Source organism: Kogia breviceps, chromosome 14 (genome assembly GCF_026419965.1).
Source record: "Kogia breviceps isolate mKogBre1 chromosome 14, mKogBre1 haplotype 1, whole genome shotgun sequence".
NCBI classification, from domain to species: Eukaryota; Metazoa; Chordata; class Mammalia; order Artiodactyla; family Physeteridae; genus Kogia; species Kogia breviceps.
In genome coordinates this window covers 44,448,948-44,521,036 of record NC_081323.1, presented here as the reverse complement: position 1 = coordinate 44,521,036, position 72,089 = coordinate 44,448,948, and the positions used below count along the sequence as shown (strand labels likewise).

The window sequence follows — 72,089 nt, the reverse complement described above, 5'->3', positions numbered from 1 at the left end:
AGAGATTTTCAGATTAGAGCAAAAGCAACAATTACAGAAACAAAGTCTAGCTCTATGTTTATGAGAAACATATATAAATCAAGGAACAGTGAAAGGTTGAAACTAAAGGGATAAAAAACAGGCAAATACTAGCAATACAAAAAAAGATAGTGCAACAATACTAATGTCAGATAAAATAGCATTTAATGAGACAAGCAGTAAAAAATACAAAGAAGGATATTTCATACTGATCAGAGAAACAGTCCACCAAAAATCATACACAGGTTATTCTGGGTGTTTCTGTGAGGGTGTTTTGGATGAGATTAACATTTATTTATTTTTAAAAATTTGTTTCTAGTAGTTACTCCTTCATTTAAAAAAAAAAAACATTTTATTGGAGTATAGTTGCTTTACAAAGTTGTGTTAGTTTTGTTTATTTGGGTTTTTTTTTAGGCCTCGCCATGCGGCATGTGGGATCCTAGTTCCCTGACAAGGGATCAAATCCATGTCCCCTGCATTGGGAGCACGGGGTCTTAACCACTGCACTGCCAGGGAATTCCTGAGATTAACATTTAAATTGATAGACTGAGTAAATCAGATTGCCCTCCCTAATCTAGGTGGGCCTCATGCAATCAGTTGAAGACCTGAATAGAACAAAAGGTTGACTCTCCTTCCAGTAAGAGGGGACTCTTCTAGCTTGACTGTCTTTGACCTGGGACATCTTTTTTTTTTTTTTTTTTCTGTTTTGGTTTGTATTGGAACTGTAACATCAACTCTCTTGGGTCTCAGACCTTTGGTCTGGGACTAGAACTATACCATCAGCATCTCTCCTGGGCCTCCAGTTTGCTGAATGCTGAAATTGGGACTTGTCATCCTCCATAATAACATACTCTATTTCCTATATCTATATCTATATTTACATTTATATTTATATCTATATCATCTTCTATATCTATCATTCCTATTGGTTGTGTTTCTCTGGTGAAACTTGACTAGTGAAGGGGAAAATAGATTTTCTTGATTCTCTGGTGCTTCCAGGCTGCTGTATGTGGGCTAGGCGGGTTCCAGTAGCCATGCAACAAAGAGAAGCAGGAGTGAAGACAAACCGTGAGCAGGAGTACAGGAAAAAGAAGCATCAAGGGAACATGCGGTGGCACAGAATCTGCTACACATGTCATAACTCATTCATTTATGTTACAATATTTTTTCTATATTTTGGAACATCTACTGTGTTGATGTCTGGGGTTAGGTGGGGATTTCTCACTCAAGGTAAGAGCCATGGATTCTTGAATTCCAGACCACGTTAGAATGTGTTGACCGTGCACTGCTTTTAGTCAGCACAAGGAGGCAGCATTGGAAAAGAAACCAGAGCAAAGCTTTTCTGTAGCTAATGAAATGTTAATATGATTGGAGCCTGAGTTAAAACACTTTTGAAGGAGTTTAGTTCTTGCCATTTCAGTCTTTTTAGAGGATTATTTATAAAATAGTGGGTGTGTTAAAAAGAACATAGTAATCCTTCAGTAAATGATATGAGTTAGCACAGCTAACCCCCTCACTTCTCATGTCTTTATTCAGATACTGTCCCTGATCACCTTATGTGAAACTGCAGCCTCCCACTCCTGACCCACCTTATTGTGTTCTACTTCTTTTCCATGCCATTTATTAAGTCTACTATATTAGATAATTTACTTATATATTATATATTATATATATATATATTATATATTATGCTCATGGTTTATTTGGTTTCCCCCTAGTCCCCTACTAGAATGTAAGCTCTATATAGGGGCATTGTCTGTTTTGTTCATTGATGTATCCCAAGTGCCTAGAACAGTGTCTGGTACAAAGTAGATTCCTAATAAGTGTTTGCTGATTGAATGATTGCATGGTGGTGCTGGTAGTGGTGATGTTGGTGGTGGAGGTGATGACGTCAATATTGGTGCTGATAATGGTGGTGGTGTTATTTATAATGACGGTGGCAAGGGTGGTGGTGGAGAGGTATTGGAAGTAATGAGGCAGTGGTGCTGGAGGGGCAATGGTAGTGGTGGTAGCAATGAGGAAGGGTGCAGTGAAGATGAGGGGAGGCAGGTGACAGTGGTTGAGATGGTGATGATTATCATGATGTTATGGTTGGTCAGGATCCCCTGAGAAGTTGGAATCTAAGCCTGAGGCTGGATGAAGATTTCTAGAGGCCTCAACACCTAAAAGAGCTTATCAGCACATGAGCACAAGCCCTCAGTTTCTAGGCCGAGGTGAGGAAGATTGTTCACACACACACACACACACACACACACACACACACACACACACACACACAAGAACCTGTCTTCCGAGCCCTCCAGTGAAGGATGTTGTGCAAGGGAGTGGCAGAGAAACCAGAAAGACACATGCAGTTGTCACTTACCCGACTCATAACTCAGGCTTTAAGGTTTAAAAAAAAAAAAATGATTTTCTGACAACACATTTCAGGCTCTAAGGAGAAGAAAATATATTGAAAATTATGGCTAGGCCCAAGAAGAAGGTTACAGACAGGCCTGCAGGAGACCTCAAGGCAAGAGGATCAAGGAAGAACTGCTCACCCCACATCTAAATATGTAAAATGATAAATTAAGACTATTAAATGAAATATATCTGTGCTACACTAACATACACACCCTCATAAAGGTCTGCAAGACATGGTTAGACTCCCAGAACTCCATACCAGATCAGGGAGAAGCCCCCAGCGGCCCCTCCCTCCTCACCCAATCTCAGAGGGTCTTCTCACACATATGCCTGGACACTCCAATCCTCACATCTCAGATCTAACCACACCCTGCACAAAAGCTGCCACTTGGTCCCCCTCTTACCTAGGGCTGTGCACAAGGGCAGTGCAGTGCACAACTGGGGAGACAGGCCTGGCAAGCATGCTTAGGGTATCTGAGTTGGGAATTCCAGAATCCAGACACCGGGAGTACATACTCCTGGTGTCAAAGGAAGAGTGCAAGGTTTTCCAGATGCTTGGCCAGGTGGGCTCTTTCCACTCTGAGAGGGCCATGGTGAGGGCTAAAAAGGAGCCTCCAAAGCCCAAGGCCTGGGATCAGTGACCCTCTTCTCCTGGCTGCAGGAACCACTGGGACCATTATTGCTCTGTTTGGCTCACAAAATGCATGAAAGTCTGAAGAATGAAGTCATAGTGGGGTCCAATACAGCTAGGGAAAGGGAGAAGAAAGGACCATGGACATGAACTGACAGTGCTGACACTGACATCTTTGAAAGTCACTGCCATGCATTGGCAAGCCCTCTCCACTCTCCCAACATCTCTCAGGTCAGCATAAAGGGAAGGAATCCCTGTTCTCAAAGAAAACCTCATTTGGCCTTGTGTAGAAGCCTGGCAGCCTCCTGCCCTGGCCCATTTTCTCTCCTATAAATGTGAGAGACTCTCAGCCTTTGATGGGGGTCCTCTTCCTTCTCTCAGTTGTTCTCCGACACCTCCCACCCCCCGCCTCCAGCAATCCCTTCATGTTCAGAGATTAACTGTCAATTATCATACAGCTGCATTGCTCTCCCCAACTTCAGGGCTAAAACTCCTGGCATGTCCATGGGATCATCTGAGACTTGCTTCTTACTCCCAATACATTCAAACAACTTCACTCTCTTCCCCCAAACAGCCGTTCTGCACCTGCTCCCCACACCAAGTGATGGGTGGATCTATCTAACTTTCTCTTCTCACTTAGTCTCAAAATTTCTTTTAGATAGAGGTAGTGGTTGCAAAACATTGTGAATGTACTATGTGCCATTGAATTGTACAAGTGGTTAGTTTTAACTTTTTTTTTTTTAGGTTTTTTATTTTTAGTTTTAACTTTTGAAGCGTCCCTGCAGCCCAGAGTCACAACAGCCAGTGATGCCTCCCAAGTTAGCTAAACCTTCTTTCCATTTACTGCATGGCCTCCTGCTGTGGGTCCCCATTGCTGCCAAAAGGGCATGGAGGTGAATGCCTTGATTTTGTGCCAGAGCTGGGGGACAAGGGACCTGGGTATGAATGAACCCTGTCTTGTGAACCACTCACAAAGCTTCCACAGCAAGCTCTTTTGACAAGAGACACCCATGCCAGAGAAGGTATGTCCTTTGCAAAATGCCTTCTGGGACTTCCCCCAGGACCTCCCAGCCATGATGCCCCTAGCTGAACACTGTGCCTCCTTCAGTGACTACAAATCTCTCTTTAAACCTTCATGGGTGGGCTATACATCCCTTGCTTTAAATGGGCAGGATTCATGGAGTCTGGAGTCTTGTGTCTTGGCCTGCATAACGTCAACATCTGCAGCCCGTGGAAGATGGAGCAGCTGTAACAGATTCATTCTTGAGACATGGAGTCAGGAACCCGATGTCTTTTCTATCTGGTCTTCTTGTTCTTCCAGGTATACACCCCTGATCGGAGGAGGTCTTGAGGACAAGGTACTCCTTGGACACTCTTTCGAAAGGCAACATGCATTTCAATATATCGCCCTCCTGAACTGACTTTCCCAGAGCTGCACCAGTGTTCATTGTTGTCAGATTGTTTTTCTGTCCTTCTTGGCCATGAAAAGAGACTGAATCTCAGCTCTAACTCCCTGAGATAAAGGTGGAATGGACACCTTATCTCTGTCCCACTCCTCCCTTGCTACCCCCCATTGTCCCAATTAGGGACAATGGATTCACTTGACTGCCTGGCAAGAACCCTCTCTGCCTGTGCTTTAATGCACACTGCTCTGCCAGACAGTCCTCTCCCTCACTGTGCTCAGAAGTTGCCCATCACAGGGCCAGCTGCCAGAAGATTTATAAAACCACATTTGTGTCCAAGGACCAAGTTTACTGTGAGAACCATGGCCTTCCCTCTGCCAAATTCTGTTCTCTGAAGATAAGTCTACTTTAACCAACTGTTGCTAAGCCTAGACTCTAAGTTTTTCTTTAGTTCTGAGTAATGGTTTCCATAACATCAGTACTACCAGCCCAGGGCTTCTCAAACTTCAACTAAGGCAAAAGAATGACCCACAAGGCTGGTTAAAACAGATTCTTGAGCTCCACCCCTGGAGATTCTGATGCAGTAGGTCTGGGGCAGGACTTATGAAAGTTCATTTCTAACAAGCTCACAGGTGATAATGATGCAGCTGGTCCTCTGCCCACACTTGTGAGCAGCATGGCACTATGTATGTTGAGGTGCTGAGATCTAGTAATCTCTAAGCCTTTGCTGTGTGCCTGGCACTGAACTAAGCATTTATTATTGGGATGACCCATTTCATAGATGAGGTACAGAGAGGTTAAGTGACTTGTCCAATGTTCCAAGGCTAGGAAGTAGTGGAATTGCATTCAGATCCTTGTCTCCCTGCTCTACCATCTATACCCACCATCGCTGATCATAGGTATGGCCTGCCCCTCCATGCTACCTTGAGATATCTGCAGCACCCTGTAGGTAGTCTCACTTCTCCCAGCCTCCCCACTCCAATACAACTTGCTGTTAAGATAACATTCTCTCTTCTTTTTAATTGCAGAAAGATATGCATAATGTAAATTTTACCATTTTAACCATTTCTAAGTGTATAGTTCAATGACATTAAAAACATTCACATTGCTGTGCTACCATCACCACCTTCCATCTCCAGAGCTCTTTTCATCTTGAAAAACTGAAATTGCACCCATTAAAACAATAACTCCACATTTCCCCCTGTCCCTAGCCCCTGCAATCACCATTCTACTTTCTGTCTCTATGAATTTGACTACACTAGATACCTCATATAAGTGGAATCATACAGTATTTTCCTTTTGGGAATGGCTTATTTTACTCAGTGTAATGTCCTCAAAGTTCACCTGTGTAACATGTGTCAGAATTTCCTTCCTCTTTAAGGTTAAATAATATTCCATTTTATGTGTGTACCATATTTGTTTATCCATTCATCCATCAATAGACATTTGGGAGACTTCCCTGGTGGTGCAGTGGTTAAGAATCCACCTGCCAATGCAGGAGACACGGGTTCAATACCTGGGCTGGGAATATCCCATATGCCACGGAGCAATTGAGCTCAAGTGCCACAACTACTGAAGTCTGCGTGCCTAGAGTCCGTGCTCTGCAATAAGAGAAGCCACCAAAATGAGAAGCACGTGCACTGGAACGAGGAGTAAACCCTGCTCACCACAACTAGAGAAAGCCTGCATGCAGCAATGAAGACCCAATGCAGTCAAAAGTAAATAAATAAAATAAATAAATTTATTTTTAAAAATAGACATTTGGGTTGATTTCACATTTAGGTTATTATGAAAAAAGGTTTTATGAACATGGGCGTACAAATACCTCTTTCAATTCTTTTGGATATATACCCAGAAATGGAATTATTACTGGATCATATTGTAATCCTATTTTTAATTTTTTGAGAAATCATCATACCACTCTCCCAAGTGGCTGCACCATTTTACATTTCTACAAGTAATGCACAAGTGTTCCAATTTGTCCACCTCCTCAACAACTCGTTATTTTCTGGGCTTTTTTTTTTTTTTTAAAAAAACAGCCATCTTAATAAGTGTGAAGTAGCGCAAGATAACATTCTTAAAGCAAACTCTGATTGGTCGTTTGCTTCTTGGGCTCCAGGTGTGTAAACAACAGAGGGTAGGTGCAGAAGGGAAGACACAGATGACCCACACTAACTTATGCATTCAGGAATCCATTAGCTGGGGGAGCTTCAAGATGACGGAAGACTAAGACGTGGAGATCACCTTCCTCCCCACAAATACATCAGAAATACAACTACATGTGGAACAACTCTAACAGAGCACCTACTGAACCCTGGCAGAAGACCTCAGACTTCCCAAAAGGCAAGAAACTCTTCACGTACCTGGGTAGGGCAAAAGAAAAAAAAAAGACAAAGGAATAGGGATGGGACCTGCACCAGTGGGAGGAGGCTGTGAAGGAGGAGAGGTTTCCACACTCTAGGAAGCCCCTTCGTGGGCGGAGACTGCGGATGGTGGAGGGGGGAAGCTTCGCAGCCACGGAGGAGAAGCACAGCAACAGGGGTGCAGAGGGCAAAGTGGAGAGATTCCCACACAGAGGATCGGTGCCGACCAGCATTCACCAGCCCTAGATGCTCGACTGTTCACCCACCGGGACGGGCGGGGGCTGTGAGCTGAGCCTCGGGCTTCGGAGGTCGGAGATAGGATCCCAGGGAGAGGACTGGGGTTGGCTGCGTGAGCACAGCCCTAAGGGACCTAGTGCACCACAGCTAGCCGGGAGGGAGTCCGGGAAAAACTCAGGAACTGCCGAAGAGGCAAGAGACTTTTTCTTGCCTCTTTGTTTCCTGGTGTGTGAGGAGAGGGGATTAAGAGCACAGATTAAAGGAGATCCAGAGACGTTCATGAGCCTCAGCTATCAGCGTGGACCCCAGAGGCAGGCATGGGACGCTAAGGCTGCTGCTGCCTCCACCAAGAAGCCTGTGTGCGAGCACAGGTCACTGTCCACACCTCCCCTCCCGGAGTCTGAGCTGCCTGCCACTGCCAGGGTCCCGTGATACAGGGACAACTTCCCCGGGCGAAGGCACGGCACGCCTCAGGCTGTTGCAATGTCACACCAGGCTCTGCTGCCACAGGCTCACCCTGCATTCTGAATCCCTCCCTCCCCACTGCCTGAGTGAGCCAGAGCCCCCGAAGCAGCTGCTCCTTTAACCCCGTCCTGTCTGAGCGAAGAACAGAGACCCTCAGGCAACCTACACGCAGAGGCGGGTCCAAATCCAAAGCTGAACCCCAGGAGCTGTGCGAACAAAGAAGAGAAAGGGAAATTTCTCCTGGCAGCCTCAGGAGGAGAGGATTAAACCTCCATGATCAACTTGATGTACCCTGCATCTGTGGAACACCTGAATAGACAACGAATCATCCCAAATTGAGGAGGTGGACTGTGGGAGCAAAGATATATATATTTTTTCCCCTTTTTCTCTTTTTGTGAGTGTGTATGTGTGTGCTTCTGTGTGTGATTTTTTTCTGTATAACTTTGCTTTTACCATTTATCATAGGGTTCTGTCCATTTTCTTTTTTTGTTTTTTTTAATTACTTAAAAATTTTCTTAATAATTATTTTTTATTTTAATAACTTTATTTTATTTTACTTTATTTTATTATACCTTCTTTCTTTCTTTTCTCCCTTTTATTCTGAGCCGTGTGGATGAAAGGCATTTGGTGCTCAGCTAGGTGTCAGGGCTGTGCTCTGAGGTGGGAGAGCGAAGTTCAGGACACTGGTCCACAAGAGACCTCCCAGCTCCACATAATATTAAACAGCAAAAATCGCCCAGAGATCTCCATCTCAATGACAAGACCCAGCTTCACTCAACGACCAACAAGCTCTGGTGCTGGACACCCCATGCCAAAAAACTAGAAAGACAGGAACACAGCCCCATCCATTAGCCTAGAGGCTGCCTAAAATCATAATAAGGCCACAGATGCCCCAAAACACATCATCAGATGTGGACCTGCCCATCAGAAAGACAAGATACAGGCTCATCCATCAGAACACAGGCACTACTCCCCTCCGCCAGGAAGCCTGCACAACCCTCTGAGCCAACCTTAGACACTGGGGACAGACACCCAAAACAACGGGAACTATGAATGTACAGCCTGTGAAAAGGAGACCCCAAACACAGTAAGTTAAGCAAAATGAGAAGATAGAAAAACACCCAGCAGATGAAGGAGCAAGGCAAAAACCCACCAGACCTTAACAAATGAAGAGGAAATAGGCAGTCTACCTGAAAAAGAATTCAGAATAATGATAGTAAAGGTGATCCAAAATTTGGAAATAGAATAAATACAAGAAACGTTTAACAAGGACCTAGAAAAAATAAATAGCAAACAAACAGTGATGAACAACACAATAAATGAAATAAAAATTTCTCTAGAAGGGATCAATAGCAGAATAACAGAAGCAGAAGAATGGATAAGTGATCTGGAAGATAAAATAGTGGAAATAACTACTGCAGAGCAGAATAAAGAAAAAAGAATGAAAAGGATTGAGGACAGTGTCAGAGACCTCTGGGACAATATTAAATGCATCAACATATAGGGTCCCAGAAGAAGAAGAGAAAAAGAAAGGGACTGAGAAAATATTTGAAGAGACGATAGTTGAAAACTTCCCTAATATGAGAAAGGAAATAGTTAAGTCCAGGAAGCACAGAGAGTCCCATACAGGATAAATCCAAGGAGGAACATGCCAAGACACATATTAATCAAACTGTCAAAAATTAAATACAAAGAAAACATATTAAAAGCAGCAAGGGGAAAACAACAAATAACACACAAGGGAACCCCCATAAGGTTAACAGCTGACCTTTCAGCAGAAACTCTGCAAGCCAGAAGGGAGTGGCAGGACATACTTAAAGTGATGAAGGAGAAAAACCTACAACCAAGATTACTCTACCCAGCAAGGATCTCATTCAGATTTGAAGGAGAAATTAATATGTTTACAGACAAGCAAAAGCTAAGAGATTTCAGCACCACAAAACCAGCTTTGCAACAAATGTTAAAGGAACTTCTCTAGGCAGGAAACACAAGAGATGGAGAAGACCTACAATAACAAACACAAAACAATTAAGAAAATGGGAATAGGAACATATATATTGATAATTACCTTAAATGTAAATGGATTAAATGCTCCAACCAAAAGACATAGACTGGCATAATGTATACAAAAACAACACCCATATATATGCTGTCTACAAGAGAACCACTTCAGACCTAGGGACACATACAGACTGAAAGTGAGGGGATGGAAAAAGATATTCCATGAAAATGGAAATCAAAAGAAAGCTGGAGTAGCAATTCTCATATCAGACAAAATAGACTTTAAAATAAAGGCTATTACAAGAGACAAAGAAGGACACTATGTAATGATCAAGGGATCAATCTAAGAAGAAGATATAAATATTGTAAATATTTATGCACCTAACATAGGAGCACCTCAATACATAAGGCAAATACTAACAACTATAAAAGGGGAAATCGACAATAACACAAGCATAGTAGGGGACTTTAACATCCCACTTTCACCAATGGAGAGATCATCCAGAATGAAAATAAATAAGGAAACACAAGCTTTAAATGATACATTAAACAAGATGGACTTAACTGATATTTAGAGGACATTCCATCCAAAAACAATAGAATACACATTCTTCTAAAGTGCTCATGGATAGATCATATCTTGGGTCACAAATCAAACCTTGGTAAATTTAAGAAAATTGAAATCATATCAAGTGTCTTTTCTGACCACAATGCTGTGAGACTACACATCAATGACAGGAAAATATCTGTAACAAATAAAAACACATGGAAGCTAAACAATACATTACTTAATAATCAAGAGATCACTGAAGAAATCAAAAAGGAAATTTAAAAATACCTAGAAACAAATGACAATGAAAGCACAACGACTCAAAACATATGGTATGCAGCAAAAGCAGTTCTAAGAGGGATGTTTATAGCAATACAATCCTATCTTAAGAAACAAGAAACATTTCAAATAAAAAACCTAACCTTACACCTAAAGCAATTAGAGAAAGAAGAACAAAAAACCCCCAAAGTTAGCAGAAAGAAAGAAATCATAAAGATGAGATCAGAAATTAATGAAAAAGAAATGAAGGAAATGATAGCAAAGATCAATAAAACTAAAAGCTGGTTCTTTGAGAAGATAAATAAAATTGATAAACCATTAGCCAGACTCATCAAGGAAAAAAGGGAGAAGACTCAAATCAATAGAATTAGAAATGAAAAAGAAGTAACAACTGACAGTGCAGAAATACAAAGGATCATGAGAGATTACTACAAGCAACTCTATGCCAATAAAATGGACAACCTGAAAGAAATGGACAAATTCTTAGAAATACACAACGTTCTGAGACTGAACCAGAAAGAAATACAAAATATGAACAGACCAATCACAAGCAGTGAAGTTGAAACTGTGATTTTAAATCTTCCAAGAAACAAACGCCCAGGACCAGATGGCTTCACAGGCTAATTCTACCAAATATTTAAAGAAGAGCTAACACCTATCCTTCTCAAACTCTTCCAAAATATCGCAGAGGGAGGAACACTCCCAAATTCATTCTACAAGGCCACCATTACCCTGATACCAAAACCAGACAAAGATGTCACAAAGAAAGAAAACTACAGGCCAATATCACTGATCAACATAGATGCAAAAATCCTCAACAAAATACAGCAAACAGAATCCAACAGCACATTAAAAGGATCATACACCATGATCAAGTGGAATGCAAGGATTCTTCAATATACGGAAATCAATGTGATACACCATATTAACAACTTGAAGGAGAAAAACCAAATGATCATCTCAGTAGATGCAGAGAAGGCTTTTGACAAAAATCAACACCGATTTATGATTAAAACCCTCCAGAAAGTAGGCATAGAGGGAACTTTCCTGAACATAATAAAGGCCATATATGACAAGCCCACAGCCAACATCATCCTCAATGGTGAAAAACTGAAACCATTTTCACTAAAATCAGGAACAAGACAAGGTTGTCCACTCTCACCACTATTAGTCAACATAGTTTTGGAAGTTTTAGCCATAGCAATCACAGAAGAAAAAGAAATAAAGGAAATCCAAATTGGAAAAGAAGAAGTAAAGCTGTCACTGTTTGCAGATGACATGAAACTATACATAGAGAATCCTAAACATGCTACCAGAAAACTACTAGAGCTAATCAATGAATTTGGTAAAGTAGCAGGAAAAAATATTAATACACAGAAATCTCTAGCATTCCTATACACTAATGATGAAATATCTGAAATTGAAATTTTAAAAAACCCTCCCATTTACCATTTCAACAAAAAGAATTAAATATCTAGGAATAAACCTACCAAAGGAGACAAAAGACCTGTATGCAGAAAATTATAAGACACTGATGAAAGAAATTAAAGATGATACAAATAGATGGAGAGATATTCCATGTTCTTGGATTAGAAGAATCAACATTGTGAAAATAACTCTATTACCCAAAGCAATCTACAGATTCAATGCAATCCCTATCAAACTACCAGTGGCATTTTTCACAGAACTAGAACAAAAAATGTCACAATTTCTATGGAAACACAAAAGACCCCTAAAAGCAAATCAATCCAGAGAAAGAGAAATGGAGCTGGAGGAATAAGGCTCCTGGACTTCAGACTATACTACAAAGCTACAGTAATCAAGATAGTATGGTACTGGCATAAGAACAGAAATATAGATCAACGGAACAGGATAGAAAGCCCAGAGATAAATTCACACACATATGGTAACCTTATCTTTGATAAAAGAGGCAAGAATATACAGTGGGGAAAAGACAGCCTCTTCAATAAGTGGTGCTGGAAAACTGGACAGGTACATGTAAAAGTTTGAAATTAGAACACTCGCTAACACCATACACAAAAATAAACTCAAAATGGATTAAAGACCTAAATGTAAGGCCCAAAACTATAAAACTCTTAGAGGAAAACATAGGCAGAACACTCTATGACATAAATCACATCAAGATCCTTTTTGACCCACCTCCTAGAGAAATGGAAATAAAAACAAAAATAAACAAATGGAACCTAATAAATTTAAAAGCTTTTGCACAGCAAAGGAAACCATAAACAAGACAAAAAGACAACCCTCAGAATGGGAGAAAATATTTGCAAATGAAGCAACTGACAAAGGATTAATCTCCAATATTTACAAGCAGCTCATGCAGCTCAATATCAAAAAACAAACAACCCAATCCAAAAATGGGCAGAAGACCTAAACAGACATTTCTCCAAAGAAGATATAAAGATTGCCAACAAACACATGAAAGAATGCTCAACATATTAATCATTAGAGAAATGCAAATCAAAACTACAATGAGGGGCTTCCCTGGTGGCACAGTGGTTGAGAGTCTGCCTGCTGATGCAGGGGATGCAGGTTCATGCCCCGGTCTGGGAGGATCTCACATGCTGTGGAGCAGCTGGGCCCATGAACCATGGTGCTGAGCCTGCACATCTGGAGCCTGTGCTCTGCAACAGGAGAGACCACAAGAGTGAGAGCCCTGTGTACTGCAAAAAAAAAAAAAAAAACTACAATGAGATATCATATCACACCAGTCAGAATGGTCATCATCAAAAAATCTACAGGGCTTCCCTGGTGGCGCAGTGGTTGAGAATCCGCCTGCCGATGTAGGAGACACGGGTTCGTGCCCCGGTCTGGGAAGATCCCACGTGCCGCGGAGCGGCTGGGCCCGTGAGCCATGGCCTCTGAGCCTGCGCGTCCGGAGCCTGTGCTCCGCAATGGGAGAGGCCACAACAGTGAGAGGCCCGCGTACTTACCGAAAAAAAAAAAAAAAAAAAAAAAAAAATCTACAAAAAATAAGTGCTTGAGAGGGTGTGGAGAAAATGGAACCCTCGTGCAATTTTGGTGGGAATGTAAGTTCATACAACCACTATGGAGAACAGTATGGAGGCTCCTTAAAAAACTACAAATAGAACTACCATATGATCCAGCAATCCCACTACTGGGCATATACCCTGAGAAAACCATAATTCAAAAAGAGTCATATACCAAAATGCTCATTGCAGCTCTATTTACAATAGCCAGGACATGGAAGCAACCTAAGTGTCCATCAACAGATGAATGGATAAAGAAGATGTGGCACATATATACAATGGACTATTACTCAGCCATAAAAAGAAATGAAATTCATTTTTTTGTAGTGAGGTGGATGGACCTAGAGTCTGTCATACAGAGTGAAGTAAGTCAGAAAGAGAAAAACCAATACAGTATGCTAACACATATGTACAGAATCTAAAAAAAAAAAAAAAAGAAAGAAAGAAAAGAAATGTCATGAAGAACCTACAGGCAAGACGGGAATAAAGACACAGACCTGCTAGAGAATGGACTTGAGGACATGGGGAGAGGGAAGGGTAAGCTGGGATGAAGTGAGAGAGTGGCATGGACTTATACATACTACCAAATGTAAAATAGATAGCTAGTGGGAAGGAGCCACATAGCACAGGGAGATCAGCTCAGTACTTTATGACCACCTAGAGGGGTGGGATATGGAGGGTCGGAGGGAGATGCAAGAGGGAGGAGATATGGGGGTATATGTATATGTGTAGCTGATTCACTTTGTTATAAAGCAGAAACTAACACACCATTGTAAAGCAATTATACTCCAATAAAGACATTTTAAAAAGCAATTTGATTTTAAAAATAAAGAATAAGTGAGAAAGATAGTTGGAAAGGTAGGTTAGGCTCTCCTATGAAGTGGGAGTGGGAGAGAGTAGGTGAGTTTGAATGTTTGGCTGGAGAGTCTAGATTTTATATTTAGACAATTGCACAACTTGGGAGCTATCTGAGCAAGAGAAATCCTGATGCTGGTTTGGGATGATGTGTCTGGGTTGGGCTGAGGCATCAGTGACCAGAGTGCCATACCCACCCAAATCAATATTAGAATTTGATTGACAAGGGCCTAAAATTCCCATGTTGAGATTTAAACCACTTAATTGCTCCAGAGACTAATCCATGTTGACTTATATTTCACCCCATCCCCAAAAAAGCAATAGGGAGAATAATATGCAAAGCCCCCAAATCTTATACTTGTACAAATTGGAAGCAGTGGGGGAGAGACAAAGGAGAGGAGTTGGGAGGGGAATATTGCAGGACTGAGCCAGGCCCAGGAAAATGGAAGTTGCAGCTATTGGGATTTTTTCAGATAAGGTTCCCACAAACAGTACTGGAAGACTCTGAGTATCTGTAAATAGTAACTTTTATTTGAGAACCTCTCCTTCTGGAGGGTGCTTGCTGACCGTTTAATCTCAGAAGATGACCTCATCTGAGCCAGTTGCCAGATCTTATCATGATCCTTCAAATAATCTCACAATGGCAATGAGAGCCAACCAGGGATAACTCATAACCAGCCCAGTTCATTGGAAATACCTGAGACTTGTGAGCTGGCTACTGGGGTGATTAACAAAACATTGGGAACTTCTAAGAAATTTTGTAGTGTTGCTTATTCACAAATGAGAACCAAAAGCCATACTTCTGTTTGTGATTGGCAAAGTGGTCGCAACACATCTGTCCTTAGACAACTTCAGAAGATGTTCCCTCCCCATACTTATAACTTTTCTCCAACTCAGACAGAGTTATGAGGGGTGGTCAGACTAGGTGGGGCTGGGGCTGGGGATGTTGTTCAAGATGCAGTTTATTGGATTAATTTTTGGCAGGAAGAACATAGGTTTGATCTTCACACCATGAAACTCTGTCTAGAGAACAAGGCTCTCAGGGGCCATTGCTGCTCTCCGTGCTGGGAGGGCTTGAGAACCTATTACATGGGATGAATGATATGAACAGAGACAGAATTTTATTCCTGCTTTAAGACCACTTGAGTCACTGTATTTCCAAAGAAATGGCTCATTTCATAAGACTCCAAGGAAGTGGGCCCTGGATTTCTATTAAGAGGAGGAAATATCATGTTCTTTTAAAATTATATTTGGTATTGTGTTGTAAGAACTGTTTCGATATTAACCTCTCATAGGATATATCATTTGCAAATATTTCCTCCCATTCAGTAGGTTTTTTCCATTTTGTTGATGGTTTACTATACAAAACCTTTTAAGTTTAATTAGGTCCTACTTGTTTATTTTTCTTTTTGCTTCTTTGCCTGAGGATACTGATCCAAAACAATATTGCTATAACTAATGTCAAAGAGTGTTCTGCCTATGTTTTCTTCTAGGAGTTTTATGGTTTCTGGTCTTACATTTAGGTCTTTAATCCATTTTGAGTTTATTTTGGCATATGGTGTGAGAAAATGTTCTAATTTCATTCTTTTACTGGTAGCTTCCCAGTTTTCCCAGCACCTCTTATTGAAGAGGCTGTCTTTTCCCCATTGTATATTCTTGCCTCCTGTGTTGTAGGTTAACTGACCATAAGTGCATGAGTTTATTTCTGGGCTCTCTATTCTGTACTATTGATCTATGTGTCTATATTGTGACAGTACCATACTGTTTTGCTTTCTGTAGCTTTGTAGTACAGTCTGAAATCAGGGCGTTTGATAACTTCAATTTTGTTCTTTTTCTCAAGATTGCTTTGGCTATTGAGGGTCTTTTGTGGTTCCATATAAATTTTAGAATTATGAAAAATGTTATGGGTATTTTGATATGGATTGCATTAAATCTGTAGATTGCTTTGGGTAGTATGACCATTTTTATTAATATTAATTTTTTCAGCCCATGAACATGGGCTATCTTTCCATTTCTTTGTGTCATCTTCAATTTCCTTCATTAATATTTTGTAGTTTTCCTATTTTGTAGGTGAAGTATAACACCTTCTTGGTTAAATTTACTCCTAGGTATTTTATTCTTTTTGATGCAATTTTAAATGGGATTGTTTTCTTGCTTTCCCATACTGATATATAAACAACTCATACAACTCAATATGAAAAAAAACAAACAACCCCATTAAAAATTGGCAGAAGACCTGAATAGACATTTTTCTACAGAAGACATACAGAAGACAAATAGGCACATGAAAAGATGTTCAACATCACTAATCATCAAGGAAAGGCAAATAAAAACCACAGACATATCACCTTATACTTGTCAGAATGGCTGTCATCAAAAAGACCACAAATAAGAAATGTTGGTGAAGATGTAGAGAAAAGGTAACCCTAGTACACTTTTAGTGGGAATGTAAACTGGTACAGCTATTATGGAAAATAGTATGGAGGTTCCTCATAAAACCAAAAATAAACCTACCATATGATCTAGCAATTCCACTCCTAGGTATATATCCAAAGAAAATGAAAACACAAATTCAAAAAGATATATGCACACCATAGTTCATAACAACAACAACATGATGGATCTGGAGGGTATTATGCTTAGTAAAATAAGTCAAACAGAGAAAGACAAATATTATATGTTATCATATGTGGAATCTAAAAAATAAAACAAATGAATAAATATGACAAAACAGAAACAGACTCATGGATATGGAGAACAAACTAGTGGTTACTGTGGAAAGAGGGATGCAGGAGGGGCAAGATAGGGGTAGGTAATTAAGAGGTATTGACACAAACTACTATGTATAAAGTAAATAAGTTACAGGGATATATTGTAGAATGCAGGGACTAGAACTAATATTTTATAATAGCATTAAATGGAGTAAAATCTACAAAAATATTTAGTCACTATGTTGCAACCTGAAGCTAATATAATATACTATACTGATCAACTATACTTTAATAAAGAAAGACTTAATTCCCCCAAATAAATAAATAAAATTAATTATGCTTGGATCTTTGTAGTCTAACTAAGGGAAATGATTCCCTTTGCATCTTTCTGCCACAGGACTACATGGTAACAGATGTGTTCAGTGAAATGCATCCATCAGGGAGCCCAGAACACAGTTGGTGCTCATTAAATTCTTTCTTCCATCTGTCCCAGGTGGCCCTGAAAATTTCCATATCAGATCCAAGTTGTGTATATATGTTTATATCAAAGTAGGGGTTGTGGTCTTAAATGTCTCCATCCAAATTGGAACAACAACAACAAAAAACGCCCAGACTCTAGCAGCTTTAAAGATATTTGTGGCTTATTCAATTGAATCTTTTAATTTGGAAAATAATACAATTGTGAGATGTCCCCACATGTCAGCAGAGAGTAGACATGTCCAAGCATATTGGTTTCTAAAGTGAAGATTCAAAGTGAAAGACTTGCAGAAAAAGTATAAAGGATCATATAAAGATATACTCTCCTGGGGTTTTTTTGTATTTTGTTTTTTGGTTTTTTTGCGGTACGTGGGCCTCTCACTGTTGTGGCCTCTCTCGTTGCGGAGTGCAGGCTCCGGATGCGCAGGCTCAGAGGCCATGGCTCACGGGCCCAGCCGCTCTGCGGCATGTGGGATCTTCCCGGACTGGGGCACGAACCTGTGTCACCTGCATCGGCAGGCAGACTTTCAACCACTGCACCACCAGGGAAGCCCCTATTCTCCTGTTTTTGATGATTGTTAAGAGAGATATCTTTCCTGCTTTATTTCTTCATTTGAAGGGATTTTTCAAAACAGTGAGGCCAAAAAATTGGTACATGTGAATTATCTTTAACTAATGAACAGTTCTCTTTTGCCACAAATGCACAATAAGGTATTGGTAGTGTCACGTGGTGAGAAATTCCATACAACCATTTGGTAAGAGGGAACCTCATGACTTTGTGAGTTGTACAAGAATCCAAGGCGATTACAATTGCCCAGAAAACAGAAGGGAGTGTCTGTTTCTAGTTCATCATAGTTAGGGGGAGATGCCTGGTGCTATGTGGTTCATTCAAAAGCAGGCAGTGGAGACTGGGTGTCCAGGTCCCTCCAGCGTAGCCTCTCTGGTGTGCCACAAGCCAGCAATGACACCTCCCAGATCTTGCTTTCAATTCTCTGTCTCTTTGCAAGAACATGTACTTAAACAGTGGGTCCTGACTTTGAGGTGCACCGTGTCCCCATAGTTTTATCTCTCTAAATCCCCAGTGTTTAAGCATACGAGGTCATTAATTCCCTACTGCATTAATTTCCTAAGGCTGCTATAACAGAGTATCACAAACTAGGTGGCCTAAAACAACAGAAATTTGTTTTCTCACAGTTCTAAAGGCCAGAAGTTCATAATCAAGGTGTCAGTATTGTTGGTCTTTCTGAGGACTCTATGAGAGGATCTGTTTTATGCTTCTAGTCATAGCTAGCAATCTTGGTGTTCCCTGTCTTTTAGATGCATCATTCAAATCTCTGCCTCCATATTTCTACTAACAGTCTCTTCATATGGTTTTCTTCCTTCTGTGTCTATGTTCGAATTTCCCTCTTTTTTTTATAAGGACACCAGTCATTTTGGATTAGAAGGCTACCCTACTTTAGTATGACTTCATCATAACTTAATTGTATCTTCAATGACCCTTTTCCCAAATAAGATAACATTTTGAGGTACTGGGATTAGAACTTTATCATATCTTTTGGTGGGGGTGGGAGAAGGGGCAGGGGAGAACACAATAGTTCTACCCATAAAACCAACTTACTATTCCCCTCTATTGGGAAATATGTTTTGAAATATTTTGTTTACCAAACAAAATGTACTTAATGGTTATTCATTTTCCTGGGTGTTTTTAAAACATCAAAGTCATACAAATAGGTTTCTTATCCCAGAAGAAGATGGCATAAAATCAATTTTCCCTGGTTCAGTTCTCTGAATACAAATAAATACCTTGGAAATTACTCAGTAGACAATGATAAAAGAATTCTGAAAGCTGGAAGGAAGAAGGCAGACTATTTGGGAGCCCCCAAGACTTGAGGAACCACAATGCAGCAATTCTGCTTGGTTTTCTTTTTATCTCCCATGTACGTCCAGATTGGGTGCCAGAGAGGTATGGAACTCAGAACCACCGATAGACATAGACAACAAAACCCAAGAAAAGCCTGCTCTCTCTGACCAAGGGGTGGGTTGGGAAGCCCACAGAGAACTAGTGGACAGCTAGCTCCAACTAGACTAAGTCCACAGCTGCAGCCCCTGCAGGCAGTCTAATCCACCAGAGCTCTGCTTTTCCTTGCTCTCCACCAAGGTGGCACAATACCAGATGTTCCACAGAAGTACTTTCTATCCCCACGGATGGCACCAGCTAAGATTAAGCAGGAACCCCAGCAACACCAGAACAAAGCAGATAAAAATAGAATTCAAAGGGCTCAAAAAACTAAACTGTAATTGATACAAATGCGCACAAAAGTAGATCAGAACTTATACACCAAACATAAATAGGGTGACTGCTCACTAAAAGAGAAGATTTAGGATCAAGAGTCTCCTAACTTAAGAATCAAAATGTCCAGGATAAAATTTAAAAACCGCTACTCAGGAAAGTCACAATTTGAATGAGAAAAAACAGCAAATGTTAATACTAAGATGAATCAGATACGGAGTTATCTGACAAGGATTTTAAAGTAGTCACCATAAAAATGCTCTGACAATGAATTACAAATTCTCTAGAAGTAAATAAAAAAAGAAAATGTCAACAAAGAATAAAAGGTATAAAGAGAAACAAATGGAAATTATAGAACTCAGAAATGCAATAACCAAAATTTTAAAACTCATGGATGGGTTCAGTAGTAGAGTGGAGATGACAAGGATAGAAACAGTGAACTTGAGGACAAATCAATCTAAATAATGCAGAGAAAATAGACTAGAAAAAAAGTTAGCAGAACCTCAGGCTTTGTGGGAGGATAACAAGATCCATCATTCATATAATTGATGTCCCAGGACAGAAGAAAGAACATGGGACAGAAAAAGTATTTGAAGAAATAAAAATTTCCCCAATTTGGCAAAACACATAAAATTGTAGATCCAAGAAACTGAGCAAATTCCAAATAGGATAAACTAAATAAAATTCACACCAAGGCACATCATATGCAAACTTCTGAAAACTAAAGACAAAGAAAGAAAAATCTTAGAAAGCAGGAGAGAAACAGTATATTGCCTATAAGGGAACACCAATTTGAACAATAATAGGTTTCTCATCGAAAAAGTGGAGTCCAGAAGAAAGTGGCACATTTTCAAGAGCTGAAAGAAAGACCTGTCAACCAAAATTCTATATATGGTGAAACTATTTTTCAGAATTAAAGTGGAAAATAAGACTTCTCAGGCAAAGAAATGAGAATCTGTTTTTAGCAGATGTACTCTTAAAGAATGGCTGATGGAAGCTGGTAAAACAAACAAAAAAAAGATAATAGAGGGCTAAGACTTTCAGAAAGGAAAGAATAACAGCAGAATGGGTAAAAGTAGCAGTAAAAATAAGAGACTATCCTTCATCTAATGGATTTCTTTAGTCATATTTTATGCTTGAAGCAAAAGTTATAACACTGATTTTTACAATGACGTTCGATTATACACATCAGTGTTATAAAAGTTATAATACCTGAAGTGTATACAGAGGAAATGTTTAAGACAATTACATTTTTTCAATGTGGAAGGTAAAAGGATTTAAAGGAAGTAAGAGTTCTACACTCCACACATTGTGGTAAAATGTTGACACAGTCAGCTGTGATGACTTCCATATGTATACAATAATAACTAGAACAATCACTGAGAAAACTATACAAAGTGATATACTAAATATATATATATATAAATCAAAGTAGAACTCTAAAAAATGTTCAAATAACCCACAGGAAGGCAGGAGAAGTGTAACAAGAAACAGAAGACACAAGCAGTAAATAAATTAAACATTAATATATCAATAATTAGTTTAAATGTAAGAGACCTAAATACATCAATTAAAAGACAGATTGGTAGAGTGAATAAAAAGACATGGCCCAACTATATGCTATAAAAACTCACTTCAATCATAATGACATAGGTAAGTTGAAAGTAAAAGGATAGAAAAACATACATCATGTAAGTGTTAATTTTTTAAAGGGAAGAGTGGCTATATTAATATCAAAATTTTTTAAAAGGAAGAGTGGCTATATTAATATCAAAGTAGACTTCAGAACAAAGAAAATTACTAGGGACAGAGAGGGACATTACATAATGATTTTTAAAAATCAATCTACCAACAAGAGACTGCAGTCTATGTGTGTAAACACACACACACCCAGATGCACAAACAGATCTTCAAAATACATGTAGCAAAAAAGGATAGAGCTGAAAAGAAAAACTAACAAATCCACTATTATTGTCGGACACTCTCCTCTCAGTAATTGATATAACTACAAGAGAGAAAATCCACAAAGCTATAGAAGAACTGAGCAACACCCTCCACCAACAGGAACTAATTGACATTTATAGAACACTACCCAATAATACCAGAATACACATGCTTTACAAGTGACTATAGAACACTCACTAAAGTAGACTACATCCTGGCTTTATAAACTAACCTTAAGTGTAAAAGAAATAAAATCAGACAGAGTACATTCTCTGATAATAATAAAAAAGCTAGAAATCAATAGTAGAAAGTCAAAATGAAAATCTCTATAAACCTAGATGTAAACAACATACTAAATAATACATGGATCAAAAAGGAAATTAAAAAAAAATTTTTTTTTAAATGAAACTTCCTAAAGAACATTTCTTAAAGAAATATTCAAGAAAAAATGAAATTGTGTTTAATGAAAATGAAATCACAATGTACCAAATTTTGGGGTTGCAGGTAACAGTGCTGAGAGGGAAATTTATAGGACTAAATACTTACATAAGAAAAGAGGAAAGATCTGAAATTAATAATCTAAGTACTGAAGAGAAATGGGTTCTCAGACAAGATGGTGAAGTAGAAGGACTTGATCTCACCTCCTCTCAAGAAAACACCAAAATCACAACTAACTGCTGAACAACCATGAAAAAAAGACTGGAACCTACCAAAAAAGATATTCTACATCCAAACACAAAGAAGAAACTACAACAAGACAATAGGAGAGATGCTTTCATGATATAATCAAATCAAATCCCATACCTGCCAGTTGGGTGACCCACAAACTGAAAAATAATTATATTGCAGAGGTTCTCCCAGAGAAGTGAGAGTTCTAAGCCCCACATCAGGCTCCCCAGCCTGGGAGTTTGACATCAGGAGGAGGAGCCCCAGACCACTTGGCTTTGCAAACCAGCAGGGCTTGATCACAGGACTGGGGGAAACAGAAACACCACCCTTGGAGGGTGCACACAAGATCTTGTATGCACCAGAACCCAGGGGGACAAAGCAGTGACTTCACAGGAACCTGGGCCAGACCTACCTGTTGGTTCTGGAGTGTCTCCTGGGGAGGTAGGGGGCAGCTGTGGCCCACGGCAGGGACAAAGACACCAGTGGTGGAGGTACTGGGAAATACTCATTGGCATGAGCTGTCCTGTAGGCCACCATTTTGATGCCAAGACCTGGCCCCACCCAACAGCCTGTGGGTTCCAGTGCTGGGATGCCTCAGGCCTAACAACAAGGCAGGAATGCAGTCCCACCCATCAGCAGATAGCTGCTTAAAGTCTTCCTGCACCCACAGCCCTCCCACCAGGAAGCCTGCACAAGCCTTTTAGACCAGCATAACCCACCAGGGGGCAGACACCAGAAGCAATAGGAACTACAATCCTGCAGCCTGTGGGACCACAAACACAGAAAGTTAGACAAAATGAGATGGCAGAGGAGTATGTTCCAGGCAAAGGAACAAGATAGAACCACATTTCCACACAAATGGAAATCAAAGGAAAGCTGAAGAAGCAATACTCATATCAAACAAAATAGACTAAATTAAAGACTGTTACAAGAGACAAAGAAGGACAGTAAATAATGATCAAGAAATAAATCCAAGAAGATATAACAATTGTAAGTATATATGCACCCAACATAGGAACACCTCAATAAATAAGACAAATGTTAACAGCCATAAAAGGAGAAATCAATGGTAACACAATAATAGTGGGGGACTTTAACACTGCACTTACATCAATGGACAGATCATCCATACAGAAAATCAATAAGGAAACACAAACCTTAAATGATACATTAGACTAGATGGACTTAATTTATAGAGGATTCCATCCAAAAGCAGCAGAATACACGTTCTTTTCAAGAACATGGAACGTTCTCCAGGATAGATCACTTGCTGGGCCACAAAGCAAACCTCATAAATTTAAGAAAATTGAAATCATATCAAGAATTTTTTCCAACAATTATGGTATGAAATTAGAAATCAACTACAAGAAGAACACTGTAAAAAACACAAAAACATGGAGGCTAAACAATGTTACTAAACAACCAATGGATCATTGAGGAAATAAAAAAATACCTAGAGAAATATGAAAACAAAAATACAACAGTCCTCAGGAAAGAAGAAAAATCTCAAATAAATAACCTAACCTTACACATAAAGCAACTAGAGAAAGAAGAACAAACAAAACACAAAGTTAGCAGAAGGAAAGAAATCATAAAAATCAGAGCAGAAATAAATGAAATAGAGATGAAGAAAACAATAGAAAAGATCAATATAGCTAAAAGCTAGTTGCTTGAAAAGTAAGCAAAACTGATAAACCTTTAGCCAGACTCAAGAGAAAAAAAGGGGGGGGAAAGGGCTCAAATCAATAAAATTAGAAGTGAAAAAGAAGTTAACTGACATCACAGAACTACAAATGATCATAAGAGAATACTAAAAGCAACTATATGCCAATAAAATGGACAACCTAGAAGAAATGGACAAATTTTTGTATGGTACAATCTTCCAAGACTGAACCAAGAGGAAACAGAAAATATGAACAGACCAATCACAAGTACTGAAATTGAAAGTGTGATTTTAAAACTTCCAACACTTCAAGACGGTGGAGGAGTAAGACATGGAGATCACCTTCCTCCCCATCAAAACTACATCTACAGATGCAGAGTCCGTGGACCTGGCTGCAAGGCGGCCACCCGAGATGCTCCAGCCCACACCGAGCCTGGCCATGGCGGCCCTCCACCCACCTCACGTGATCTCCATCTCAGCTCCAGTTTTTTATGCCCCACAGAAGAAGTTCGGCCAGTGGTGGCCCCAAAGCCCAAAGTAACTCTTTTCCAGCCTGGTGACAGTGAACCTTCTCAGCCACTGGGGCCCAATGTGCACAGATGGGTCGGGTGGACAAGATTCCCCTGCCACCCCTGGAAGACTTACCCTTACCACCTCCTCCCGTGCTTGGGGAGGCCAATGATGCCGAGGGTGCTCTGTGAGGTGGTTTCCCACCTCCCCCTCTCCCAATCGAGGAACCATTTCCCGCTGCACCTTTAGAGGAGGAGATCTTCCCTTCCCCACTGCCTCTGCTAGTGGAGGAGGGAGGGCCTGAGGCCTCCATACAGCTCCCACCACAGCCCAGGGAGAAGGTGAGCAGTACTGATCTGGAGATCGACTCTCTGTCTTCATTGCTCGATGACATGACCAAGAATGATCCCATCAAAGCCTGGGTGTCATCTGGATATGTATCACCACCAGCCACCACTCCATTCATTTACAAGTCCAGTTCTAAGCCTGCAACTGGGGCCACAGCACCTCTGCCTCCTTGGAAGTCCCCTTCTAGCTCCAAGGCTCAGTTTCAGAGCTAGACACATTTCCATGTGCAGCCCCAGGCCAGGCCTCAGGTTCAACTCCATGTCCAGCTCCAGCTCTAGGCCCAGCCCCAGCCTTTGCCTTTGGCTAACACCCAGACTCGAGGTCCCCATGCCCCATCTCCAGCCACCAAGTTTTCTCCAGTGACTCCCAAGTTTACTTCTGTGGCTTCCAAGTTCAGCCCTGAAGCTTCAGGTTGACTCAGGTCACAGCCCAGTCAGAAGCTGGGGTCCCCTGAAGCTCCCTCTTCCACTGGCACAGGCTCCCCTCAGCCCCCCAGCTTCACCTATGCTCAGTAGAAGGAGAAGCCCCAAGTGCAGGAGAAGAAGCACCCAGTGCCCCTACCAACTAAAACCCAAAACCAGGTGTGTCCCTCTGGGTCCCCAGGACCTTTGACTCTGAAAGAGGTGGATGAGCTGGAGCAGCTGACCCAGCAGCTGATGCAGAACACAGTGCATCCTCAGAAGCAGAATGTGGCCATCAATGAGTTCTGTGGCTGGTGTCACCAGCCCCTGGCATGTGCTCAACCTGCAGTGCATGCTCTGGGGCAGCTGTTCCACATCACTTGCTTTACCTGCCATCAGTGTGAGCAGCAGCTGCAGGGACAGCAGTTCTACAGCCTGGAGGGGGCGCTGTACTGTGAGGGCTGTTATACTGACACCCTGGAGACATGCAACACCCATGGGTAGCCCATCACTGACCACATGCTAAGGGTCACAAGCAAGGCCTACCACCCACAGTGCTTCACCTCTGTGGTCTGTGCCTGCCCCCTTGAGGGCACCTCCTTCACAGTGGACCAGGCCAACTGGTCCCACTGCATCCCCAACTACCACAAGAAGTATGCTCCCAGGTGTTCCATCTGCACAGAGCCCATCATGCCCAAGCCTGGCTGAGAGGAGACCATGTCTGTGGTTGTTCTGGACAAGAACTTCCATATGAAGTGCTACAACAGTGAGGACTGTGGGAAGGCACTGTACAATGAGGTGGATGACAATGGCTGCTCCCCTTAGATGGCCACATGCTCTGCTGGAAATGCCACACTGCCAGAGCCCAGATCTGAGTGAGGACTGACCTCCTTCTTGACTTCAAATCCATTCCCCATTAGCAGACCATCCACGAGACTACCCCCCTCTTCACCCTCCCCACAGTTATTTTTGATGTCCAACCCCTCCCTCCATACCAACCCCCACCCCAGTATCCTTTGTGCCCTGATTCAGGAACCCAACATGGCCTAGGGCTGCAGAGTCCCCTGACCTGAGGTTCAGTCCTCCCCAGTCCTGCAGGGACCACCCACCATAGTCTAGGTATCCCACCTGAGAAGGCACCAGACTGAGTGCTGCTGCTTTCACTGATGCACTGATGCCCTCGACTGGCACTTGAGCAGCCTCTTACTCTGCTTGCTGAAGGCCAGGAAACGTCCCAACCTGCTGGGAGGCTGGGCTGGGCTCACCAGCCTGGACATTCCCACCAACCCCTGTGCTGTCAGGTTTTAGCTACAGCTACAAATAAAAGAAGATTTCCAGAAAAACAAAAACAAAAACAAAAACTACATGTGGAACAACTCCTACAGAACACTTACTGAATGCTGGAAGAAGAATTCAGACTTCCCAAAAGGCAAGAAACTCCCCACGTACCTGGGTAGGGCAAAAGAAAAAAAGAAAAACAGAGGCAAAAGAATAGGGACAAGACCTGCACCTCTGGGAGGGAGCTGTGAAGGAGGAAAAGTTTCCACACAATAGGAAGCCCCTTCACTGGTGGAGATGGAAGGTGGGTCAGGGGAAAGCTTCAGAGCCATGGAGGAGAGCACAGCAACAAGGGTGCAGAGGGCAAAGCAAAGAGATTCCTGCACAGAAGATCAGTGCCAACCAGCACTCACCAGCCTGAGAGGTCTGTCTGCTCACCTGCTGGGGTGGGTGGGGGCTGGGTGCTGAAGCTCGGGCATCAGAGGTCAGATCCCAGGGAGAGGACTGGGGTTAGCTCTTGAACACAACCTGAAGGGGCTAGTGCACCACAGCTAGCAGGGAAGGAGTCTGGGAAAAAGTCTGGAACTGCCTAAGAGGCAAGAGACCATTGTTTTGGGATGCACGGGTAGAGGGGATTCAGAGCACTGCCTAAACAAGCTCCAGAGATGGGTGCAAGCTGTGGCTATCAGCGCAGACACCAGAGACAGGCATGAGATTCTAGGGCTGCTGCTGTAGCCACCAAGAACCCTGTGTGCAAGCACAGGTCACTATCTGCACCTCCCCTCCCAGGAGCTTGTGCAGCTCACCACTGCCAGGGTCCCATGATCCAGGGACAACTTCCCTGGGAGAACACACAGTGTTCCTCAGGCTGGTGCAACGTCATGCCGGCCTCTACTGCCACAGGCTTATCCCGCATTCTGAACCCTGCCCTCCATACCCCACCGCCCCCAGGCCTGAGTGAGCCAGAGCCCCCTAATCAGCCACTTGTTTAACCCGCTCCTGTCTGGGAGAGGAACAGATGCCCTCAGACGACCTACACATAGAGGCGGGGCTAAACTCAAAACTGAACCCCAGGAGCTGTGCGAACAGAGAAGAGAAAGGGAAAATTCTCCCAGCAGCCTCAGGAGCAGCAGATTAAATCTCCACAATCGGGTTTCCCTGGTGACACAGTGGTTGAGAGTCTGCCTGCCGATGCAGGGGACGCGGGTTCGTGCCCCGGTCCGGGAAGATCCCACATGCTGCGGAGTGGCTAGGCCCGTGAGCCATGGCCACTGAGCCTGCACGTCCAGAGCCTGTGCTCTGCAACAGGAGAGGCCACAACCGTGAGAGGTCCACGTACCACACACACACACACACACAAAAGTCTCCACAATCAATTCCCTTCATCTGTGAAATATCTGAATAGACAATGAATCATCCCAAAATTGAGGCAGTGGACTTTGGGAGCAACTATAAACATGAGGTTTGCTTTCTGCTTTCTGCTTTCTAATTTGTTTCTGGTTTTATATTTATCTTAGTTTAGTATTTAGAGCTTATTGCCACTGGTAGATGATTTGGTTGCTGTCTTCCTTTTATATAGATAGGTAGAAATAGATATAGATATATACATATATATAGATATATTTTTTTCCTTTTTCTTTTTTGGGGAGTGTGTATGTGTATGATTCTTTCCGTGATTTTGTCTGTGTAGCTTTGCTTTTGCCATTTGGCATAGGGTTCTGTCTGTCAGTTTTTTTCTTTTTTTAATATAGTTTTTAGGGTTTTTTATCATTGGTGGATTTGTGTTTTGGCTTGGTTTCTCTCTTCTTTCTTTCTTTCACTTTTTTTACTTTTTACTTTTTAATATTTTTTTATTTTAATAACTTTAATATATATATTTATTTATTTATTTTTCTGTCTTTCTTTCTTTTTTTTCTCCCTTTTCTTATGAACCATGTGGCTGACAATGTCTTGGTGCTCTGGCCAGGTGTCAGGCCTGAGACTCTGAGGTGGGAGAGCTGAGTTCAGGATATTGGTCCACCAGAGACCTCCTGGCCCCACATAATATAACACGGTGAAAGCTCTCCCAGAGATGGCCATCTCAATGTTAAGACCCAGATCCACTCAATGACCAGCAAGCTACAGAGCTGGACACCCTATGCCACAAAACTAGCAAGACAGGCACACAACCCCACCCATTAGCAGAGAGGCTGTCTAAAATCATAATAAGTTCACAGACACCCCAAAACACACCACTGGACCTGGTCCTGCCCACCAGAAAGAAAAGACCCAACCTCATCCATGAGAACACAGGCACTAGTCCCCTCCACCAGGAAACCTACACAACCCACTGAACCAACCTTACCCACAAGGAGCAGACACCAAAAACAAAGGGAACTATGAACCTGCAGACTGTGAAAAGGAGACCCCAAACACAGTAGGTTAAGCAAAATGAGAAGACAGAGAAAGAGACAGCAGATGAAGGATCAAGGTAAAAACCCACCAGACCAAACAAATGAAGAGGAAATAGGCAGACTACCCAAAAAAGAATTCAGAGTAATGATAGTAAAGACGATCCAAAATCTTGGAAATAGAATGGAGAAAATACAAGAGACATTTAACGAAGACCTAGAAGACTAAAGAGCAAACAAACCATGATGAACAACACAATAAAAGAAATGAAAAATTCTCTAGAAGAAATCAATAGCAGAATAACTGAGGCAGAAAAACGGATAAGTGACCTGGAAGATAAATTAGTGGAAATAAGTACTGCAGAGCAGAATAAAGAAAAAAGAATGAAAACAACTGAAGACAGTCTCAGAGACCTCTGGGACAATATTAGACACATCAACATTCGAATTATAGGGGTCCCAGAAGAAGAAGAGATTAAAAAAGGGATGGAGAAAATATTTGAAGAGATTATAGTTGAAAACTTCCCTAATATGGGTAAGGAAATAGTCAATCAAGGGCAGGAAGCACAGAGAGTCCTGAACAGGATAAACGCAAGGAGAAAAATGCCAAGACACATATTAATCAAACTATCAAAAATTAAATACAAAGAAAAAATATTAAAAGTAGCAAGGGAAAAACAACAAATAACATACAAGGGAATCCCCAGAAGGTTAATAGCTGATCCTTCAGCAAAAACTCTGCAAGCCAGAAGGGAGTAGCCACACATATTTAAAGTGATGAAAGGGAAAAACCTATAACCAAGATTACTCTATCCAGCAAGGATCTCGTTCAGATTTGACAGAGATATTAAAACATTTACAGACAAGCAAATGCTAAGAGAATTGAGCATCAAAAAACCAGCTTTACAACAAATGCTGAAGGAATTTCTCTAGGCAGGAAACACAAGAGAAGGAAAAGACCTACAATAACAAACCCAAAACAATGAAGAAAATGGTAATTGGAACATACATATCGATAATTACCTTAAATGTAAATGGATTAAATGCTCCAATCAAAAGACATAGACTGGCTGTAAGGATACAAAAAAAAAAAAAAAAGACTCATATATAAGAGACCACTTCAGACCTAGGGACACATACAGACTGAAAGTAAGGGGATGGAAAAAGATATTCCATGCAAATGGAAATCAAAAGAAAGCTGGAGTAGCAATTCTCATATCAGACAAAATAGACTTTAAAATAAAGACTAATAAAAGAGACAAAGAAGGACACTACATAATGATCAAGGGATCAATCCAAGAAGATATAACAATTGTGAATATTTATGCACCCTACATAGGAGCACCTCAATACATAAGGCAAATGCTAATAGCCATAAAAGGGGAAATTGACAGTAACACAATAATAGTAGGAGACTGTAACACCCCACTTTCACCAAGGGACATCGAAAATGAAAATAAATAAGGAAACACAAGCTTTAAATTGTACATTAAACAAGATGGACTTAATTGATAGTTATAGGACATTCCATCCAAAAACAAGAGAATACACTTTCTTCTCGAGTGCTCATGGAGCATTCTCCTGGATAGATTATATCTTGGGTCACAAATCAAACCTTGGTAAATTTAAGAAAATTGAAATCGTATCAAGTATATTTTCCAACCACAATGCTATGAGACTACACATCAGTTACAGGAAAAAGTTTGTAAAACATACAAACACATGGAGGCTAAACAATACACTACTTAATAACCAAGAGATCACTGAATAAATCAAGAAGAAATTTTAAAATACCTAAAAAAAAAATGACAATGAAAACATGATGTCCCAAAACCTATGGGATGCAGCAAAAGCAGTTCTAAGAGAGAAGTTTAGAGCAATACAATCCTACCTCAAGAAATAAGAAAAATCTCAAATAAGCAATCTAACCTTACACTTAAAGGAACTAGAGAAAGAAGAACAAACAAAACCCAAAATTACCAGAAGGAAAGAAATCATAAAGATCAGAGCAGAAATGAATGAAATAGAAACAAAGAAAACAGTAGCAAGGATCAATAAAACTAAAAGCTGGTTCTTTGAGAAGATAAACAAAATTGATAAACCATTAGCCAGACTCATCAAAAATAAGAGGGAGAGGACTCAAATCAATAAAATTAGAAATGGAAAAGGAGTAGTTACAACAGACACCACAGAAATACAAAGCATCCTATGACACTACTACAAGCAACTCTATGCCAATAAAATGGACAACCTGGAAGAAACAGACAAATTCTTAGAAAGTTATAACCTTCCAAGACTGAACCAGGAAGAAATAGAAAATACGAACAGACCAATCACAAGTAACGAAATTGAAACTGTGATTAAAAATATTCCAAGGGAATATACCCTGAGAAAACTATAATTCAGAAAGACTCATGTACCAAAATGTTCATTGCAGCTCTATTTACAATAGCCAGGACATGGAAGCAACCTAAGTGTCCATCAACAGATGAATGGATAAAGAAGATGTGGCACATATATACAATGGAATATTACTCAGCCATAAAAAGAAATGAAACTGAGTTATTTATAATGAGGTGGATGGACCTGGAGTCTGTCATACAGAGTGAAGTAAGTCAGAAGGAGAAAAACAAATACCGTATGCTAACACATATATATGGACTCTAAGGGAAAAAAATGTCATGAAGAGGTTAGTGGTAGGACGGGAATAAAACACAGACTTACTCGAGCATGGACTTGAGGATATGGGGAGGGGGAGGGGTGGGCTGTGACGAAGTGGGGGAGTGGCAGGGACATATATACACTATCAAATGTAAATTAGATAGCTGGTGGGAAGCTGCTGCATAGCACAGGGAGATCACCTCTGTGCTTTGTGACCGCCTGGGGGGGTGGGATAGGGAGGGTGGGAGAGAGGGTGATGCAAGAGGGAGGAGATGTGGGAGCATGTGTGTATGTATAACTGATTTAGTTTGTTGTAGAGGGAAAACTAACACACTATTGTAAAACAATTATACTCCAATAAAGATGTTAAAAAAAAAAAAAAATTCCAAGAAACCAAAGACCAGGACCAGATGGCTTCACAAGTGAATTCTATCAAATATTTAGAGAGCTAATACCCATCCTTCTCAAACTCTTCCAAAAAATTGCAGAGGAAGGAACACTCCCAAAACCATTCTATGAGGCAACCATCACCCTGATACCAAAAGCAGACAAAGAGACTACAAAAAAAAAAAATTACAGACAAATATCACTAATGAATATAGATGCAAAAATCCTCAACAAAATACTAGCAAACAGAATCCAACAACACATTAAAGGGATCATACACCATAATCAAATGGGGTTTATCCCAGGAATGCAAGGATTCTTCAATATACAGAAATCAATCAATGTGATACACCATATTAACAAATTGAAGGAGAAAAACCATATGATCATCTCAGTAGATGCAGAAAAAAACTTTTGACAAAATTCAACATCAATTTACGGTAAAAACCCTCCAGAAAGTAGACATAGAAGGAACTTCCTTCAACATAATAAAGGTCATATATAACAAACTCACAGCCAACATCTTTCTCAATGGTGAAAAACTGAAATCATTTCCACTAAGATCAGGAACAAGACAAGGTTGCCCACTCTCACCACCATTATTCAACATAGTTTTGGAAGTTTTAGCCACAGCAATTTGAAAAGAAAAAGAAATAAATGAATCCAAACTGGAAAAGAAGTAAAACTTTCACTGTTTGCAGATGACATGATACTATACATAGAAAACCCTAAGGATGATACCAGAAAACTCCTAGAGTTCATCAATGAATTCAGCAAAGTTGTGGGATACAAAATTAATACACAGAAATCTCTTGCATTTCTATACAATAACAAGGAAAATCAGAAAGAGAAATTAAAGGAACAATTTCATGTATCATTGTAAGAAAAAGAATGAAATACCTAGGAATAAAACTACCTAAGGAGGCAAAAGACCTGTACACAGAAAACTATAAGATACTGCTGAAAGAAATAAAAAATGACACAAACAGATGGAGAGATATACCATGTTCTTGGACTGGAAGAATCAATATCGTGAAAATAACTATATTGCCTAAAGCAAACTACAGATGCAATAAAATCTCTATCAAGTTACATATGGCACTTTTCACAGAACTAGAACAAAAAATTTTACAATTTGTATGGAAACACAAAAGACCATGAATAATCAAAGCAATCTTGAGAAAGAAAAACAGAGCTGAAGGAAGCAGGCTCCCTGACTTCAGACTATACTCTAAAGCTAGAGTCATCAAAAGAGTATGGTACTGGAACAAAAACTGAAATATAGATCAATGGAGTAATAGAGAAAGCTCAGAGGTAAACCCACGTTCATATAGTTACCTTATCTTTGACAAAGGAGGCAAGAATATACAATAGAGAAAAGACAACCTCTTCAATAAGTGGTGCTGGGAAAACTGGACAGCTACATGTAAAAGAATGAATTTAGAACACTCCCTAACACCATACACAAAAATAAACTCAAAATGGATTAGAGACCTAAATGTAAGTCCACATACTATAAAACTCTTAGAGGACAACATAGGCAGAACACTCATTCACATAAATCTCAGCAACGTCTTTTTGATCCACCTCCTTGAGCAATGAAAATAAAAACAAAAATAATCAACTGGGACCTAATTAAATTTAAAAGTTTTTGTACATCTTAGGAAACAATAAACAAAATGAGAAGACAACCCACAGAATGGGAGAAAATATTTGCAAATGAAGCAACCAGCAAGGGATTAATCTCCAAAATATACAAACAGCTCCCGCAGGTCAATATCAAAACAAAACAAACAAACAAACAAAAAACAATCAAAAAATGGGCAGAAGATCTAAATAGACATTTCTTCAAAGAAGACATACAGATGGCCAAAAAGTATATGAAAAAAATGCTCAGCATCTCTAATTATTAGAGAAATGCAAATCAAAACTACATTGATCAGAATGGCCATAATTTAAAAGTCCACAAACAATAAATGCTGGAAAGGATGTGGAGAAAAGGAACTCTCTTAGACTTTTGGTGGGAATGCAAATTGGTACAACCATTATGGAGAACAGTATGGAGGTTTCTTAAAAACTAAAAATAGAGCTACCATATGATCCAGCAATTTCACTCCTAGGCACATATCCAGAGAAAACCATACTTCAAAAAGATTCATGCACCCCACTGTTTATTGCAGCACTATTTACAACAACCAGGACATGGAAGAAACCTAAATATCCATCAAGAGAAATGGATAAAGAAGATGTGGTACATATATACAATGGAATATTACTCAGCCATTAAAAAAAAACCATGACAGCTTCCCTGGTTGCACAGTGGTTGAGAATCCACCTGCCAATGCAGGGGACACGGGTTCATGCCCCAGTCCAGGAAGATCCCACATGTCACGGAGCAGCTGGGCCCATGAGCCATGACCACTGAGCCTGCATGTCCGGAGCCTGTGGGACAGGCTGTGGGAGAGGCCACAACAGTGAGAAGCTCACATACCACAAAAAACAACAACAACAACAACAACAAAAAAACATGAAATAAGGACTTCCCTGGTGGTCCAGTGGTTAAAACTTCACCTTCCAATGCAGGGGTTGAGGGTTCAATCCCTGGTCTGGGAGCTAAGATCCCACATGCCTCGTGGCCAAAAAAAAAAAAAAAAAAAAAACCAAAAGAAACAAAACCATAAAACAGAAACAATATTGTAACAAGTTCCATAAAGACTTTTAAAATGGTACACATCAAAATATCTTTTAAAAAAATGAGATAATGCCATTTTCAGCAACATGGATGGACCTAGAGATTATCATACTAAGTGAAATAAGTCAGAAAAAGAAAGACAAATATCATATGATATCACATATATGTTGAATCTAAAAAAGGTGATTTAAATGAAATTATTTACAAAATGGAAACAGACTCACAGATGTGGAAAAAAACTTATGGTTACCAAAGGAGAAGGGTGGGGAGATGGATAAATTAGGAGTTTGGGAGTAACATATACACACTACTACATATAAAATAGATAATCAACAAGGGCCTGTATACAGGTTCCTGTATAACACAGGGAACTCTACTCAATATTCTGTAATAACCCATACGGGAAAAGAATCTGAAAAACATGGATATATGTATAGCTAAACCACTTTACTGTACACCTGAAAATAACACAACTTTGTAAACCAACTATACCCCAATATAAAATAAAAATTAAATTATAAAATAAAAATAAAATATAAAAAAATAAGAGAAATGGGGACTTCTCTGGTGGTCCAGTGGTTAAGTGTCCTTGTTTTCAATGCAGGGAGTACAGTTTTGATCCCTGGGCAGGGAAGTTCTGCATGTTGCATGGTGCAGCCAATCAATCAATCAATCAAATAGAAATGGAAACTTATGCCCACACACGCAAAAAGTCTAACTACTTACCTCAAGAAAATTTTAATATGAAGACTGAGAAAATTTTTTTATCATGAAAGAGTGTTAAATTTTTTTCAATTCCTTTTCTTCATCAATTGATATTATCATATGAATTTTCTTCTTTAGTTTGTGATATAATGGATTTCATGTATTGATTTCACATATTGAACCAGCCTTGAATACCTGAAATTAATTCCACTTTGTCAGGGAATATTGTCCTTTTTATAGTCTGTTGGACTCAATTTGCTAAAATTTTGTTGAGGATTTTGTGACTGACCATATGAGAGATACTGGTCTTCTAATTTTCTATATTTTTTTTATTGTGCTCTCTTAGTTGAATTTTGGTAGTAAGGTAACAGTGACATAAAACAAATTGAAAAGTGCTCTCCTCTTCTATATTCTGGAAGATATTATGTAAAATTAATGTTAATTCTTCTCTGAATGTTTGTTAAAACTCCAATGAAGCCATCTTAATGTGGGATTCCTTTTGGGGGGGAGATTTTAAATCATAGATTCAATTTCTTAAAAGTTATAGGCTATTTAGGCTATCTATTTCATCTTGGCTGAGTTATGATAGTCTGTGGTTTCAGAGGAATTTTGATCCCTTTCTTCTAAATTGTCAAATTATGATTGGGAAGTTGTTTACACTATTTCCTTATTACCCTTTAATGGCTGCAGAATCTGTTGTGATATTCCTTATTTCAATCCTGATATTGGTGATTTGTGATTTATTTTTTCAAAGAACCAGTTCTTTACATTCTTTTTTTTAATATTCTTTTCCATTATGGTTTATCACAGAATATTGAATATAGTTTCCTGTCCTATACAGTAGGACCTTGTTGGTTTATCCATTTTATGTATAATAGTTTGCATCTGCTAACCCTAAACTCCCACTCCATCCCTCTGCCATCACCCCCCTTCCTCTTGACAACCACAACTCTGTTCTTTATGTCTGTGAGTATTTTTCTGTTTCATAAAAGTTCATTTATGTCACATTTCAGATTCCACATATAAGTGATATCATATGGTATTTGTTTTTCTTTTTGGCTTACTTCACTTAGTATGATAATCTCTACTTCCATACATCTTGCTGCAAATGGTATTATTTCACTCTTTTTTATGGCTGAGTAGTATTCCATTGTACACAGCTACCACATCTTCTTTATCCATTCATCTGTCAATGGACATTTAGGTTGTTTCCCTGTGAATACTACTGTGAATAGTGGTGCTATGAACATAGGGGTGCATGTAACTTTTTGAATTATAGTTTTGTCTGGCCATATGCCCAGGAGTGGGATTGCTGGATCATATGGCAACTCTATTTTTAGTTTTTTGAGGAACCTCCATACTGTTTTCCATAGTGGCTATACAAACTTAACAGTCCCACCAAGAGTGTAAGATAGTTCCCTTTCCTCCACACCCTCTCCAACATTTATAGTTTGTAGTCTTTTGGTGATGGCCATTCTGACCAGTGTAAGGTGATACCTCATTGCAGTTTTTAATGCATGTCTCTAATAATTAACACTGTTGAGCAAATTTTCATGTGACTGTGGCCATTTGTATGCAAAGAACCAGCTTTTTATTTCACTTATTTTCTCTATTGTTTTCTTTTTTCCAATCTATTTCTGCTTTTTATTTTTTCTTCTTATTGTTTGCTTTGGGCTTATTTTGCTCTTTTTTTTAAACAACTGATTATCAATTTATTAAAAATGTTGATTTAAGCATCGGCAATGGTGACTTCAATCTCGACTCCTGGCTCAATACTGATGGAAATGATCTGCTTAACAATCTCAGAAGGACTGTGCAGGTCAATGAGTTGCTTGTGGATCCTCATTTGGAACCTTCATGACAAGGAGTTTTCCTGGTAGTTATTCTTAGAGTCTTGATAGGCATCCGAACCAGTCCTTTCACTCTGAGATTCTTTTCCTTCTCCCCTCTGATCAGGTCATCACATACCTTCTCCAAAGACTTAGTGTTGCGGCTGGTGAGGGTGATTCTAATCCAGTGAATCGCTACCTCTGGCTCCAGGGATGTCTTTCTGCTAGACCATGACTGTGGTGCAGCTTCCTGACTGACTTGTTCCTGGGAGACAGCAAACAGAGGTGAGTCAGGTGCAGAAGCGGGAGTCCCCGGGCTCCACTGCAGTGGTGACTGCATCTTCCTCAAAGAGCTGCTTTTTTTTTTTTTTTAATACACAAAATAATTTTGAGAAAGAAGCTATAGTAATCAAGACTGTGGTATTGGTGGAGAGGTAGATACATAGATCAATGGAAAATAGTGGACAACACAGAAATAAATCTACATAAATATGCTAATTTTTAACAAAGTAGCAAAAGGAATCCAATGTATTCATTTTCAATAAATGGTGCTGAAGGAATTGAAAATCTATTGGTAAAAAATAAACCTCCATTTATATATTTTTTTCTAGAAAAAGGGCAGGAGAAAATCTTTGGGACCTGGGACTAGGCAAAAAGTCAAGTCCTTGGGCTTGACACCAAAAGCACAAACCATAAAAGAAAATCCATAAAGCAAAAATTGATATATTAGTCCTTATAAAAAATTTAAAATTTTGTTCTGTAAAACTCCCTGTGCAGCAGACGAAAAGAGAGAAAAAATTTACAAACTACATATCTGACAAAGAGCTAGTATCTAGAATATATAAAGAATTCTCAAAAATCAACAATAAAAAAGCAAACAGTCAAATTAGAAAATGGGCAAAAGACATTAACACTTTACTGAAGGAGATTCTGTAGTAAGTAAGTACATGAAATGATATTCAACATCATATGGCATTAGAGAAATGCAAATTAAAACCACAATGAGGTATCACTATATACCTATCAGAATGGCTAAAATAAAAACAGTGATAACACTAAATATTAGTGAGGATGCAGAGAAACTGAATCAGTCATACATTGCTGGTGAGGCTGTTAAATGGTACAGTCAGTCTAGAAAATAATTTGGAATTTCCTTTTAAAACTGAAAAAGGGGGGAGTTCCTTGGTCACCTAGTGGTTAGGACCCCAGGCTTTCACTGCTGTGGCCCAGGTTCAATCACTGGTCAGGGAACTGAGATTCCTGCAAGCCATGTGGTGCAGCTGAATAAATAAATAAATAAATAAAAACTGAAAAATGGGATTACCTTATGATTAGCAATTGTGTCTTAGGCATATATCCCAAAGAAACAAAAATGTATTTTCACACAGAAACTTGCACACAAATATTTGTAGCAGTTTTATTTGTATTTATTGTCCAAAGTTGAAACTACTCAGATGTCCTTCAAAGAACGAATGGTTAAAAAACTTTGACACATTCATACCATGGAATATGACTCAGCAATAAAAAGGAATTAATTACTGATATACACAAAAACTTGGATGAATCCTAAGGAAAATTGTGTTGAATGAAGAAAGCCAATATCAAATATATATATATATATATATATATATATAAAACATGTACCTATATCTATCTATCTATCTATCTATCTATCTGGCATAATTATAGAAATGGAGAAGAGAGTAGTGGTAGCCAAGGGTTAGAGATAGGAATTAGGGTATGTATGGGTGGAGCTATAAACAATTTTCATGAGGGAATGTTGTAATGATGGTATAAGTTGAGTATCTTGAGGTTACACATGTGATCAAATTACTCAGAGCTATACACAAACACACTCTAAGGAGTTCATATATAACTGGTGAAATCTGAATACATTCTGTGGTTTGTACCACTGTCAATTTTCTGATTTTGATATTGTACTATAACTCTGTTATTTTTGGAGGAAGCTGGGTAAAGGCCACATGGAATCTCTATGTAAATTTCTTTGAAACTTCTAGTGAATTTATAGATATTTCAAAATAAAAAAGTTTTTTTTTTTAAAAAGGCATCAGGTAAGTCTACTTCTTGACACACTGATTGAAACAATTCTAATCAAAGTTTAAAAATTTGACGATTTAGAGAAATCTCACTGCTTGTGTTTTTCAGAATCTTAGATCTTAGAGATCCAATATACTACTTCAGTCATTCTCAAAATGTATCTTTTACATACATCAGCATCACCTAGGAACTTGATAGAAATGCAAATTCTCATTCCCCACCGCAGACTTAACAAATTAGAAACTCAACACTGGGTCCCAGCAATCCAATTTTTAAAAGCCCACCAAGTGATGCTGATTTGCACTCAAGTTTGAAAACCACCATTCCAATAGGTGCTCCATAAATGCCAACGATAATGATGTTATGGGGGCTTACCCTGGTGGTGCAGTGGTTAAAAATCCGCCTGCCAATGCAGGGGACACGGGTTCAAACCCTGATCCGGGAAGATCCCACAGGCCGCAGAGCAACTAAGCTCATGCACCACAACTACTGAGCCTGAACTCTAGAGCCCATGTGCCACAACTACTGAAGCCTGCGTGCCTAGAGCCCGTGCTCCACATCCCGTGCTCCACATCAAAAGAAGCCACTGCAATGAGAAGCCTGCGCATTGCAACGAAGACACAAAGCAGCCAAAAATAAATAAATAAAATAAATTTATTTTAAAAATAATAATGATGATATATTTTATATTTGAATCACCTTTTTTCCTAGTGGAGACCCTCTGTCAAAACCACAGTCCAGGCCACCGCTTTTCCAAGCTGCCTGTGACTCCTACTGATACATTCTCCATATATGTTCTCAACAGGGAAATCTTTCAAAAACCACCATCCTAGGTCACTAAAGCACACAAGCTTCTACTAAAGATGTAATTTCCCATAAAAGCCAAACTGTAAAGGGAACATTTGTTCCCATTAGACTTGACCTAATGAGCACTCTTGGAACTACCTAAAGCCTTTATCCTCCACCCAGAAGTGATGCTACGAGAAGTGAAATTACATATAAATCAGTAATGCCTCAAGCAATTTACAAAAGAGTCTCCAAATGTAAGTTACATAAGTATAAATAATAATATTAATATCTCCCTCATCCTGTCTTTATCTCTAGGACTGGGAGGATCAAAGCCACCTGACAAGTGCAGCTTAAAAGATCTTTCCCATTCCAGGTCTGGGAATGGGCACGCTGCAACAGGCCTCTCCATCCTCAGTTTCCACACTTCATAACCAGTAAAGGCTCCAAATCACCTAAAGTGGTTGTTAGAGCCTTTCTGCATATGATACCTTTTTTAATAAAATTAATGGCACTCATTCCAATAATGACTTCAGCAGAGAAAACCCCCTTTTCAGTGCAATGTATCCTATTGTTGTTTGATTTTCCTCCATCACTAGAAGTGCCCTAATTGTATACTTTAATGAATAAAATTGACTTCCAAGAAATTTTGCTTTGAGTAGCTTTTATGTATTAAGACAGCCCTAGAAATAATTGGAGACTCTGGGAGAGGTGACAAGGATTGGGAAGCAGGGAGCTAATGGTAAAGCAGAGTTGGTAATCCTATCTCAAAATTTGGATGGATTCCATATGTAGTGACAGGGATGGGGGAGAATCTGAGGTTCTGGAATTGTTGACCAGGTCAGAGGCTAAATGACTACAAAAGTGTGATTCAAGGTTAGACCAGCAGGGAGATGGACCCCACCACCCCAGGGAGTATCCAGCTGAGCAGCAAGTGGCACTGGGCCAGTGCCAGTCAGCATCACTGAAGTGGGTCCAAATGCTCATGGATAGGACTTCTGGACCAAGATGAGGTCAGGTAGAGCTAGACAGACCCCTGCTCTGAGTTGGGGGGAGGGAAGGAAGTGAGAAGCAAGCCCCCAAATGTGCTGCAGCCCACCGTGGAGATGGTAGGATGAAAGAAGACTTTGACTCTGCACCTATCCACCACTCAAACCTCTATCAGGATGGCACATCATTCTCAACTTTAGCTCAGGGAGTGCTTTAGTACCTTGTCCCTGTCCAAACTAATGGGGAGGGACTCACTGATGAACACTTCTGGGAAGAAGGAGGAATAAGGGATGCACAAAGGTGGTTTAGGAACTTCTGGCTTCCATAGATTATCCTGGAACCTCGAATGGGGCATTTAGAAGGCTCAGTTTGGAGCAAAAAGACAGCAGCAAGGGAGGTAAGGTAAGGAATGACATCAACACTATTAAAGGAACTGCATCCCATCATTTTAAATCAGCAGTTCTCAACTTTGGCTGCACATTGGAATGACCTAAGGAGCATTTAAAATTCCTAGTGCCTGAGCCTCGCTCTACACAATTACTTCAGAATGAGGGATGGGGCCTAGTCACTGGTAATTTTTAAAGGTCCCCTGGGATTCTGATGTGGAGCCATTGTTCTGTTCTAGACCTTCACTACTTTAAGTGTGATCCCCCAAACCACAACACTGGTACCCTCTGGGAACCTGATAGAAATGCCATGCCTTCACCCCGCTGAAGAGAATCTGAATTTGGACCAGATCCCCTAGGCACACTGCAGCTTGAGAAGCACTGTTCTTAGTGAACACTGAGAACAGTGGGTCTCATCCCTGGATGCCCATTAGAATTACCTGGGAGGTATATATATCCTGTCAGGGAAGAAATTTTCCTCTACCCTTCTAGGTTCTTCTGGCTGGTCTAAGAATTAAGTTGATGTGGGACAGATCAACAGGAGAAAATCAAACAAAAGTTTAATAACATTTTACATGGGAGAGACCCAGGAGAATTGAGCAACTCACCAAAATGGCCAAAACCCTCACCTTAAACACCAACCCAGCCCTACTAAACACTGACTTAGCAACTAAGTACAGTTAAGTGGGAGGATGGAAAGGGGAAGATGGTCCAGAACCTGCAGCCATGTTGGGGTGAATAGGTCACCTGAGGGCCAAGTTACCTGGGCAACCAGCTCCTCACCCTCAGAGGCACAGAGCTGGGGGCAACAGAAGCCTGCAGAAGTGAAGCTGCTGAGGTTGAAGGCCTACCCTTCCATCCCCACTACTGGCTCACAGTTGACCTGGAAGCTGGACCTTTCAAACAAACCCCCAGGAGATGTCAATTCTCCTCAGACCTCACATAATGTAGAAAGGTCTAAGCAGCCTCACATCCCTGAGAGGCTATTAATGAAGAGACAGATTTCTTAACATCCAGCACAAATCTGCTGCTCTAAGCAATGGGAACTGTGAATGGGGCGGGCAGGGATAAGGAAGAACAATGTTGAACTTTACCTGACCTCCTAGAAAATGACAAATGTTAAGAAATCCTCTCACACTTTTGTTTTCCTGGAAACCACGCAAGATGGCAGTTCTCTTGCTCTCTCTACATCCCCTCCTTGACCAACCCCTGCTTGACCTACACCCTACTCACCTGACTGACCTTCCCTCTTAGCCATAGAGCCTAATCAGTAACTGCCTATATGCTTGTTCCCCGCAACCCAGCCCCCACCCCCTAACCCCCATACTCTCTCATCCCACCCCACCTAGTGATTGTTCTAACCTTTAGATCAGAATGGCTCTACGCTGCTAGTTTATCAAAGAGGCTCTGAGGAACATGCCCTTCTGCTGGTTTCCCTGGTAACCAAAGAGCCAACCTGAAGTCAATTCCCCCTATAACTTGTAATAGACCCACTCCCATAGCAAGGGCTGTGGCCATGTCCTGCCTGCCATCTGCAGTATACAGAGCTTGCTGGCCTGTGGGGTGCAGCTGTGGATGAAAAATTTTACCTGCCATATCCACAAACAAAGGATACTGTGTTCATCAAGCCATCAGACACTACAGCCACTACTGACAGTGAGCTCTAAGGAAATTCAGGATGGAGAAAAGGAGGTTGCCTGCTGCCAATCCCTCAGCCACTGCAGTCACCCTCAACTGTGCACCCGGAGGGGATTCAGGACGGAGAGAACAGGATATTGGCCCTAAATAGCTAAGGTGCATATCAAAGGAATGATTTCAATGAGCCCAGACTCTCATATCTTCCCAACATAGAAAAGCACTAAATTCATTAACTTGAGATGTCTGGTTTTCTTTAATTAACAGTAATCTTTTGATATTCTGACTACCTGGTTTTTGTTGCAAAACTCCTATATATCCTGGCTCTTCCCTTATGTCTTCAGCGCGACCCTCACAGTGATCTGTGAGACTGTCTTCCAAGCTTTAGTCCTCAGAAAATCCTCCTTATAAAATATAATTTTCAACTTTTAGGTTGTGCATTTTTTTTCAGTCAACAATTTTGGCAACCACAAAGGGACACAGAGCAGATCTCCCTCCTTTGCCTGAACTCTACGAGGATCTGGAGCCTGGTACAAGCAGAGGTCTCTTGGTCCTGTCTACCTCCTCGGAGAGTCCAGGCATATTTGGGTGAGTCTCTCCTGGTTTATGGATCTACTATTACTGGTTGATAATCCTAAATTTTATTCAGTGGTGTTAAACTCCTCTCTGGAGGAGTAGGTTGTCCTTGAAACTTAGTTTCAAGAAGAAGTACCTGGGTTATCCTCTGTGAAAGACACTGGGAAAGATTTTGCTCAGTTTAGACACGGTGGTTTTATCCTCAGGTGAAAGACTGGGAAGACTTTGGTCGTTTGAAAGGACACTGAATAGGCTGGACTGGGTAATTAGGGGAAGACTGACCTGTCATTTTTCCTAGAATTGGCTACTTTAATAGAGTTTGCTGAAATAAAACTGAAATCATATGAGAGCTTTCAGCTCTGAAGAAGGGGACATCTCCTCTCAGCCAGCAATTGCTTCCTCAGGTAATTGAGAAACTGGCAAAAGTGGTGGAGGCAAGTCCTCATACCATGCAGCAGTCCCTATAGGGAAACCTATTCATTTTAGTTAAAGCTTGCTCTGCCAGCGACATGAATAAGAACTGGCCATTCCATGGTCTGAGCACCCATGGTGGTCTTATAATAACAGAGGAAGAATCCAAGACACATAGAGGAGCTGAAATGGCTCTGGGGTAAAATGTAGAGCAGTTAAGCTCACAAGCAGCACATTGGCCTATCATATTATTCTCACAAGTGATTTTGATTTTATTTCAACAAACCAAGCTCAGAATGGGGAACAAGGCTTTCAAAACTTGCTTAATTGGGAATTAAAGAAAACTTTGCCCTGAAAATGACTGAAATGGGGCTATTTTGTTTGTTTGTTTGTTGTTTTTGTTGTTGTTGTTTTTAATTGAGCTTTACTGGACCATTTATAAATTTGAATTTTTTTCTGAGTTATCTGGTGAAACAGTGATTTCTCAGGGTTGACAGAGGTTTTTTGGTTGTTGCTGTTGTTGTTGTTTTGCAGTACGCAGGCCTCTCACTGCTGTGGCCTCTCCCGTTGCGGAGCACAGGCTCCGGACGCGCAGGCTCAGCGGCCATGGCTCACGGGCCCAGCTGCTCCTCGGCATGTGGGATTTTCCCGGACCGGGGCACGAACCCGCGTCCGCTGCATCGGCAGGCAGACTCTCAACCACTGCGCCACCAGGGAAGCCCCGGGGCTATTTTATAGTGTACACAGTTAAGTTAGAAAAAACTCTTTTGAGAAAACATTTTTTCAGAATTCTGACCTTAAAGAAACAAAGCCCTTCTAGGGGGAACTTGCATTTCTCTTCCTGTGTCTTTGACATGTAAATGTTCTACCTGATCTTCGGAGTTGTGTGTGTGTGTGTGCATGCGCATGTGTGTATTTTGAGAATTTAGTCTCTGCCATGAAAAAGGTACACATATGTTATACATTTGGCAGCCAACTGAATAGACTGGGATTCTGAATAGCCTTTTGTGTGACTGTACCAACTCTCAGGGGCTTTTTGCCATCTTAACCTTCATTGTGTCAGCCTGTACAACAAAGGCCTTTACTTTCTTAAAGTATTTTGGGGAGTAAACTTTCTGGATCTTGTTTAGGCAGCATCCTTCACACTCTTTTGTGGGGAAGCCTCTTGTGTCTCATTGGTTTGAGGCACTATTAAGATATATCTCATTAATGGCCAAATGATGGATCATTTAAACTGAAAAAACTCTAAATTGGTAAATATCTATAGACCTCTCATTATAAACAGCTATTTTATTGGTACCTGTGAGGAAAATTAATCAATTATATTAAATTTATATATATATAAAATGTTAACTTAAGAACTCCCTTAGTTTAAAACAAGAAAGAGGGCTTCCCTGGTGGCACAGTGGTTGAGAGTCCGCTGGCCGATGCAGGGGACACGGGTTCGTGCCCCGGTCCCACATGCCACCGAGTGGCTAAGCCCGTGAGCCATGGCCGCTGAGCCCGCACGTCCGGAGCCTGTGCTCCGCAACGGGAGAGGCCCCAACAGTGAGAGGCCCGCGTACCGCAAAAAAAACAAACAAAAAAAAAAAGCAAGAAAAATCAGTTTGGGGAGCCTTATTTTTGTTCTCTTCTCCTCAGCAGATCTTACAGATGCTAATAAAGCATTAGAATAATTAATGTTAATTAGGTTGATTAACAGGAAAATAAGGAAAAAAAAAAACTGAAGGGAAAGTCTAGACACTTTTTCCCAATAAGGTAGAAATTTTAAAGGGACTTATTTCAAATGGATAAAGAAATCTTTAGATGGTTATTTTAAAATGGGATAAATAAAACAGATGTTAATGGGATTAAATCAAAGGTTTGATACAATACTACCTAAGGTTGGATGGGCCAAAGGGACCCCTCTATTGACTGCAACATTAAAGGGCTCCAAACAAGTCTTCTTTATTTATCCCAGTTTTATATATATATATATATATATATATATATATATATATATATATATATATATATATATATATATATATTTTAAAGACTGGGAAAAAATTACAGAGATACCTGATCAACAATTATTTGGGACAATATTTAGGCCAATTAATCAAGTTAAAGGATTGACAAAAGGGCCAGAGTACCTTGGCTCAACCCTCCCCAGAACCTGTTATACAAAAATAGATTAAAAGGTCAGGATAAAGAAAGGCTTCTAGGACTCCTTGTAAGACCAACACTTGTTGATTGGATCTGAATGGAAACTAACGTTAAGAGTATAAAAGTTTATAAAATTGAGATGAAAATTTATAAAAATTGGTATATTTAAATGAGCTTTATAAGATAGGTGATGCCACGAACAATGATGCTTCAAGGACAAAGGACGTCCCTGCCTGAAAAAGTTTTAGTGTTACACCCCCTACTGGATCTTAATCAACTTCCCCACCTTGTTGCCAAGGTTACGAAATTCCTGAGCCCACCTGGGCGACGCCTATAAAAACTGATCAATAGCACATGTTCAGGCTCAACTCTCCCAGTCTACAAGGAAGTCACTGCTGTTCTGGTAGTGACCCTTCCCTCTAATAAATTCTATCTTGTTTACATTCTGCCTTATGTCTGGAAATTATTTTCCAACCCGCATTCGGACCACGACAAGGTTGTTACATCACTTTTGCTTAATTATATTGTGGGATAGACATGTTTCCCTGGAGAACACTTCCCCTGCTTGGTATTATAAAAGAGGGCATATGAATCTGCCCCTAGGGAAATATTAATTAAACATACTAAAGAAAACCAATAGGGCTACCTGAGTCCATATAAGATAAAGTAAAGCCGAAAGCTAATATTCGGGGCTAATAATAATAGAGATTTTGCTCTGGGTCTAACTTGTGTACTCAGAAAGAGAGCCTTTGTTGAATGCCTTATACAAGTTTTTGAAGGCATGATAAATTAAATCAACCCTAAAGTTCTAAAACACAGAGCTCTGAAATTTCAGTTTAGTTGGAAATCTTCTCACTGATATAGAAAAACAAATTAAAGAAAATACATTTGGGCAAATCAATCTTTTAATATCATTTATGTAACAGACCAGTTCTCTGGGGAGTTAAAAGCAACTGTCTTTGTCTTGCAAATCTCTACAAATCAGAAATGTAAATACAGCCCACAGTGACCTGATACTGAACCTAATTAGCTCAATCAGGTAGAACCTGAAACAAAGGGGAAAAAAGGGAAAAGGTGGCCTTTTAAACTCAAACCAGTAGAAAGTCTCCCTCAACCAAATTCTAATTCATATCCTCCTTCAGGGTTTATCAAGGACAAATACAAATCTTAAAAGTCTTTTCCACAAACAGTAAAGTCTTCGTCATCTGAGCAAGCAAATTTAATTTATTCCAACTGTTATTTATAACATAGTAAGTTCATACTGTAATACCTGATTCATAACTAAGTTTTTATCTTTTATTTTTAAAATTTATTTATATATGTATTTATTTTTTAGCCATGCCACATAGCTTGCGGGATCTTAGTTCACCAACCAGGGACTGAACCCCGGGCCCTGGCAGTGAAAGAGCAGAGTCCTAACCATTGGACCACCAGGGAATTCCCCATAACAAAGTTTTTAAAGTGAATCTATGAGATCTCTAGTTTTGTCTGTTTATATGGCTGTGTGTACATTATATGTGATGTCTATACCTCTGGAAAATATTATCAAAATTAAATGTATAAAAGAGCTCTATTTAATTGACTTAAAAGTAAGCACTTACAAACTAAACATTTCTAAATATGAAAGAAACTGGCCAAAATAAATTTCAGGTTCACCTGATCTAGGAAATACTCAATATTAAATTAACATCTGCTATGCTAGCTTAAGCTAGTTTAAGCTTACTGGTTTAATCAATATAGACGTTTTACTTTTATTGTACCTAGGTTTCCTGAATGTCAATAAGTTCATGATATTTCTGTTACAGAGTTTGTCAATAACAACAACAAAATTAGCTTGGTTTGGTAAACTTTCATAAGTTATAAAATAAATGTAAATGAGATAAGAATTTTCAGGTGAACTCATTAGGAATACTTATGTTTTGGGTATGTCTGTCTAACTAGTTTCTCCAGATTTTGGTAAAGAGTTTTGCTAAATGATGGGAATTCACTGAATATCTAGGTCACTTCAAATAAGATAAGATACCGGAAGCTTAATTGCTAAACAGGCCTAAATTTACCTACTTTTGTCTCCTTACAGGAGGGAAACTAAAGGTATTTGGGTTTATTAGACATGTATATTGTACCTCATTGAGGAAAGAAATTATGTTATATGTTTCAGAGGTTATAGGATACTCCAATCAGAAAATGCTGGTATGACAAACAGTTTACAATTACTTGCTGCTTGTTGGTTTTTGCTAGAGATTAAGATTTTTAAGGGTTAAAATTTGTAGTATGTAATTAAAGCTACTAAAGATAATAAGGGGAACATTTCCATTTACAAAGAAGTAGGATGTGTGTTTTCAGCAAAAGAAGGTGTGGAAATATATTTTGTTAAGGGAAAAAATAATTCTGTCCTAGAGCTGGTTATTTCTGGATAAAAAAATAAGGGACAATCTAATATGAATACAAAAAGTTGTGGAAGGTTTGCAGAAAGGGAGCCCTGTAAAATAAGTTTTGTACATAGTCAGGCTGGAATTAGACTAAATTTAATTAGGTAAATGGGCTTTGTTATTAAAAGTAGGCTGGTACAAGACTGGACTTGGTTCCTATCTCTCTGTTAAGAGAACAAAGTTTTCTTCGAGTACTGCTTTTGATAACAGATTGTGTGAGTTTCTTTGCCTTTCAGTGATCTGTACTTGGTTTTTTGTTCCTTAAATCTTCTGTCACTTTGGTTAAGTGAATAAGTATTATTCCACAGTGATCTATGTTCCTGTCTGATCAAGTGTTTTGAGACCTTTTGATATTTTTGACAAACTTCTCAAATATCAAATTCTAATAAGTTATTTTGACCTCTAGCTAACTTTGAGATGCTTCAAAGGAACCCTGAGACATCTCAGAGAGGAATATTAAATTAATATTAATTTGGTTTATTTGGTATGTTAAATTGCCTAAGAAGCATTGTCAAATGATTGGAGATGAATGTTTGGTTATATTGTATGTAAATGTCATTAATACAGATATTCTAAAATTTACATGGAATTCTTAAAAATCTGATATGCTCTGGGATAATGTTATCAGTCACAATTCTAGTTATTATCTTAAAATGTATGTCTAAGAAATATCCAAGTTTCTTGTCAAATGCACTGTGATCAGATCTTTCACCATGTAGTCTTTTGTCCTTTATACACAGTCACTGTTTTACTCTGATACTCATAAAATGAAGATATCAAGAAAATTCATAAAAAGAACTTTTTTTACAAATATAAATTCTGATAACTTTTAGATCATACCACTAAACTGGGTAAAAAATTTACAAAACTCTAATGGAAAACCCGAAGATTTCATCCAGATCATCAGGAATTAATTACATGGTACTGAATGAACTGATAAATATGATTTATAATTTTATGACTTTTTCTGAAGTATACTGACTTTTAAAAATAAGATTATTTATTTGTTTATTTATTTATTTTTGGCTGCATTGGGTTTTCATTGCTGCACATGTGCTTTCTTTAGTTGCAGCGAGCGGAGGCTGATTTTTGTTGTGGTGTGTGGGTTTCTCATTGTGGTGACTTCTCTTGTTGCGGATCATAGGCTCTAGGTGCACAGGCTTCAGTAGTTGTGGCACTTGGGCTCAGTAGTTGTGTGCATGGGCTTAGTTGCTCCGCAGCATGTGGGATCTTCCCGGACCAGGGCTCAAACCCATGTCCCCTGCAATGGCAGGCGGATTCTTAACCACCGCACCACCAGGGAAGTCCTGAAGTATACTGACTTTTAATCTTTGTTTTCCAGAAAAACCTTTCCTCTTATGCTGTGACCCACCTGATCATTCCAGAATTTGGCTCCCCTGTGGACTTGATGGTTTACTTCAACCAGATTACAGCTAGTTATACTAATTATTGTTTTAATTTGTTCTCTTTGTTTCCAAATTGTTTATTCTTTGTCTTTCTCTGCTGCACTATGACTTTATTATTTATCCTATCTAGTTTATAAGATTGTCTTTTGCATTATCCAATGTGTAACCAGGACTCCAGCAAAATTAATGATGGCTAAAAGTCTTGAGACTTTTGATTATATATAAAACCTCCACATAAAGTAATTGTAATAGTGCAAATCTAGATATCGGAAGAAGCAACAAGGCAAAACATTTTCTGGATCATAATAGACTAGTAAGATAGAAGAGCCAAAGAATTTTAGATTATCCACAGGGCCTGATCCAAAAAAGATCAGCACATTGAATGGCATGTCAGCAGAATCCTTGCCTGATCTAGGAATGAGCCATCTTAGCACTGTGGGACAAAATTTGTCATAAAAAGCCTCCCAAACATTTGTTGAATTTATGACCAAGGGGAGGCATTGTGGATGAAAAATGTAACATTGCTGCCATGTCAGCAAACAAAGAATGGTCATCAAGCCATCAGCCACTATAGCCACTATTGACAGTGAGCTCTAAGGGAACTCGGGATGGAGACAAGGAGGTTGCCTGCTGCCAATCCCTCAGCCACTGCAGCCACCCCTGCACCTTGAGGGGATTCAGGATGGAGAAAAGCAGGATATTAGCCCTAGATAGCTAAGATGCATATCAAAGGAATGATTTCAATGAACCCAGACTCTTGCATCTTTCCATACATAGAAAAGCACTAAATGAGATGTCTGGTTTTCTTTAATTAACAGTAATCTTTTGATGTTCTACCTGGTTTCTGTTGCAAAACTCCTATATATCCTGGCTCTTCCTTTACCTCTTTGGCACAGTCCTTTAGTGATCTGAGATGTTTTCTGGGTTTAGTCCTCAGAAAATCTGCCAAATAAGATATAATTTTCAACTTTTAGGTTGTGCATTTTTTTCAAACATAGCCCGACAATCCCTTTCCCATAAGACTTAGATAAGACTCACAGATGCTACCCCCACCTTGGCCAGACACAGACCCTCCCGATTCCCATTCTTTGCCTCATAAGTGATTGGCTGAACTGCTTGCCGCCAATCATCAATAGGAACAAAATTCTTGTTAACCAAACTTTGCTTAAGATCATCTCCTTCCCTCAGGTCCCTGAACTTTGGCCCACCCTCAACCTGAACCAGAATACAGACCCTCTTGAGAATGTCCTGGCCTCAGAGTAAAATATCCTCTGATACACCGTCTGATGTTGTCACTCCCCTTTATCCCATGTCCCTACCACTGTTCTTTCTATTCTTCTCCCTATAAAAGATAAACCCCTCTTTGCCTAACCATTGAGACACACAGATTTTATGGTCAGAGTGCTTTCCTTCTGCCGCACTCCCTTTCCCTTTCAATAGTACCTTCTCTTCCCTTCAATAATCCTCTCAAATAAAGTCTCTGAATAGAGAGCAGACGTAAGAAATTTGACAGGGGAAATGGAGAATTTAGAGGGTAGCTATTTGGACAAGTCACCCTGAGGACAGCGTGAGGAAGCTGTATCTGGGGAGGGTGAGAGTGTGAAGGATGGGAAGCAGGGTCCTAAGGACTAGCTGGGGATGATAACCTTTTGCCCAGGGTCAGCAGCAAAGAACAGGACTGAGGATCCAGGGGGTTGTGAGAGTGAGGGGGTCTGCTACCCCAGACTCAGGCCTGAATGCCATTTAAAATGCTCCCACCGCTTCTTCCCTGCTCTTCACTCCCCTAGCATGGGACACTGATGTGAATGGGCCCAACATTGGCCAAACAATGGAAACTGTAGACTGCCTCCTACCTGGTCCCACCACTGCAAACTTTCCTCTAGTAATTAATGCCTCACTCTCCTATACCCTAGATTTATCTCCCATAAACCAGCTCCTTCCTAGCACTCAAACATCTCCCTCATCTTAAACAATTTCCTCTTTGACTCCTAGTCCAGAGGCTGCCCTATTTCTCCACCAATAACCAAATTTATTTAAATGAGTTGTCTTCATCACTTCATTCCCTCACCTCCCAGCCAAGCCTCCCACAGAGAAAGCTGCCAGTAGACATCACAGTTCCACAGCATCTCCCTGTAGCCACATTTGCAGGCTGTCTGACTTGACCCAACAGGGTTCCCCAGACTTGACCCTCCTCCTTGAAGCTTCTCCAGTGAGTTCATTGGTGCCACAATTTTTTTACTCCTATCTCTCTGGTTTCTCCTGAAACTTTGCTGTTTTCCCTCCTTTGCCTGGGCCTTGTTTGTGGTCTCTTTTTTCTTTTCTCTCCTAGCTATACTTTCTCCCAGGGTTCCAAGTATGACTTATATGCTGATGACTACTGGACTTAAATTTCCAGCTCAGCACAACCCCCTGAGTTCAAAACACATCCTCCCACCTGCGTACTCAACCTCTCACCCTCAGAAAATGGCACCTCAATTCACATGGGAGTTGGTTGTCAGGCGTGCCTTTCCCTCACTCCCCACTCCCAAATCATCAGCAAGACTCATGGCTACTTCTTCTGAAATCTGCTGCTTCTCCTCATGCCCATTGCCACTACTCTAGTCTAGTCCAGGCTGTGGGCATCTCTCCCTGGATTTCTATAAGCCTCTCAGCTTCCATTCACCTTCTCCAAACTAGTCACCCTGCCCTGCTTAACCACCATAGTGATCAGGTCCCTTTCCTGCTGAAAACTTTGATGGATTTTCACTGAGCTTCAGTGATAACCCTAAGTCCCAAACATGACCTACAAGGCCAAGCATCCTATGCTGTGTGTCCCCTTCTCCCCCTTCCCTTGCTCACTGTGCCCCAGCCATTTCCTGATCTCACAGAATTCTTTTCTACCTTAGGACTTTCCTCATGCTCTTCTTACTTCTTTGGAGCACCTGCCTTCCCATTTTCTTCTTGGTTAATGCCAACTTATGTCTAAGTCACATCCATATATACTCAAGAAGGCCATTCTGTCCTCCCCAGAATACACCTGTCCTTATGGTCTCTTGTCACACCTCAGCTTCTCCTTCCAAGTACTTATTATGTGTGGATTCTGGCTATTTATTTCTATAAATAGTTGTTTAATATCTATTTCCTTCATTTAACTCTAACCTAGGGGAGTGATCCTGTCTGTTTTCGTCACAACTATAACTCCTAGTTCTTAGTATAGCACTAGGCACAGAATAGGGGTTCAATAAATGGTTCTTGAATGAACACTAAGTATTTTACAATAATAAATAGACACACACCACAAGGACATGGTGTGCCCATCCCCCCAACTGCTGTGAGTGTTGACTGCCAATGTCACACAGCTGCTCCATTCTTTTGGAGAACTGTCCTCAGCTGAGGAGAGCTGCCTCATGGCAAGCCTCAACCCCAAAGATTACAGGCTTTCTCCCTTGCCTCAAGGTAAGGTGAGCAGAATAAGGAAGGGAAAACCAACACTTTGTGATGCCATTCATGCTCTATAGCTCTCCATGGGATCAGGCTGAAGCTAGACATCATCTGATGTAGGTCTTTCTTTAGCAGCTTCTCTATCTTGCTCACCTAACCAGTATTTCTTGAGAGCTCCTCCTTAATAAACCACTGAACAAGAATCTCGGTCTCAAGCTCTGCTTCTAGAAAACCCAATCTAAAACACCTATAATGTGGAGGGAAATATGTGGAGTCAGGGATGAGAAGGAAAAATGAAATGAAGAGAAGTGCAATGAAAGGAAAGAGAGACCTTGTATGAACTAGTGCATGCCCCAAGAATTGAGGTGGATAAATCAACTCTCTGCATCTTTGGTCCCTCCCCAAAATTATTGAATGAGAGGAGAGAGGAGAGAAGGGGAGAAGAGGAGAGCCTTGCTTCTTCCCCCACTTCTCCCTTATATTCTCCATTCATCCCCTGTCCTTGCATCCCATACTGACATCACACACACCCCTCTCCTACTGCTCTGCAGGAGATGAACATGCACTCTCCAATCCCTTTGGGTTTCTCTTTTAGTGCCCCTGGGAGGTAATAATGTGTTCAGTGAAGCCAGAAGGAATATGGTGGTCCCCAATTCTTTAATGGAATCTCAGCCCCTCCTAAAGGAAGATAAATGGACATTAGGTTCATATGAGGCAGGAGAGAGATGGGTCCCTAGGGCAAACTGTTGAGTTCGTTTCTTGTGGATGACATTCTGAGATGAGATGGGAATAACAGAACAATTGAGAGAGGAGGAAGGGCCCTGCTCAGATAGAAGATAAGAGACCACATATTCCTCATTATTGAAGTCAGGAGACCTCCCTGACTACGCATGAACAGAAAAGCTCTTGGAGGTCAAAAGGGGAGTGATGCCAACTAATGCTCACTTACCCATAGGCTTCTTCAGTAGAATCCATCTTGGCTAAGAGATGCATGCTCACACATGGGAAAATCCTGAGATACACCAAACATGGACTCTGAACCAGGCAAATCAAAATGATTGGTCAAAGGAAACATGGAAGAAATGCCCCATAAAAGTGATTGAAACTGCTATGAGGGCACGACTCTCTCTCTGAGTCCACCTGTGAATCTATCCACACGTACTCTTTTTTTCTCTTAATAAATACTTTACTTGTTTCATTACTTTCGATCTTTGGGGAAAATTTTTTTCTGCAAAGCCATAAGGCCAGGGCCTTGTCACTGACCACTGGTCTAGTGGTTAGGATTCGTGGCTCTCACCACCCCAAACCGACCTCAATCACTGGCCGGGAACTGAAACCCTGCTTCAAGCCACTGCAAGCTGAGGCCACCCAAGATCACATAAACCTTCTTTGCCTTGGAACCACCCAGTATGCCCTGTGTGTCCTATAACACAATCTTTTGTTAATCACTAGCTAGGGCACTTGGGTAAAGCAGTGTTTCAAATCCTGACCTCATGGGCTAATGGTATTTAAGAGACATAAATATGTTGCCATGGTGACACTGTAACAGATTAAATTACAAATCCTACTGGAGCAAATCTGCTTTAACAAGGTTAGACTCTGCATGAGGAGAGCAGAGGAAGTCCCATGCCCTCTCAGGACAAAGTTGGGGCCAGTGGACCTGATAGGTGGTAGGGAAGTGGAACAGCCACTACTATCTCAGGCCAACATTTCTTGGTGCTCTGGGCTTCCTGAGTCAATCTTGCCTCTAGAAATGGAGGGTCTAATCCAAAGCTTGTCACTGAAAGATATCTTGTGTCATTCTTTTATCCAATGCCTTGCCAGTCATTGTGCAGCTTGCATCACTCTGCATAATTAATGAGTTAATCCTCATAGTCATCCCCACCCCATCACCACTACCAAGCTGTTCTTAGCTGGAAGATCCTCCAAAGCAAGTGGTTAACAGTGCTCTGCCCCATAAGATTAAGTGTCAAGTATGTGCTTCCTCAAAGGAAGAGAGGAGGCAAATACTCAGGAGAATTACTACTGATGCAAATCTAATCAGGGAACCCAAGATGAAATCTGGCCCTCAGTTTTAAGTAGACAAGATGGAAAGTTATGTAATTCTCACAAATAAGCCTGTCCCTTCTAATAAAAAGTGGGTTTTTACAAATCCAGGTGGGCTTGGTCGCTGTCACTTCTCACAGATGATTATAGTCAATCAGATAAGATTAAGGTACATTGAAGAAATCCAGAAGGGCTGGGTGTGCTGTTCTGCAGGCAGTCCCTGGTGGCCTATATCCTTACTGTTCAAATTATGGTCCATGGACCAGGGGCATCAGCATCACCTGAAAGCTTTTTAGAAAGCTCAAGGAGATTGGTTCAAGACGGCAGAGTAGAAGGATGTGATCTCACTACCTCTGGCAAGAACACCAGAATCACAACCAACTGCTGAACAATCATTGACAAGAAGACACTAGAACTCACTAAAAAAGATATCCCACACCCAAAGACAAAGGAGAAGCCACAAAAAGATGATAGAAGGGGTGCAATCACAATAAAATCAAATCCCATAACTGCTGGTTAGGTGGCTCAGAAACTGAAGAACACATACCACAGAAGTCCACCCACTGAGTGAAGGTTCTAAGCCCCACTTCAGGCTTCCAATCTGGGCATCTAGCTATGGGAGGAGGAATTCCTAGAGAATCAGACTTTGAAGGTTACTGGGATTTGATTGCAGGACTTTGACAGGACTGGGGGAAAGAGAGACTCCACTCTTGGAGGGAACACACAAAGTAGTATGCGCATCAGGACCCAGGGGTAGGAGCAGTGACCCCATAGGACACTGAACCAGACTTACCTACTAGTGTTGGAAGGTCTCCTGCAGAGGTGGGGTTGGCTGTGTCTCACCATGAGGACAAGGACACTGGCAGCAGAAGTTCTTGGAACTATTCCTTGTTGTGAGCCCTCCCAGAGTCCACCATTAGGCCCAACAAACAGTCCATCTAGGTTCCAGAGTTGGGTTGCCTCAGGCCAAACAACCAACAGGGAGGGAACCCAGCCTCACCCATCAGCAGTCAAGTGGATTAAAGTTTTACTGAGCTCTTCCCACCAAAGGAACAGCCAGCTCTACCCACCACCAGTCGCTCCCATCAGGAAACTTGCAAAAGCCTCTTAGATAGCCTCATCCACCAGAGAACAGACAGCAAAAGCAAGAAGAACTACAAGCCTGCAGCCTGTGAAACAAAAACCACATTCACACAAAGATAGACAAGATGAAAAGGCAGAGGGCTATGCACCAAATGAAGCAACAAGATAAAACCCCAGAAAAACAACTAAATGAAGTAGAGATAGGAAACCTTCCAGAAAAAGAATTCAGAATAATGATAGTGAAGATGATCCAGGATCTCGGAAAAAGAATGGAGGCAAAGATCAAGAAGATGCAATAAATGTTTAACAAAGATCTAGAAGAATTAAAGAACAAATAAACAGAGATGAACAAGACAATAAATGAAATGAAAAATATACTAGAAAGAATCAATAGAAGAATAACTGAGGCAGAAGAAAGGATAAGTGACCTAGAAGACAGAATGGTGGAATTCACTGCTGTGGAACAGAAGAAAAAGGAATGAAAAGAAATGAAGACTGCCTAAGAGAGATCTGGGACAACATTAAACGCAACATTTGCATTATAGGGATCCCAGAAGGCGAAGAGAGAGAGAAAGGACCCAAGAAAATATTTGAAGAGATTATAGTCAAAAACTTCCCTAACAGGGGAAAGGAAATAGCCACTCAAATCCAGGAAGTACAGAGAGTCCCATACAGGATAAACCCAAGGAGAAACATGCCGAGACACATAGTAATCAAACTGGCAAAAATTAAAGACAAAGAAAAATTATTGAAAGCAGCAAGGGAAAAATGACATATAACATACAAGGGAACTCCATTACGGTTAACAGCTGATTTCTCAGCAGAAACTCTACATGTCATAAGGGAGTGGCATGATATACTTAAAGTGATGAAAGGGAAGAACCTGCAACGAAGATTACTCTATCCAGCAAGGATCTCATTCAGATTCGATGGAGAAATCAAAAGCTTTACAGACAAGCAAAAGCTAAGAGAATTCAGCACCACCAAACTAGCTCTACAGCAAATGCTAAAGGATCTTCTCTAAGTGGGAAACACAAGAGAAGAAAAGGACCTACAAAAACAAACCCCCAAAAATGAAGAAAATGGTAATAGGAACATACATATTGATAATTACCTTAAACATGAATGGATTAAATGCTCCAAGCAAAAGACATAGGTTTGCTGAATGGATACAAAACAAGAACCATATATATGCTGTCTACAAGAGAACCACTTCAGACATAGGGACACATTTAGACTAAAAGGAGGGGATGGAAAAAAGATATTCCATGCAAATGGAAATCAGAAGAAAGCTGGAGTAGCAATACTCATTGCTTTTAGTAGCAATACTCATAGTGTACTCAGAGAAAATAGACTTTACGATAAAGAATGTTAAAAGAGACAAAGAAGGACATTACTTAATGATCAAGGGATCAATCCAAGAAGAAGATATAACAATTTTAAATATATATGCACCCAAGTTAGGAGCACCTCAATACATAAGGCAAATGCTAACAGCTATAAAAGAGGAAATTAACAGTAACACAATAATACTGGGGGACTTTAACACCTCACTTCCACCAATGTACAGATCATTCAAATAGAAAATAATAAGTAAACACAAGTTTTAAATGACACATTAGACCAGATAGATTTAATTGATATTAATAGGACATTCCATCCAAAAACAGCAGATTAAAATTTCTTCTCAAGTGTGCACAGAACATTCTCCAGGATAGATCATATCTTTGGTCACAAATCAAGCCTCAGCAAATTTAAGAAAATTGAAAGCATATCCAGCATCTTTTCTGACTACAACACTATGAGATTAGAAATGAATTACAGGGGAAAAAAATGTAAAAAACACAAACACATGGAGGCTAAACAATATGTTACTAAATAACCAAGAGATCACTGAAGAAATCAAAGAGGAAATCAAAAAATACCTAGGGACAAATGATAATGAAAACATGACAATCCAAAACCTATGGGAGGCAGCAAAAGCAGTTCTAAGAGGGCAGTTTAGAGCAATACAAGCCTACCTCAAGAAACAAGAAATATCTCAAATAAACAATCTAAACTTACACCTAAAGGAACTAGAGAAAGAAGAACAAACAAAACCCAAAGTTACCAGAGGAAATCATAAAGATCAAAGCACAAATAAATGAAATATAAACAAAGAAAACAATAACAAGGATCAATAAAACTAAAAGCTGGTTCTTTGAGAAGATAAACAAAATTGATAAACCATTAGCCAGACTCATCAAAAATAAGAGGGAGAGGACTCAAATCAATAAAATTAGAAATGAAAAAGGAATAGTTACAACAGACACCACAGAAATACAAAGCATCCTATGCCATTACTACAAGCAACTCTATGCCAATAAAATGGACAACGTGGAAGAAATGGACAAATTCTTAGAAAGGTATAACCTTCCAAGACTGAACCAGGAAGAAATAGAAAATATGAACAGACCAATCACAAGTAATGAAATTGAAATTGCAATTAAAAATATTCCAAAAAACAAAAGTCCAGGACCAGATGGTTTCACAGGTGAATTCTATCAAACATTAGAGAAGAGCTAATACCCATCCTTCTCAATCTCTTCCAAAAAATTGTAGAGGAAGGAACACCCCCAAACTCATTCTATGAGGCCACCATCTCCCTGATACCAAAAGCAGACAGAGACTACAAAAAAAGAAAATTACAGACCAATATCACTGATGAATATAGATGCAAAAATCCTCAACAAAATACTAGCAAACAGAATGCAACAACACATTAAAAGGATCATGCACCATGATCAAGTGGGATTTACCCCAGGGATGCAAGGATCTTCAATATACTCAAATCAATCAATGTGATACACCATATTAACAAATTGAAGAAGAAAAACTTTATGATCATCTCAATAGATGCGGAAAATGCTTTTGACAAAATTCAACACTCATTTTTGATAAAAACTCTGCAGAAAGTGGACATAGAGGGAACCTACCTCAACATAATAAAGGCCATATCTGACAAACCCACAGCAAACATCATTCTCAATGGTGAAAAACTGAAAGCATTTCCTCTAAAATCAGGAACAAGACAAGGATATCCACTCTCACCACTATTATTGAACATAGTGTTGGGAGTCCTAGCCATGGCAATCAGAGAAGGAAAAGAAATAAAAGGAATACAAATTGGAAAAGAAGAAGTAAAACTGTCACTGTTTGCAGATGACATGATACTATACGTAGAGAATCCTAAAGATGCCACCAGAAAACTACTAGAGCTAATCAATGAATCTGGTAAAGTTGAGGATAGAAAATCAATGCACAGAAAACTGTTGCATTCCTATATGCTAATGATGAAAAATCTGAAAGAGAAATTAAGGAAACACTCCCATTTACCATTGCAACAAAAAGAATAAAGTACCTAGGAATAAACCTTCCTAGGGAGACAAAAGACTGTATGCAGAAAACTATAAGACACTGATGAAAGAAATTAAAGATGATACAAACAGATGGAGAGATATACCATGTTCTTGGATTGGAAGAATCAACATTGTGAAAATGACTATACTACCCAAAGCAATCACAGATTCAATGCAATCCCTATCAAATTACCAATGGCACTTTTTACAGAACTAGAACAAAAAATCTTAAAATGTGTATGGAGACACAAAATACCCCGAATAGCCAAAGCAGTCTTGAGGGGAAAAAACGGAGCTGGAGGAATCAGACTCCCTGATTTCAGGCTATACTACAAAGCTACAGTAATCAAGACAATATGGTACTGGCACAAAAACAGAAACATAGATCAATGGAACAAGATAGAAAGCCCAGAGATAAACCCACGCATCTCTGGTCAACTAATCTATGACAAAGGAGTCAAGGATATACAGTGGAGAAAAGACAGTCTCTTCAATAAGTGGTGCTGGGAAAACTGGACAGCTACAGATAAAAGAATGAAATTAGAACACTCCCTAACACCATACACAAAAATAAACTCAAAATGGATTAGAGACCTAAATGTAAGACTGGACACTATAAAACTCTTTGAGGAAAACATAGGAAGAACACTCTTTGACATAAACACAGCAAGATCTTTTTTGATCCTCCTCCTAAAGTAATGGAAATAAAAACAAAAATAAACAAATGGGACCTAATGAAACTTAAAAGTTTTTACACAACAAAGGAAACTACAAGCAAGATGAAAAGACAACCCTCAGAATGGGAGAAAATATTTGCAAACAAATCAATGGACCAAGGATTAATCTCCAAAATATATAAAGAGCTCATGTAGCTCAATATAAAAAAAACAACAACCCAATGCAAAAACGGGCAGAAGACATAAATAGACATTTCTCCACAGAAGACATACAGATGGCTAAGAAGCACATGAAAAGCTGCTCAACATCACTAATTATTAGAGAAATGCAAATCAAAACTACAGTGAGGTATCACCTCACACCAGTTAGAATGGGCATCATAAGAAAATCTACAAACAGATGCTCAAGAGGGTGTGGAGAAAAGGGAACCCTTTTGCACTGTTGGTGGGAATGTAAATTGATACAGCCACTATGGAGCACTGTATGGGGAGGTTCCTTAAAAAACTAAAAATAGAATTACCATATGACCCAGCAATCCCACTACTGGGCATATACCCAGAGAAAACCATAATTCAAGAAGACACATGCACCCCAATGTTCATTGCAGCACTTTTTACGATAGCCAGGTCATGGAAGCAACCTAAATGCCCATCGACAGATGAATGGATAAAGTAGTTGTGGTACATATATACAATGGAACATTACTCAGCCATGAAAAGGAATGAAATTGGGTCATTTGTAGAGACATGTTTGAATCTAGAGACTGTCGTACAGAGTGAAGTAAGGCAGAAAGAGAAAAACAAATATCACATCTTATCACATATATGTGGAACCTAGAAGAATGGTACAGATGAATTGGTTTGCAGGGTAGAAACTGAGACACAGATGTAGAGAACCAAATGTATGGACACCAATGGGGGAAAGTGGTGAGGTTGTTGGTGGAATAAATTGGGAGACTGAGATTGACATGTATACACTGATGTGTATGAAATATATGACTAATAAGAACCTGGTGTATAAAAAAATAAAATTCAAAAAAAAAAAAAAGAAAAAAATGGATTCTCAGGCTCCACCTTAAATCTACCAAATCAGAATTTGTATTGTAGGGGAGGAAAACAGATTATTCCCCACCCTCTTACATTCTATTATTGAAGCCCTGGAAATTAAACTGACAAAAGACAAATTAAGACAGAAAAACAGAGTTTACTGACATATGTATTGTGCATGTAGGAGAAACTCTGTGATGAATGACTCAAGAAGATGAAGAGAACTTGGGGCTTATATTAGCATCTTAATAAGGAACAATAAATTTGTACAGAAGTGAGAAGACAAAGGAGAATGGGTTTCAGGTTTTAAGGGTGGCAAGCTGTGGAAAGGTATATGTATGTATATATATATATATATATATATATGTATATATATATGGGGGGAAACTAATGGAAGATAAGGGTTGTTTTAGTAAAGTTTGTTATGTAGATTCCTCTTGGTATTGTTCCTGGGCTGCTAAGAGTCTAGAGCTGTCTTCCTCTTCCTGCTGAGAGAGGGAGACACCCTAATACATGGAAATACAAATCCTGCTCTTAAGCAAATAGAGGAGGACGGCAAAGAACTTGTTTGGCATGTGCTGCTTCTCAACTGTCTCCAGCTCGGAATAATCCTTATGCCAAAGTGACATATTTTGGGGTGGCATCTGATCCCCTATACATTTTTACCCTATTCCCAGGCAATTCAGATGCATAATAAAGCTTGAGAGGTGCTAGCTTTCAGGCCTTAGAGTTTCTGGAGTGGATGTGTTCACGTGTGCAGATGCTGCTGCAAGTCAAATGACACAACAGGCCCAGTCTCTAGCTCACATCTCACCACCAACTTCACTCAACACCATAGCTGGAACAAGCTTCAGTTTCTGAGGACAATGTAGATACTAATGTCCTGATACGACATAAAGTGGAATTAGGGCCAAGAATTGGATTCATTACTATCTATCAAAATTTTTAAAAGTACACTGAACTTAGTGAAGCTGCTACTTGACACAGACAGTGCCTTAGAGACTATTAATTTATTTATATGCTCAGATTTCTCTGAGAAATATTTAAGGCATAGTACATAAATCAACAAGATGGCTCTTTCTTTTTCAATCAAAGTCACTGTGAGATCCACGGGCTTCAGTGCCGACATGACCAAGTCCAAAAACCACACCATGCACAAGCATTCCCAAAACTGGCACAAGAATGTCATCAGACTGGGGCACAAGAAGCCCCAGTCACAAAGATATGAATCTCTTAAGGGAGTGGACCCCAAGTTCCTGAGGAACATGGACTTTGCCAAGAAGTACAAAGGCCTTAAGAAGATGCAAGCTAACAACGTCAGGGCCATGACTGAACATGCCAAGGCTATCAAGGCACTCATAAAACCCAAGGAGGTCAAGCCCAAAATCCCAAAAGGCAGCAGTCCCAAGCTTGGTCAACCTGCCTACATCACTCACCCCAACCTCATGAAACATTATTGTGCCTGCTTTACCAAGGGTCTCAGATTCTGCTGGCCAAAGTCCAAGGCTCAAACCAGGCCCAGGCTGCTGCTGTGGCTCTTGCTCTGGCTTCAGTTCAGGCTCAGGCTCCCAAAGGTGGCCAGACCTCCAAGAAGGCTCCAAAGTAGAGGTCTCTGCTGATTCAAGGACAGAAGGACTGGTATGACCTCTGGGCTGTTAGCTGCATGGGGATGGTGTCCTCCTGTGCTATTTGTACAAATAAACCTGAGGCAAGATCTGTCAAAAAAAAAATCAATCAATCAATCAAGAAGATGGACTTAGTTAAAAGTCAGAGTCAAGACAGAATAAAAACAAGAGTAGGGACATAAAATTGAATCACGGTTGAAAATGTACACCATGAAGTCTAAACTCTTTTTTATGAGTAGGCCACAAATTTAGTGCTGCATTCTAGTAACCAAACATGAGAATAAACCCAGTCAACACCATTCTCATATGATAAAAAGAAGCCAATTGCTAAGAAGGAAGACAGTATTCTCTGTTCCTCTTCACAGTGAAACTTCTCAGAGGTGTTGTTTACATACACTGTCCTTACCTCCTTGCCTCTGGTTCTCTCTTTGACCTACTCCCCATCTGGCTTCTGCTTCCCTAGTCCACAGAAGTTGCTCTTGACAAGTTCACTGTAGTCTTCATGTTGCCAAATGCAATGACCAGTGGTCCTTTCTCTGTCCCCGCCTCATTTGACTTCTTAGCACCTCTCCTCCTGGTTGACCATTCATTATTAGAACATCATCCTCTTTGGCATCTGCAATACCACATTCTCCTGGTTTTCCTCCTGGTTTGCTGGCTGCTCCTTCCTTTCACATGCTATGGTTTCTTCAGGATACTGTATCCTGGGACCACTTCCCTTCTACATCACCACTTTCCTTATGTGATCTCATACCCCTATGGCTTTAAATGCCATATGTGCTGAAGTCTCCCAAATGTTCATCTTGTGGATCCCCCCTCTCCTCTGGGCTCTAGATACAGATAAACTGCCTCCTCAACACTTCCACTGAGATATACCAAATGGCATTCAAAATGGTGTTCAAACAGAAGATTCTTCATTTTATACTCAAACCAAGTCCTTCCCCAGTTGTCTCAAGAAATAGCATCACCATCCAGCCAGTAACTATGCCCAGAAGCTAGACCATCCCCCCTGGCTCCTTCTTTTCTCTAATCCCTCCACATCTAATACCTAAGTCCTATCAATTCTGACTCCAAAAAGCCTCAAATACATCCCATCTCTACCACCACTACCTTCACCAGACGACTGCCAGAACCTCCTCAGCTTCTACTCTCACCCTATCCAAGCCTCTCTCCACAGAGCAGTCAAAATAAGCTTTTAAAATCATACATCAATCTAGGCAATGGTCATCAAAAAAAGAGGACAACCAGAATTATGGACCTCCTAATGAAAGTACACAACACCTCCCATGAGATTGTGTTTTCAAAAATATGAAACCTATATTTAATCATGTCTCTATCCCTAGATAGTAATTTATAGGAAAAACAGGAGAAACGTTTCTTGGATTGTTTAACGCATCACTGGAGGAAGAGTCAGAGTTGTGTGGAAGGGAAGTATAGCAATAGTCCTCTCGGGGGCCTGCAGCAGCTGGTCAGCCCAGGTGCACAGCTCTTGGACCTGATCAGAGAGGAATTGGAGGAAGGAGCAGCCCAAACATCCTCTGGCTAGTTCTTCCTCAGCAATTATTTTCAGCCAGGCTCTTGATAAATGCTGGGAAACAATGCGTTGCTGAGATGTTTCTCACCAACCTGCACCTGGAGGCAGCTAGGCTGAGTAATCAGGGGCCACAAATCAGGGGCAAAAGAAACAACACACTGATGAGAACATGCTAGGCAAGGAAGGGCTTCTAAAGGCCACAGGAGCCCATGGCACTGTGTCCTACATGTGACCATGAAAACTTCTAAACATTCTTACTGAATTCACTTAAAACAGATCTGCCTTTGAGTTAACACTTCTCTGCCCAGTGCTCTCAGAAGCCATCTATCCACTCAACTTGTTGGAAAAATAAACAATGGTGCAATGTGATATTTGTCACATTTGAGGGTGACACCATCTTCTACAAAACCCAACAAAATGTGGGTTTTCCTTCAGCTCACAGCAGTGGGGAAAACAGGATGGAATTTCTGATTAGGCTATAAACCCAGACTTAAATGGATAAGGCAGTTGCTAAGCCCACATCTCACTTTTCTTTCCAGATACACAGTACCAGTGTTCCCTGGGGGAAGATGGCATATCTTACAGAATCACTGATGCCAACATATGTCAAAGTGGATGGAAAGAAAACACCATCAGCATGTAGCTTTCATCAAGAAGGTGTCCAGAAACTGTTCACAAATATTATGGAATTGATACAGTAAAAGGTAGCAGGATCTACTTTACCTGACTTGGTGTGAATGACCTTAGGGAAGTAGCTAAAATATTTTGATATTTGATTTAGCTTTCTTTCATGTAAGGGTATGGTTACAGGCCTCAATGGATTTGATATGAATTTAAATTTAAGAGAGTATATGAAATGACTAGCAAAATGTCTGACATAGTAGACATTCAACAAGTACTGACTCTAATGAATTAACCTTACTTTCAATTCATGCTATTAGCAGTTCAAATCCCCACTGTGAACATATAGATTTTCTGACCCTTGGTGCTAGCTCTGAGTACTAAAAACAACAGGAATTTCTCCAAGGTGACCGTCCAACCCCCCCCCAATCCTTTTTTTTTCTTTCTCTGAACCTCAAATCTCCCTCAACCATTTATCCACCTTCCTCTTCCAGGAAGAATGGTGTAGATAAGCACTTAAAATCAGAAACAGGAATTAGACCCCTGGATTCATCTATCTAATGACCACCCTCCCCAAGAGCTCCCACAAAAAGAGGGATAATTATGATGTGAGGTGGCAGAGAAAACTAATGCAAAATAAGAATGGAAAGTAAATGGATGGAAAATTTAAAACCAGAACAGAGGGGGAAGAAAGAAAACATTAAGTTATAGGTATTTTAGGGCTCACATTCTACTGGGGAAATGAAAAATTAACATAAGAAAATCTCAGGGGCATGGACATGCATGCAGTTATAAACAGCCAGATTAGTAACTAGCTCTATCACTTATTAGCTGTGTGTCTTTGACAAGGTATGTAACCTCCTCAAGGCTCAGATTTTTATCTGTAAAGCAGGCGTGCTAATAGATAATTCATGGCTAGAGGAATTAAATTGATCATCCATACAAAGTGTTAAGCACAGTACCCAACTCACAGAAAGTGCTTAATAAATGTTAATTGTCATCTTTGTCATTGTGGTTGTCAGTTAAGTGACACCAGTCTGCCTTTTTATACTAAGGATTTTTGGTACCATAATTCATGAGTGGCTAATTTTAGTGATTGACACTACAATGCATAAAACTAAACCTCATCCTTTGATTCCTTTTGATTGGAAAAAATCAAATAAAATATATGCCCATGTTCTGAAATTAACTTCAACTGAACATTAAAGATAAATACCTGTACTCCTTCCTACCTGTTTCCATAGTGAGGCATTTAGTCAGATGTATTAGGTGTCTCTTCCTGATAGATGGGACCCTTGATACTGAGCAGGGCTCTGTGGGGCTCCTGGGCACAAAAGCCTTTCTGTGTTCCGCATTTCTTTGATTACAAGAAATAGGCTTCATTCAGCCTCCATGACCTTCTCAGAGTTTCAATGGGCAGATTTAAGCAGTTGTTGATTAGGGAAGGGAGGGGATGTGAGACAAGGGAGAAACAATCAAGAGAAACAATAGTGCAGCCTTGGGGCAAGGTCCTGGTTCCCCATCAAGGGATACACACAACAATATCTTTGTTTTGCAGTTACTGAAACCCCCACCAGGTGGGAGAAGTTAATGGTTAATGACGGTGTGCTGCCCACAAGCAAGTAGACCCCAGACCAGTTGGAACTAGAAGGTGATGATGCTGACTCCCACTTATCTCACCACCAACCAATCAGAAGAATGTCCACAAGCTGATCACTCCCTCTTTGAACTATTACTATAAAACTTCTCACTACCCTCTCCAAGTTGGGACACAATTTTGAAGGCATTAGCCCACTATGGCTCCCTTTGCCTGGCAAAGCAATAAAGCTATTTTCTACTTCACCTCAAACTCTGTCTCTGAGATTTAATTTGGTGTCAGGGTACAGAGGCCAGTTTTGGCTTCACCCTCAGGTATCAACTTTCAGGAAGAGACACACTTTGAAACAGGGCAATGATGAGATACTTTCGCCTTGCCCTTGAGCCCATGAGTGACAAGAAAGACTAGTCCTTATGCCTCCAGACTCCCCCAGCATACCAGAAAAGGGTAGTAGCTGTGTGCATTCTCTAGCTCCTCTACCTGGAAATTCAGAGGTGGGAATTCAGGCCATGTATAGCACCTGCCACATATTCTAACCCAGCCTTACAAGCAATACAGCTGATCCAATGTGGTATTGAACTCACAGCAGTGGTGGGTAGGGGGGAAAATAATTCATTCTACCTAAGTGCCCCCAGTAGTTAAGGTAGAACATTATACTCCATGCAGGTAATGATGTGCTCATAAATAGTTAACAATCTACTCTTCAGGAAGGAAAGCCCTGATTTGTAGCAGTTGCAAATCCCCATGGTATAAATATTCCCACCATGGCTTAATTCAGGACATCAACTGGCTCGCAAATTTCTGCAATTTAATAATCAGCTCCCACGAGCCGGAGCATCTGCTTCCAGCACATCATCCCATGCATCCCTCCTTCCTTTCCTCTCACCTCTCTCTCTTTTTCTGTCTCTGTCTCTCTCTCTCTCCCTCCCCCCTCCACCCCTCCCTCTCTCCCCACCTTTCCTTTCTCTCTCCAAAGAATTGTGGTTCTTTCAAGATGTTTGAGTTGGTTTAGAAGTGGTACAGGCATCTGCTTCTCCCTCCAACCTTGAGACAAAAAGCATCTTTCTGTAATGAGAACTGAAACCCTAAGCCCCCTTCTCTCCCCAAGTTCCTGGGGAATCCTCCCCAGGTACTTTCAAAGGAGGAGGAGGAGAATAGCTTGTTTCCAAAGCTCTCTATGGGAGAGACATCTTCCTGGGAGCCCTGAAGACCCCATCCACCTGTCATCTCTGGGCAGATTGGCTATGTCAACCTCTGTCTGAAAAGAGGACTAACGCTTCATCTTTGGACAAGGAGCTATCAATTTCAGATGCAAAAATTCCCTCCTCCCCATCCTTCAGAGTTCAGGTTTGAACAGAACTAGCAAACAAAAAAGCTTTAAAATGGCATTTTCCTGCTTATAGCTGCCCACACTGACTTCTCCATTACATATATTGTATCACTGACTGACTATTAATTGCTCCACTGAGTCCTTTAGAATTAAATTGGTGATGTTCCTCCATGTTACAGATGGAAAGTAACAGTTATGGAGGGAATGTCAGCTAATTTTGGTGGTCATGAGAGATTGAATGATTGTTTAGCAGATAGTCACTCCTACTCCTTCCCACCATAGGAGGCACATACTTCGTCACCCCATTGATTTTGGACTTGGCCATCTGACATGCCTTCTCCATGAAGTGCAGACAGATATGACAGAGTGCCAGCTCCAAACCTGGGCCTTAGAAGGTCTTGTATATTTCTGCTTGGCCACCTGGGACCTTTGACCTTCACCTTGAGAAGAACACACCCTAGGTAACAAGTCCAAAGAGTACAGGAAACATGGAGCAGACCTGGACCTGACCTTTGCCCAGAACCTGGATTCCAGCTTCACCAGCCAAACTTCAATTGACCCTCAGACCCAGGGGTGAGAAGTAAATGACTGTTGTGTCAAGCCACTAAGTTGTGGGGAGGGTTGCTACACAGTATCACGGTGGCAAAAATGAACTAAGACAGTAGCAACCTAGCATGTCACTGCAAAGATTAGAGTTCAGCTTGCTTCTTGGGCCCAGAAAAACAATGGGTACACTGTACTCCAAGCTGCAATGTGTTGACACATGAACTCCTGTCCTGGAATACAATACAAGGCCCTGCCTACTCACCTCTTTATTTTTACTTTACTCTCCTATAATGATCACTTCATAGGATGAGACCTGGGGAGGGAGGGAAGTGGAAGGAAAAGTGGTCAGAAAGGGAAATCCAAAAAGAAGAAAAAGCCCCAATTCTGATGGCAGTTCAACCCAAGATTGATCTCTCTCTCTCTTTCTCTCTTTTTCTCTCTTCCAGCACCCACCAGGTGTTTGTCCCTTGAGTTGATTTCAGTTATAGTCTGATAAGAGTGCTTCTCTCTGGAGAGCTCAGAGAATTAAGTGGCATCATCTCCCTATTGCTCTGGGTATAAGAGTGTGGGGGTAGAGGGTAGGAATAGTGAGTTCCATTTATGGATGAGACTCCAAAGGCACAGGGCTCTTCTGTGGGTGATGACAAGTCTCTGGCTCTGGCTGAGGCAGGCAAGGCTGGGCAGACGCCAGATTCCTGCTCTGGATGCTGAGTATGAATGCAGAATGCGTCTTTAAGTGTTCCCATCCCCAGAGTCCTGTCCCAAAAATCAGATTAGAACCAGGAAACTTGGCCATTCTCAGATCTACCCAACAGATAATGATGATGTCTAAATCCCCTAAAACAATATGCATAACCATGAAATAGGAGTTCAAGTTGGAATACAAAATATAAATGTATGTAACATTGTTCAGTCTTATAAATGATTCATAACAAATTGTGTTTTGGATGTATCATACACATTTGTCTACAGCCATACCACCCTGAACATGGCCGATCTTGTCAGATATATTATACACATTCTATAGAACAACAAATATAGGCCAAGGAGCACAACTAACATACAGATCGTGGTTTCTAAATGCCATTCTCCACTAAAAGGAGCCATGGGTGCATGGAGAAAAGGCCCAATTGCAGGGCTGGGGGAGGGCAAGATCAAGGTGATCTTGGAGCATCTTGCTCCAGAAACCCAGGACTTGATATGAATAGTGTCCTATCAAAAGAACATGGGATCTTGTTTGAAGAGGCTCCTACCAGGCAAATTTGGGACAATTTGTGCATCAACAATAAATGAGTGAGGGCAGTAATGTGTTTTCATTGAATTAAAAAAGAAACCCGCGCTTCCCTGGTGGCGCAGTGGTTGAGAGCCCGCCTGCTGATGCAGGGGACACAGGTTCTTGCCCCGGTCTGGGAAGATCCCACATGCTGCGGAGCGGCTAGGCCCGTGAGCCATGGCCACCGAGCCTGCGCATCCGGAGCCTGTGCTCTGCAATGGGAGAGGCCACAACAGTGAGAGGTCCGTGTACCGCAAAAAAATAAAATAAAATAAAGAAACCATAGCAACCATCAAAAGAAGATGAAAAAGATGACAGAGGAGGAGGTGAATGCAGAAGGTGCTAAGAAAAGCAATTCTTACCAGCTAAATAATATAAAAGGAATGGCAGAATTTGGAAAATTGCTGTTTTTCAACTTCCAATGTAATAATCAATACAGGCTTGGACATTCCATGAAACAGACTGCCTAGACCCTCCAAAAATGTTCAAGTCTTTAACAAAGAGGAAACCAACAAGGGAGGACCTGTTCTAGATTGAGGGAGAATGAGTAAACATGACAACTAAATACAATGCATCATTCTTTATTAGGTTTTGGACTTGAAAAAAAAAAGGCATTGTTGGGACAACTGGAGAAATTTAAATATTCATGTATGTTAGACTTTTGTATCAATATTAAATGTCTTAGCTGTGACAACAGTATTGTAGTTACGTAGGAGAATGTTTTTTGTTCTCAGAAGATACATGGTAAGTATTTAGGGATAAAATATCCTGATGTTTATAACTTATTTTCAATTGGTTCAGCAAAAGAAACATACATATATAAAAAGAAGTATAAACAAATCAGCAAAATTTTTATAATTAGTGAATCTAGCTGAAGGTATTCTGAGCACTGTTCCTTCAACTTTTCTGCAGATTTGAAGTTTTTCATAATAAAAAGTTGAGGAGAGAAAAGAAAATAGCATCTTAATTCCTGGAAATACTGGTGAATGTTTGTTTGTTCTCAAAGTTGGAGATGTTCTAAAGCTTAGAGATTCTGGGTTAAGATCATGTGACCTCACCAGGTTATCCTGATGTCAGTGAGCAGACAAATGGGTTGATGGCCTTGAAGGGTGAGGGATGAGGACTGTAGGACAGTGCTGAAGAAAAGACCTTCTTACTATACACTTTGAGTGGGAATAACCAAAAAACCTAGTGACAGGTTATCCAGCCTAGTTGCTCCTGTGTTTGTACCAAGAGAGACCTCCTTTAACAATTTCCCCCTAGGGATCCATTGTCTTCTCATTCACTCAGCATTCAACAAATATTTATTGAGAACCTACTATAGGTCAAGCATTGTGCTAGTAAGAGGGTAGGTAAGGGAAACAAAAAACAGCAATATCCCTACCTTCGTGGGGCTCAAAGCCTAGTGGAGAATCCAGATATTAATGAAATAAACCTATGACTGTATGAAAAAGTGCAACCCTGAAAAAATGACACATGCCAAGATCAGAAATATGGGTAGATATTAACTAAACTAAGACCAGAAAGAAAGAGGTGGATCATTGCTGAGTCTAATTTCCATTAGTATGTGTTGACTATGGCTCAAGTTTCCCCATTAATGCTTAGAGATTCTCTCTCAAAAAAAAATCTAATGCAAATTTCTGTGTTACATATGAGAAAAATGAGGCCAAGCTGCTGTAAAGTCTTATAGCTTGTTTCTCAAAGAAAATATTAGGACTACTCAGATGAGTACCAAGTCCTTTATTTGATTAATTTTTCAGAAACACTTAGCTCTATAACCCAAACAGAAACCAAGGAATTAACTTTCAGTCACTCAATTCCTCCCCACTTTGCTAATTCATAGGAAGACCCACTAAATCTGAGTGGCTATGGAGTTCAGATATTCAGTGGATGACA

At 40.3% G+C, this 72,089-nt stretch overlaps 3 pseudogenes; 2 read left to right on the top strand and 1 right to left on the bottom strand.

Annotated features, from left to right (window-relative positions):
- Window positions 1-24,409: 24,409 nt before the first annotated feature.
- Window positions 24,410-26,104, top strand: LOC131741573 (zyxin pseudogene; annotated as a pseudogene).
- A 10,967-nt stretch (window positions 26,105-37,071) lies between these two features.
- Window positions 37,072-44,621, bottom strand: LOC131741115 (small ribosomal subunit protein uS10-like; annotated as a pseudogene).
- An 18,173-nt stretch (window positions 44,622-62,794) lies between these two features.
- LOC131741112 (large ribosomal subunit protein eL29-like) lies at window positions 62,795-63,273 on the top strand (annotated as a pseudogene).
- The last annotated feature ends 8,816 nt before the right edge of the window (window positions 63,274-72,089 follow it).